General features: G+C 41.1%; 3 protein-coding genes across 3 annotated transcripts in view; 2 read left to right on the top strand and 1 right to left on the bottom strand.

Moving 5' to 3' along the window:
* Positions 1 to 685, top strand: part of LOC104248046 (sorbitol dehydrogenase) — a 3,829-nt gene extending 3,144 nt beyond the window's left edge. The window contains exon 6 of the mRNA XM_009804234.2: positions 323 to 685. Within this exon, the coding sequence (XP_009802536.1) occupies positions 323 to 515 (193 nt within the window). The 3' untranslated portion in view covers positions 516 to 685. The remainder of the gene's footprint in view (positions 1 to 322) is intronic.
* A 1,836-nt stretch (positions 686 to 2,521) lies between these two features.
* Positions 2,522 to 5,211, top strand: LOC104248047 (G-type lectin S-receptor-like serine/threonine-protein kinase LECRK2). The gene has a single exon (XM_009804235.2). It carries the CDS (start codon positions 2,579 to 2,581, stop codon positions 4,997 to 4,999), a length of 2,421 nt encoding a protein of 806 aa, XP_009802537.1. The 5' UTR covers positions 2,522 to 2,578; the 3' UTR covers positions 5,000 to 5,211.
* Positions 5,212 to 36,158: 30,947 nt separating this feature from the next.
* LOC138881908 (uncharacterized) lies at positions 36,159 to 56,831 on the bottom strand. Its single transcript, XM_070162210.1, has 12 exons — positions 56,651 to 56,831; positions 54,919 to 54,978; positions 47,113 to 47,131; positions 46,928 to 47,067; positions 39,576 to 39,768; positions 39,221 to 39,432; positions 38,668 to 39,056; positions 38,111 to 38,539; positions 37,538 to 37,852; positions 36,825 to 37,081; positions 36,658 to 36,711; positions 36,159 to 36,549 (listed from the first exon to the last, which is right to left on the bottom strand). The coding sequence occupies exons 1-12, from the start codon at positions 56,829 to 56,831 to the stop codon at positions 36,159 to 36,161; spliced, it is 2,640 nt and encodes an 879-aa protein (XP_070018311.1).
* Between the last annotated feature and the right edge of the window lie 15,258 nt (positions 56,832 to 72,089).

The raw sequence follows: 72,089 nt of genomic DNA, 5'->3' as shown, positions 1-72,089 counted from the left end.
TCCTAATCAAGTTGGAGTCTGCTATATGACTCCTCACTGACGTTTCACTCCATTTAAGTCATCTCCGTCCAACATTATGCAAAATAAAAACCTAAATATAGGAAGTTCTAGAAGTTCTTTATATTTTCTACCAGCATATAAATTTTTGACCAGATTAAAAGGCTCTTACAAAACATAGGACTTAAAGTAAACGTACTAACGTCACTAATAGATCTTTTCCATAACTAAAACTTTTCTTAGCCTACAGTAACAATAAGCTCACGATTCTCTCGCTTCTGTATCCTTTTACTACTACACTGATTTTTTCTCAATATATGTTCAGGGAGGTTGATGTCATAGGCATATTCCGCTACAAGAATACGTGGCCTCTGTGTCTCGAGTTCTTAAGAAGTGGGAAAATCGATGTGAAACCTTTGATCACACACAGGTTTGGATTCTCTCAAAAGGAAGTTGAAGAAGCTTTTGAAACAAGTGCCGGTGGTGGTGATGCTATTAAAGTCATGTTTAATCTGTAAAAAAAAAAAATTACCAAATATTCCTGAAACCATATATCCAAAAAAGATGTTTTATGCTTCTATATACATGTTCTTTGTATCTGTTTGAGTCTTTGTTAGAACTATGCATTACTTGAAAATATTGAGACTGGTCAAATAAAGTTGGCTATTTGGCTTGAGGTGCCTACCAATGTTTGTGTTAATACATACTCCCTTCACTTCATTTTATATGGCGGGGTTCGGAATATGAAGGTCTCTTCTTGTTTTCTTTCCGTCTTCCTAAGCCGAGGGTCTATTGGAAGGGGTAATGTCTGCGTACACACTATCCTCGCCAGACCCCACTTTGTGAGATTTTACTGTGTCGTCGTTGTTGGTTCAGGGTATGAAGTTCAAGCTAAATAGTGATAGTCCCACGTTGATAGTCCCACGTAAAATGGAACAGTGGGAGAAAGTCATTAACCTGTTAGGCAAATAAATATCATAACACTGTCAAACCTCTCTATAATAACATTGCTATATAACAACCATTCTTTATAAAAGCCAAGTTTTTTATGGAACTAATTTTTATGTTATGTTAAAATATATGTTCTATTTAACAACACTTAGCTATAACAACTAAAAAGATTTGAAACAAATGAGACTGTTATAGAAAGGTTTGACTGTATTTTAGAGCCAAAGCTACATATCGATGAAATCTCCTTTAAAACTTTTAAGTACTCATATTATAAAGGAAATTGTGGACCAAAGTCCGGAAGCAAGCAATGAAAATAAGATTCCTTCACCTATAACTAGAGGTACATCCAATTTCTAAATTACAACTGACTTGCTTCCTTGCTATGCTGTTCAGACTCTCCAAAAACATTGTCACACTCGTGTCGGATACTTCAAAAATGCATTACTTTTTCAGGATTTGTCATGCACCCCATGACATTTTTAAAGAATACGAGCAACATAGTTTCCTTGAGGAAAGAAACCAAACTTCACTTATTTGTTAGGTTCAATGAACCAGGTCAAAACTTTGGAAATCTGACATTAATTAACATATTTGATGGTTTTATAGGTACAAATCCAAAATATTTTAATCTATCTGTTTCTTTCCACAGTAAAAATTATTTATTTATTATGATGCAATTTCTTGCGTATTGAACAAGTCATGAGACTTTTCTTTCTTGTTTCTGAATTTTTAACTAAATAGTTTGAATATGAAATCTTTTCTTAAACAATTACCAAACCCTTTGATAGTCAAGAAAATTAGAATAAAATAGGAAATTCCCCAGCTTCCAAGAACCTTTCCTAGCCAATCATTAGTTTCCATATCCTCAAAAGTTAAAAAATTTCTATTATCAAATTAATTTTTTTCACACTTTTATCATGTGTAATAATAGTCAAATTTACCTGCTTATAATTTTTGCCACATTGAAAACAAGTGGAAGGCCATGATTTGTGTAACAAAAGATTTGTACTAAGTACCTTCTAGCTTTGAAATTCCTACTTTGTAATCCAATATTTTTTTAAGGGGAGTCGTAACCGGTAAAGTTGCTGTCATGTGACCAGGAGGTCAAGAGTTCGAGCCGTAAAAACAGTCTCTTGCAGAAATGCAGGATAAAGCTACGTACAATAGACCCTTGTGGTCCAGCCTTTCCCCGAACCCCACACATAGCGGGAGCTTAGTGCACTGAGTTGCCCTTTCATTCAAGATTTTTTGAAGGGGAGCCGTAACTGGTAAAGTTGCTGCCACGTGACCAGGAGGTCACGTGTTCGAGCCGTGGAAACAACCTCTTGCAGAAATGCAGGGTAAGACTGCGTTATTGCGTACAATAGACCCTTGTGGTCCACCCCTTCCCCGAGCTCGGTACATAGCGGGAGGGTAAGCTTAGTGCACCGGGGTGCCTTTTCATTCAATATTTTGCTGCTTAAATTCAAAACTAGAAGCCATCAACATAGTCAAAGTAGTCTCTCCAATTGTTTACTTCCCCTTGTGATTTCAACAACAAACCAATGTTTCTTTTGATAAAAGACTATTTTCTTTGTTCTATATAAAGGGATTGTATTTCCATGTTGTTGTCACTTGTGGAATAAAAAATATGGCCAAAGTGAGTTTACTTCATCATTTCCTACTCATTTGCTTTCTTCTGCTACCAAATTTTGCATGGTCCCAAACCAAAAATGATGTGAAAATTGACTCATTACTTATAGCTGGTGATGATAAAGTATCTGCATGGATTTCTCCTTCTGGAGATTTTGCATTTGGATTTCAACAACTAGGAAATGAAGATCAATTCCTAGTTTCAATATGGTACAACAAGATTTCTGAAAAAACCATTGTTTGGTATGCAAATGGAGATAATCCAGCTCCTAAAGGATCAAGAATCGAGCTCGCTGCTGATCGCGGACTAGTCCTTACTAGTCCTGAACAACAAGAGATTTTGATTTCTGATCCATTGATTGGTACAGTTGCTTATGGTTCTATGAAAGATACAGGTAATTTTGTACTTGTCAATAAAAATTCTGAAAGTTTATGGCAAAGTTTTAATCAAAGCAAAGATACAATCTTGCCAAGTCAAGAATTTGTAGAAGGATTCAAGCTTTCTTCTCGTCGATCAGAGACTAATTCTTCGAGGGGAAGATTCTTGCTCAGAATGTTTCAAAATGGAAATATTGGAATTGCTACTGTAAACTTGCCAAGTGAGCATATAAATGAGAATTTTTACTTGCTTCGTAGTTTCGATCAATTGAATGCAACGAATTACCAGCTCAAGTTCAATGAATCAGGCCAAATTTTCCATTTAGTGAACAACAGTCAAGAGGTTGTTCTTTCAAAAGGTGAGATAGGATCATCAACAAGATTTTATCACAGAGCAACGCTTAATTTTGACGGAGTATTTACTTTGTATCAGCACCCGAAAGAGCCAAAAGGAAATGGTGTTTGGTCTGCTGTTTGGTCAATTCCAGATAATATCTGTTATAGTTTTCCTACAGAAAGAGGCAGTGGAGTGTGTGGCTATAACAGAATCTGTAGACTAAGCATAGACAAAAGACCAGATTGTCAATGCCCGCGAGCGTTTTCTTTAGTCGATCCAGAGGATGATTACAAAGGTTGCATACCGGATTTCATGCAAGATTGTGGCGACAATCAAGATAATGCAGGAAATCAGCTTGAAATGGAAACTGTGACGAATATCGATTGGCCAACAAGTGATTATGAGCTTCTGCAACCATTCGATGAAGAAAAATGCAAGAATGCTTGTTTGAATGATTGTATTTGTGCTGTTTCTGTTTTCAGAGAAAATAGTTGTTGGAAGAAGAAATTACCACTTTCAAATGGAAGAGTGGATAATAGAGTGAATTCTAAAGCATTCATCAAAAGAAGAAAAGGTAATATTGCTGTAGAAGGCCCTAATTCAAGAGAGCCAAAAAAGAAAAATCAAGATACTATTATCCTTATTATATCAGTGTTCTTAGGTAGTTCTGTTTTTGTTAATTGCTTACTTCTTGGAGTACTTTCTCTGGGATTTTTACTCGTTTATCGCAACAAAACCTCAACGTTTGATCGAAATGAAAGTTCCATGGATCAAAATTTAAGATACTTTTCTTACAAAGAGCTGTCAAAAGCTACAGAAGGGTTCAAGGAAGAACTCGGACGAGGGGCTTTTGGCATTGTATACAAAGGTATCGTAGAAATTGGAAAACCTATTCCGATAGCAGTCAAGAAACTGGATCGGATAATCCAAGATGGGGAAGAGGAATTCAAGACTGAAGTGAATGTGATAGGCCAAACTCATCACAAGAATTTAGTCCGTTTACTCGGATTTTGTGATGAAGGTCCTCATAGATTACTTGTATATGAATTCTTAAACAATGGTACATTAGCAAGTTTTCTTTTTGGTGATCTGAAGTTGACATGGAACCAAAGGACTCAAGTGGCACTCGGGATAGCTAGAGGACTCTTGTATTTGCACAACGAGTGCAGTACACAAATCATTCATTGTGACATAAAGCCTCAAAATATACTTCTTGACAACCAATACGATCCAAGAATATCGGATTTTGGATTAGCAAAGTTGTTGAGGATGGATCAAAGTGAGACTCAAACAGCAATAAGAGGAACAAAAGGATATGTTGCACCAGAATGGTTTCGAAACATGGCAATCACAGTGAAAGCAGATGTTTATAGCTTTGGTGTTTTACTCTTAGAGATCATATGTTGTAGGAGAAATGTAGACATTGAAGCTGGTGAAGACAAGGCAATATTAACTTACTGGGCTTATGATTGCTACCAAGAAGGAACAATATATCAGCTCGTCGAAAATGATTCAGACGCCATTAGTGACAGGAAAAAACTGGAGAGGTTTCTAATGGTAGCCATTTGGTGCATTCAAGAAGATCCTTCTTTAAGGCCAACTATGAAAAAGATTGTTCTAATGCTTGAAGAAATTGTTGAAGTGCCTTCTCCTCCATGCCCAAATCCTTTTAGGACAGAAAATTCTCTTCTAGACGCCGTATAATAGATTTTTTCGAGCTTCTTCTTCTCTGCTACCCATCAAGAGCTATAGATTTTAGAACTATAAGTTAGCCCCTTTTTTCCTTGGTAGTATTTCTCCGGGAAGGGGCAGACTTATAGGCTTATATATGGGGAACGTGAACCCATGGTTTTTCCGCCAAACTAGGTATTTTATGTACATATTTTCTAGAATTGATATAATATTATCTGCCGGCACCCTTGCTCCAAAGAGGCTAAATGGTGTACTTAGTTGAATACTGAGTTATTTACTGATAGTTTATATGAGTCTACCAAACTATAGAGTCTACCAAACTATATGAGTTTCTACTGAAAATACTAATAAAACAGGAAGTAAATAAGACCGGGAGTTTTACGTGGAAAAATCCCTGCTCAAGGGGATAAAAAATCACGACATACACTAGTAGGATTTCAACTTCACTATGAGCAACTTTTAGATTACAATCTATGCAATCTAGGAATTAAACTCTTAATCCCTCACTAACTCGTAATACACTTATTACAAGTCACATTGCAATACACCTATTACAAAGACTTCAACTCATGACTAACTCTAGTCACGACACAAACACACAGAGTTTATGGTTTTACAAAGGAGTTCCTAAGTAACGCTTCTAGCTAAGCAGTTTAGGAATTACAATGAAGAACAATTACAAAGTTACAACTCAACTAAGGACAACAAAATACTAGATTTAGGAACTAGTCCGTAGTAGCGTTTTACTTTGTTCTTGAGGCTCTTGAGAATTAGATTCACTATCTCTGAAGGCTTGAATGCTTGAAGTGAATTCTCAAGTGTTCAAGTGATGTTTTGTTGTAATACTCTTTTTAATACACCTTTGATGACATCACTTGAATGATGTAAGCACTTGGTTGGTCAAAAGGACAAGTGACTGCAAAACTGCTGCACTATGTGCACTGTTTATGTGGCAGTCACTTTTCAGTTGTGCACAGTTGACTTTCGTACTGCTGCCAGGGAAACACAAGGGATCAGGTCCCTGTCTTGTTTCTCTATTTTCTATACTTGCAGCAGTTCACATTAGCTGGAGTCCTGTCTGGAATCCGTTCATTAGCAATGTAAACCAAGTGTGTTAGGTTCCCTATCTGGTTCTTGACAGTAAGTTTGTTAGATCATCAAAACATAAGGCAAAGACATTGAAAACCCATCATTTACCTAAAGGAAAAAGGATCAATTCCCACTTATTACTTTCTTTATAAAATTTTAGATCCGTCTCTGGCTTCGTGCATAGTATAAATGTAGAGTTTACTGAATACTATTGTGATCATAAAAGTTGAATCACTTGTTTGATCTTCTTCTATTACACACAACATAAATGGGATTGATAAAAGCGATAAAAACGTAGTTCTTCTAATTACATGTGCATATACTAGCACAATTATACTACTTGTAGGATTGCTTAGAAATTGATAAATCTGTAGATCTGATATTTTTAGACTTTGAAATGTTATTCAATTAGGCAATATGCTGCAATGATAATGACAATCATTAGTATATGGCTGATAATGCCACCAACAAGTCCTTCGTAGTACTCCATCTGAGCAATCTGTATCAGAACTGCATTCTCTGTCACAAGTCCACTTAAAAAAGTCATTTGGAATTAATGTCATTTTTATCATTGATATAGATAGCGGCAAGCTAGCTCCCATTGCCATTGCTTTCATCTTTGAGGTTTGAGTCAAATCAACTGCATAATATTTTGATATAACCAACGTCAAGTTTAATTATCATATATACATGTCTATGTAATGCTCTTTTGTAATAACAACAACAAACTCAATGTAACATAACAAGTGAGATGTGGGGTTTTGGGAGCAGTGGCAGAGGCAGAGGCAGGATTTCCATAAATCCAAAATATAAGTGAAATATATGTACATAAATCCGAAATATATGTACGGCCCCCTAAATCTTCCCCTGTTGAGGAGGATCGTATGTACGTAGGGCTTTGCCCTACCATGTAAAGGTAGAGAGGCTGTTTCAGGTAGACTCTCGGCTCAAAATATGAAAAAAGAAATAGCGACAACAAACATTAACAACAACAAGATACTAGAGAAACAAACTAGATTTTATCTTATATGTACGGTATAATTTTCCGGCCATAGGGGGTTCAGTGAACCCCCTTCCGGCCCCCTAAATTCGTCCCTGCTAAGGAGGATAGTATGTACGCAGGGCTTACCCCTACCACAGTGAAGGTAGATAGGCTATTTTAGGTAGACTCTCAGCTTAAAGAAAAATGAAAAAATAAGCAGTGACAACAAACATTAACAACAACAAGATACTAAGATAACCGAAGCAAAAGAAATAACAGTAATAAAAATCAAAGAATAAGATCTTTTCTAACGAGAACAAAAAAAGAGAGAGGAAAAAGACGGAGAAGAGTAAGTCATTACCAACAGTTGCTGTAACGAGAATGGAGAAGAAGATAGCAAACCTAAGTAAAGAACTTTTTATAGCCATGTCAATAATGCTATAAGTTTGAAGATGTAGTAGAAGAGTATGGTGATTCCTTACTAGCTAAAATCATATTTATAAGCAAATTGTGAATATTATAGGCTAGTGATACTGATATTGACCTTTCACTTTAATATACAATAGTGGTTTATACTTAATAATATTATAAATTAATTAAAGAGTTACCAGATATTTCTAAAGGATGAATATATGCTCCATCAATAACTTTCTTTATTATTATTTTTCTTAACTCGACGTAGAGATATTTGACTATCGTATATACATATGTCTTTGCTTACAAAGCAAAGGCAAAGATTGGATTCTTGAAATCGGGAGCAGTACTGATACATCCCATGCACATCAAAACAAAAGAAACAAAGATATCTGCCAAGTCATAAAACAAAAATAGACAATCCAGAAACTGGTCACTGAAAGGGTTGCTTAAGGGGCACTAGGAATAGAGGGCTTGGAAGCTGCAACAAGAGTTTGGAGGGGAATTTGCCGACTTTTGCTCATGGAGCAGTTCTGCTTTCAGGTTCTCCACTATTGCCCTGAGATCAGCATTTTCTTTTGTCAAACGAACTACTTCCTCATTTGATGCTGGGGCCCCTTGGGCCTGCTGGCCTTCCAGGATAGCATTCCTAGCCTTCAACCTTTGAATCTCCTCAGTTGCATTATTTTGAGCTTTAATAAGCTGAGAGATTATTGATGTACTTCCTAACCCCCCATTTTTCTCGATGCACTCACATTCTTCCAAAGTTGTTTGAGATAAGGTTTATTTCTTGGTTCCTACCTTGCCTTGCCCCAGTGGCACCTTGAAAAACTTGAACACTTGCGTAAGTAGAAACCCATATGGAAGACCATGATTGCCATTCTTGAAGGTTGCTACCTTCTGCATAAGTTCGATCATGATGGCAGGCAAGTTCATAGGTGTAAATCCATCCAGTTGCTCCATTAGAAACAAGTCAGACCTGGAAGTCATGGACCTCCTCTCAGCACGGGGTAACAGAACTTTGTTCACCAACTCGAAGAGCAACTGATAAATAGGGAGTAATGCCTTCTTGTGAACTTGGTCACCCTTCTGATTTGCATTATCCTTCATCATAACATTTCAGAAGTTTGACCCACACTCATCTTTCATAGTAGACACACCAACAGTAAGGACTTTAAGAATATCCCCAAGCAGACTCACATCAAACACAATGTCCACCTCATTCACTAAGGCACAAATGTGGTCGGTATCAACCGGAAAGAGGCTGGCATACAAGCTTTGAACCTCATCCTCATATACCTTGGGTGCATCCATTTGGAACAGATGCACCCATCGTTGAAACTCAACCATTGCAAGGACTTGTCTCATACCAGCCATATCAGAAATTGCTGGGTCAAAAGTGCGATCCAACTAGACATTTTGGTGCCTTAATCGTTCTGAAGCAGAACTAGTTTCACTTCTCATCCTTTTCGCAGAAACAGGTTCCTTAACAAGTTCCATCTTTCTCTTGCCAGACTTCACACCACTTGATTTTGCTTTTTCCTTAGACTTGACTAACACATCCTCATCAGAAACTGAGGGTTCACTCACAACATCTTTCAATTTTGAACTGGGGGTGGTAACATTCTCCACTGAAGCGGATTGCTTCTTCTTCTGAGACCTTCTCACTAAGGAACTAGGTTCCTCTATTGTTTCCTCCTCAACTTCCACCACAGGGACATCCTTATCACACTATTTCATTGTTTTTCACCATTCTCCTCTTTTTTATCTTACTACTTTTTCTGCTCTTTTGAAGGGCAGAGTCATAAGCTACCTTTGCTTGCAACCTAGTAGTAGGTCGCTTAGTAGAAGACTTAGGAGTGATCACTAACCCTCGCTTGACTATGAACGCATCAAGAGGAATGTTGTCTTGATCTTCCTCATCGCTAGACATCATCTCAGGGACTAGAATGTCCAAGGGATCAACAGTAAAGGGAGGAGAAGGTGCAGGAGCAGAACTGGCCTGGGAGTGAGAACCCTAACCTGTTTCCTCCGGAGAGGGGTTAGGTTCCTCACAAGAGGGCCCAGTAGTTTCTGCTGGTGCAGAGTGATCACTGCAAACTCAATGCTACACTAATGTAGGAAGAGCGGGTCGCAATAGCTTTTACCCGATATGAAGGTCGGGATCGAACTCCTCAGGGCGCCAGTAGTGGAGTTGGATTGTCTGTCTATCCTAGAGATGTGTTTGTACTCCTAATGTTACTTCAAACATTTTTGGGTTTTCAAATTATAACTATTTTTGTAAAACTATTGATTAACACTAAATTATTCTACGAGAATATTGCTAAGTTGTATCTAATGGGAAGAAGGGCACTAGGGTCGTGACACTACCTAGGTGGCTAATTGACGGGTAGATGTTACTAAGGTTCGATTGATATAATTGAGGCTTATGCTATAACCGTTGCACAATTTTACCCACTCTCACACCTCTCGGTAGAGAAAGTGACTTTGCCCAATTGACTTTCTCGAGACCAAATAGATAGGCAAATTAGACCAAGCAACTAGGGTTCAAGTAAGGTAATTACTCTCTCGAGGTTTAACCCGTTAATTGAGACTATCATTTCTCATGAGTCCATCCCAATTCCTTGTTGGGTCAATTTTGGGGTTGTAGAATCTCTTTCTCAAGAAGAGTTAAACCCACAAAGTTTGAATCAGTGTTTGCAACCACAATTCTAGATTAAAACATAAAATCAACCCAAATAGCAAATACCCATAGTCAATCTAACACAAGATGGCAACACCCATCAATTACCTACACTAGGTTTGAGCCACAACCCTAACTAATGGGTTTAGCTACTCATGCTAGATAAAGAAATTGAAGAAATAGATGAAGAACTAAGAATATTAATTAATTGCTAAAACTAAATTGCAAGAATTTATCGTAAATGTAAAGCAAAAGTGCCAAAAATGGCCGCAGCTCTCTACTGATGTATCTCCTTCCCTAAAAAATGGTAAAATGTTCTATTTATACTAGGCTGGAAAAATTGGACAAAAATACCCCTGCGGGGTCAGTGCGGGCCGCATTAAATGGACCGCGGCCACACTGGGCTTACTTCTGCTTCTTTGAACTTGGACTCCGCGGACCGTGTAGAACGGACCGCGGCCGCGAAGGGAGCTGGCGCGGTCCGCGCAACCACGACCGCAGACTACATGACACTGGCTTTGACAACTTCATCTCTCTGAATCTCATGACCGCAAACCGCACAAAAGAGTAGTGCAGCCGCGGAGCCTTCACAGCGGACCGCGAGATGTGTACCGCAACCGCGCTTCTTCTAGCCTGATTCACCAACTCTCTGAACCACCTAGTGCGGCCGCATTCCACTTTGCGCGGTTCGCACTAGGCCTTCTTTTCTTAAATTTCTTGGTGTTTGATACTTGAGCAGGTTTCACTCCTTTTTGAGCCTATCTTTGATATTTCGTCACTTTGTCGATCAAACCTGTGATCAAGCACAACTTGTGAGACTTTTAGGACTATTTTGTAACAATATAGGATCAAAACATAGACAAGTAGGGGCATAAAACATGTTAAAATCCTAACTTATCAACTCCCCCAAACTTAAACCTTTACTTGTCCTCAAGCAAACAAAATAAGACCCACCCCTTAAAGGAAAATCCATGTAATTCTAGCTGTTCTAAAATAACCTCAACAAGCATCAATTGGGACTAACAATTGCCCTCAATACGAATGGATCATTAACAAAATTTAAACTTTGAAAAACTATGGATCAAGTGTGACACAAGAGAATCAAGAATTGACTCATTACATCAAAGAACTCTCTCAATTACTTTGGTCGCTGTGGACCCCAAACTCACACATCCTCAAATCTCCCTAAGAAAACCTCACCTTTTTAGAGTATACACACGCAAACCAAGGTTAATGGGAAGTAACTCGTCTCTCTCAAGGAAATGTCACAAGTCCGGCTCTAAGTACCATATGCTTGACCCTCATGTAAGTATCCACTAATGCGAGCATCATCCAACTCAAGATCATATAGAGCTTTTGTGGAGTCAATGTGAAGGCTTTTGGTTCAGGGTAGGAAAAGTTGTTGGTCTATATGGGTTCCATCTTCCCTTAAGCACTTCTTTTGATTCATTCTGGCACAATTCTCTTTGACTCTTTGAGTATTTCACTTCTTTTCAAGGGGTTAGAGAGATACATTGTCACTCTTTCTTATGCAATTCAAAGCATTTCTCCTTTTCTACTTTTTTCCACACTTTTTTTACTTTTGTTTTTCTTGAATCCCGTTTTATTCTTTGCACATTGGGCTTTCTTTTAATCTTTTTCTTTTCTTTCTTTTTCATCACCTTCCTTTCCTTTTGCTTTTGTTCCTTTACCACTTTGTTTCCTTTCTTGTCTCTCCCCCCCAAACTTAGACTTTTGCCATTACTTAAGGGATGATTTGGGTGCCAAGAGAGGGTATAATTTAGAACGGGTATAGGCTTGTAGCATTGGTTCTTGAAAGAAAAAGGTTTAAGGCTCAAAAGCGTTAGCTAAGGATTATATCATTGGTAGGCTATGGAATTGTTCAACTATTGTTTGGATCAAGGAGAGCCTATAATCACTTCTCAAAACGAATTTCACTCAAAATTTTGCCTCAACAAACATTTAGGGCAAGTTCTAGACCATTGGCTTGGGACTTGAACTCACAATTCGATTTCTCACCACACACACTCAAGGATTGCTAAAGACATAGAGTTAGGGGCCCACAACAACCTTAGACACGATTGAGCACACAATAGTCCCGAAAGACCACATGATGTTTGTTTGGTCAAAACAAGAGTCTCAAGGTCACTACTTTAACCATCCTAAACACAACCACTTGTCTTTGACCATGGGATCAAAGGAAAATGTGTTAGGCCCAAGTAAAACTTTGCTTGAGGTACCCTTAACTATAAACTACTAAAAATGAGGGAAAAATCAAAAACAGACTCAAACCCTTAAGAAGGTTGTCACGCCATCCATCATCGGGAAAAGCCACCTGGTTCGCACAATACTCCACCCTTGGAAAGAACCGTGACATTAAAAAAATTAAGGGTTTATTGAAAGCGCCAAAACCAAAACAAAAAGGCTGTGAGCCTATATACTAAACTAAGAATGAAAAATTTGTACGAAATTAGAAAATAGAATGAATATTTACAATAAGGGATTAGAATATACAACGGGGGATGAATATATATATATATATATATATATATATATATATATATATATGTAACTTTATGTACAGACCAAAGAGAAGATAAAAAGTGCGATAAAAGTAACTAAATGTAAAGTTATATACAGACCTAATAAAAAAATCAACAGAAACATAAACTAAGTCAACTAATATATACAATCATCTGGATAAAAAGTAGGGTACACCCCTACAAATAAAAGCTAGCACTGTCCCTAATGCCAACTAAACAAATAGCCATAAAAAAAAATCAAGAGGAAAGGATATAGGAGCTCCCTAAGCCTCGATGTCTGCATGGGAACATGAATGGTCCCCTGGTCCTCTGTATGTACAAGAACCTCAGACTAGTTCCCGGTCTCCTGCTGCTTAGCTGCTGGGACTGGGGCCTGGACCTGTACGGGCTGAATATCAGGAACATCTTGTGGCTGACTGGAGGAAGCCTCCGGTGGGTCCGCCAATTGCATGATCGCCTCATCTGCACTGGGGAGCTTCCTCTTCTTCTTTGGAAGCTGCTGTGTCTCTGCTACTAGTGCTGCTACTGGGGTTGTATCCTCGAATAACAAGTCTAAAGGCAGCTGGTCTGCCTTCAGTTTGTCAACATCCTCCCTCAGTGCCTTCACAGACTCCTTGGAAGCCCGTATTTTGCGCATTTTCTTGTGCTCCCTGGCAAGCTCCTTCAGGGCCTTGCCATGTGAATCTACCGCCTTAGCCAAGGCAGCCTGAGAATCGAGGATCTTTTGCTGGTTGGCAAGAATCTCCTTAAGTGAATCCTCAATAGACTGGGGAACCTGCACTGGCTGTGGTGCCGACTGAGCCGCAATGGTAGAAGTCAAGGTGGACAACTTGGATGAAGCAGTCGCCATCCAGTTGTTCAAGCTATAAAGTATTTGGCTTAGCTGGTGGGAGGTGATAGGATGGGCCCGGGAAGATGGAATCCCCAAACTAGCTGAAGTAGAGGGACCAGCAGTAATGGAAGGTCTGGGAGGCATGCCAGCAACTGTGGAAGTAGGCTCAATGGAGGGCTCTACCGCAACCGGCTCTTCAGACTGGCCGGTTGGGGCAGAAGCAGGCGGCTTGTAATTTTTGTCCTTAGGGTTGTTTGACCCCTTCAAACTGTACCATGATAACGGAGCCACAGGTTTGACCTTTACGTCAAAAGGTTTATTCTCCACCTCCAGGTCTCAGAAATACATAGTGAGGGTGCTGGGAAAAGGGTAGTTCCAGTCATGCTCAACCCCCACTACAGAAATGACATGGGACATCACATTGCCCACGTTGATAGGATATCCTGCCATAATAGAAGCAACAAGAACAGCCCAGGCAAGTTGAATAGTCTGATCATGGGTAGTGGTGTCGAGCCGACTGCACACAAAAGTCAACCACCTTCTAGCCTCAAAGTTGAAAGTTCTCCGAAGTATTTTGCCCCTACTTACAACCACTCTGGAACCGTACCCGGAATTGCCAAGTATGAAGCTAACCACGGACGAACCTCCTCGCCCATTACCAACTTTTCATTGTAAAGGGACTCATCTTTATCATTGAACCCCAAGTATTCATTTAGTGCCTTCCTGGTAAATACCATATTTTTGTTTCTCACTTTGGTCACCTTAGTGCCCTTCAAGATGTGGGCCACATTGCTATAGAACTCCTTGACCATATTCTCATTCGCCTTCACACAATTATCTTTAAAGAACTCCTAACCCACTCGAGCCTGAAACTGTCTGTGTACATTGGGGTATAGGGGTAGGAGGTCTCTGTTAATGAAACTTCTCTCAAGAATCAATTTCCGTGCCGGCCACCATTACCTAAACTTGTGGAACGCCACCTGGCTGACGAATCTATCCTCCCAAACAGCGGGATTCCTAGTCCGGTCAACACCCCCAACCTGCGGCACACCACCCCCGGTAAATCCCCATCTCCCTCATCACCTCTAGCACCCTCTCCAGATATTGATGTTGTGGGAGAGGTAGAGATTTCATCCCCACTACCTGCCACTGAGCCCTCAGACGACCCAGAAGAAATGTTGATTGAGGCTCGAGCATCAGGGGAAGATGGGAGAGTGTCTCTATGTATGGCATTCTTCGGATATGGGATGTATAGAGGGACTGAATCTGAAGAGATCTCTCAGGAGGGCTCGTACTCACTCCCCAAGGTGTCAAGGGCTCTATCATCCGCTTTTATTGCTTTCCTCATGTCCTTTATGTTTTGTCTAGCCTGGGGAGTGAGTTTTACCATCCGTTGCTTCCTCCCCGGGAGGAATTACCCCGGCTGGGTTGTTTGGCACCTTTACCTCGTTGTTTGACCATTATCTGCAAGCATACACATCTAACATGGTTAGTATCAGCACAAGCAGTGAAACAAGTCTTGAAATTGAATTGCAAACAGAAAATTAAATGTTGCAGAATCAGTTGCAGAACATGGAACCGCGGCTCGCACAAATAGGAGTGCGGCCGCATTTGGGGCACCGTGGACCGCATAAAAGCAACCGCGGTCCACACTAAGGTGAGGTCTGTAACACTACCTCTCTGTAACACTAGCAATGCGGCCGCGCTAGGCATAGCTTCAATTTCAGTCACTTGGGCACCGCGGTCCGCGAAAAATGGTAATGCGGACCGCGTCAGGGCACCGCAGACCGCACAAAGGCAACCGCGGGCCGTGGAGAGTATTTTGAACAGGCACTAAGTTAGGGTTTATGTTTTTTCTATTTTTGTTCAAGTTTTCCACCTAACTTGTCCCTACTCATTTTACCCAGTTCACAAAGGTCTCTAAACACACAATATCCAATCATTACACTTTCCTAGGCTAACAAATGAAATAAAAACGGGAAGAAGAAGAGACTCTAGCTATGAGCATGAAAAACAAAACGAAATTATAATATAAAACAAAGAATGATGATGAAATGTTACCAGATTATGATGATGAGATGCAAGTAATTAGGCTAAGGAAGAATTACTATTAGAAGAGAGAGTGAACGGTAGCTTTAGGGGTCTGAGTGTTAAAATTTCGAAAAGTGTAAGCTGTGACCCTTGGGCTCTATTTATTGAAAAACAGTGGGACCCAGCCTTACCTACCAGCGCGACCGCACAAAACCGACCGCGGACCGCGCTGGGTTTGTTCAGAATGAAGCTTGAGCAGGCAACCTCCGCAGTCCGCACAAAACAGACCACGACCGTGGAGGTCCATCACAGTCCGCACTAAATGGAATGCGGCCGCAATGGCAAACTTCAGAGAGTACCACTTTTCACCATCACCAGTGCGGACCGCACAAAAGCAACCGCGGTCGCACTGGCAATCTTCAGAGACAGTTCAACTCTTTTTTCAAACTATTTTGCACTGCATCAACTCAATCCCTGCAACATCTCCTAATCAGTTAGCTCAAAAATCAAACCTACACTACCAAGAAAACACAGAAAACAACAAAAAGGAAAAAAGAGACATGGGTTGCCTCCCAAGCAGCGCCTGATTTAACGTCGCGGCACGACGCATGTTACCAGCACATCACTTTAGATGGAGAAGTGCCACCACGTGGCTATCATCAAATTTCCCCAGATAATGCTTGACCCGATGTCCATTGACTCTGAATACTTCACCATTCTTGTTCCTTAGATCAAGAGCACCAAATGGGGTCACAAACACAACTTCGAACGACCCACTCCACTTTGACTTGAGCTTACCCAAAAACAGACGTAACCGGGAATTGAACAAGAGAACCATATCTCCAACCTTGAACTCCTTACCCCAAGCATACCTTCATTTTGTTCTTGTACAAGGACGAGCTGGAGTAGGCATGGAATCTAAACTCATCAAGCTCATTAAGTTGTTCAACCCACAGATTTGCCGCAACATCCCATTCTAAGTTCAACTTCCTCAAAGCCCACATGGCCTTGTGCTCTAATTCCACCGAAAGATTACAAGCTTTCCCAAACACCAACCGATACGGCGACATACCAATCGGAGTTTTGTAAGCCGTCCGATAAGCCCAAAGAGCGTCATCCAACTTTTTCGACCAATCGGTCCTGTTAGTATTGACAGTTTTAGACAAGATACTCTTAATTTCGCTGTTAGAGACTTTCACTTGGACACTAGCTTGAGAATGATAGGGGGTCGAAACCTTATGATTGATACCGTACTTAGAAAGCAACGTGTCAAAAACCTTGTTGCAAAAGTGGGACCCCCCATCACTAATGATAGCCCGAGGAGTGCCAAACCTTGTGAAGATACTCTTTTTCAAAAATTCCACAACACTCCGGGCTTCATTGTTGAGCAAAGCCACGACTTCAACCCATTTTGAGACATAGTCCACCGCCACGAGAATGTAAGTGTTCCCACAAGAGCTCACTAAAGGACCCATGAAATAGATTCCCCAAACATAAAAAATATCCACTTTGAGAATTGTATTGAGGGGCATCTCATCCCTTTTAGAAATTTCGCCGGCTCTTTGGCACTCATCACATTTCTTCACCAAACCACCCACATCTTTAAACAAGGTAGGCCAGTAAAATCCATAACTAAGCACTTTAGAAGCCGTTCTTGCCCCACCATGATGGCCACCATAGGGAGAGGAATGGCAAGCCTCCAAAATACCCAATTGTTCCTCCTCCAGGACACATTGTCGAATCACACCATCTGTGCAAATCTTGAACAAGTATGGCTCATCCCAATAGAAATCCAAACTATCCCTCTTGAGCTTCTTCCTTTGATTAGAAGAGAGCTCACACGGGATTATTCCGGTCACAAGGTAATTGGAAACATCAACAAACCATGACATGTCCTTCATTGATACCGCAAGGAGTTGTTCGTTGGGAAATGAATCATTGATCTCAAGGCCGTCACAAGGCCTCCCCTCCTCCTCCAAACGGGATAAGTGGTCCGCCACTTGATTCTCACTACCCTTCCGGTCAATAATTTATAGATTAAACTCTTGAAGAAGTAACACCCATCTCATCAATCTCGCCTTGGAGTCTTTCTTGGTCATCAAATACCTAAGGGCGGCATGATCGGTGTGCACTATAACTTTGGCCCCCATAAGGTAAGGTTGAAACTTTTCCATAGCAAACACAATAGCCAACAATTCTTTCTTGGTGACTGTATAGTTTTTTTGAGCCTCATTCATGGTCTTGCTTGCATAGTACACCGGATAAAATATCTTGTTGATTCTTTGGCCCAAAACATCCGCAACCGCAACGTCACTAGCATCACACATGAGCTCAAAAGGCAAGCTCCAATTTGGTGCGGTAATGATGGGGGTAGAAGTCAACTTGAGTTTAAGAAGCTCGAATGCTTGCATACAACTCTCATCGAACATGAACTTTACATCTTTCTCTAGCAACTTGCACAATGGATGTACCACTTTAGAAAAATCCTTTATGAACCTCCGGTAGAAACCCGCGTGCCCAAGGAAACTCCTCACCCCTTTGACAGAAGTAGGGGGAGGGAGACTCACAATAACCTCAATCTTGGCCTTATTAACTTCAACTCCTCGCTTCGGGATCTTGTGACCCAACACTATACCTTCTTCTACCATAAAATGACACTTTTCCCAATTGAGAACAAGGTTGGTGTCTTCACATCGGGCCAACAATCTATCCAAGTTTACCAAGCACTTCTCAAAAGAATCCCCAACCACGCTGAAATCATCCATGAAGACCTCCAAGATATCCTCCACCATGTCGGTGAAAATAGCCATCATGCAATGTTGGAAGGTCGCCGGAGCATTACACAATCCAAATGGCATTCTAGAGAAAGCAAATGTGCCATAAGGACATGTAAAGGTGGTCTTCTCTTGGTCCTCCGGGGCAATTAGAATTTGATTGTACACCGAGTAACCATCCAGAAAACAATAGAAAGCCCGGCCTACAAGACGTTCAAGCATTTGGTCAAGGAATGGCAATGGGAAATGATCTTTTCTAGTCAACTTGTTCAGCTTCCGGTAATCCATACAAACTTTTCACCCGGTGACCGTTCTAGTGGGAATGAGCTCATTGTTGTCATTGATCACCACAATCATACCACCCTTTTTCGGCACACATTGCACCAGAGAAGTCCATGAACTGTCAGAAATAGGATAAACCACCCTAGCATCTAACCACTTGATAACCTCTTTCTTCACCACCTCTTGCATCGCCTCATTTAGTCTTCTTTGATGCTCCAAGGAAGGCTTTGCATCCTCCTCCAGGATGATTTTGTGCATGCAAAATGCGGGGCTTATTCCCCGAATATCAACAAGAGTCCATCCGATTGCCCTTTTCCCCTTTCGAAGAACTGCCAAGGTTGCCTCAACCTGCATGTTAGTAAGGCAAGAAGAAATAATAACTTGTAAAGTAGAATTTGAACCCAAGAATTCATACCTGAGGTGTGGAGGAAGTGGCTTCAACTCCAATACCGGTGGCTCCTCAATCGATGGCTTTGTTGGTGGAGTTTGCGGTTTTCAAGATCCAAAGATAGCCTCCTAGGCTCATATGAATATGAACCCATACCATGCAATGCATTCACGCACTCCACCCTACTAGCATCATCATTGACATGCATATTAAGAAGCACGACCTCAAGGGGATCTTCAACATGGATCATGGAACTTGTGTTATCCACTATCACAGCTGTGACAATGTCCACAAATGAACACACCTCCATGCTATTGGGTTGTCTCATTGATTTGCAAACATGGAATACCACCTTCTCATCCCCCACTCGGAAATTCAACTCACCCGCTTCAACATCAATCAATGCCTTCCCCGTAGCTAGGAAAGGCCTACCAAGAATAATCGGAACTTCAAAGTCCACCTCACAATCCAATATGACAAAGTCGGCCGACAGTATAAACTTATCCACCCGGACAAGTACATCATCGATTATGCCCAAAGGTCGCTTCATGAGGTGAGTCGAGGTTGTCCAATTCCCAAAGTCTTGAAAACCGAGTACGGAATCAAATTTATGGTAGCCCCTAAGTCACAAAGGGCCTTGGCAAAATTCGCACTTCCGATAGTACAAGGGATAGTAAAAGCTCCGTGGTCCTCAAGCTTGGTTGCCATTGAATTCACTATGACACTCACTTGTTGAGTCATTTTAATTGTTTCACACTCCATCGACCTCTTCTTTGTTACCAAATCTTTCATGAACTTAGCGTACCCCGACATTTGCTCAAGCACCTCCACCAATGGCACATTGATTGTGAGGCACTTCATCACGTCAATGAACTTTTTGAATTGATTGTCACTCTTTTACTTTGCTAACCATTGAGGATAAGGTGGAGGTGGCCTAGGCAAAGGTGCCTTGGCCTTTTGTACAACCTGCTTGGGCATGTCAATCACGTGTTCCCTAGACGGGTTCACGGCATCTTGAGTCTCCACCTCGGCTTCAACATCAATATCAATCCGCACATCATTGTTCATATTTTGATCAACCACATCATCAACAATCAAAGGTACATCATCATCCCACAATTCAACATCTTCTTCCATAATTTGCTTTTGCTTTGAGGCATTCACATCACCGCATCTCCCACTTCTTATTGTAACTGCCATCACATGATTATTATTCCCACCCTTCGGGTTCACTACCGTATCACTCGGTAGTGCACCCTTGGGACGAGTATTCAACGTTTGAGAGATTTGGCCTAATTGCACCTCCAAGTTCCGAATAGATGTATTATGAGAAGCTAATTGTCATCGGAATCTTGGTTCTTTTTCATCATTTGCTCGAACATGCTTTCAATTCTCCCCATATCACTCCCGGAGGAAATCGGACCTTGAGAAGGAAAGGGGGAGGATTGTTCGGTTGTTGGTACATGGGGGGCCTTTGAAAGCCTTGCCCCCGGTTGCCTTGGTTCCCACTATTGTTCCACCCTCCTTGATTATTATTGTTACCCCAATTATTGTTATTACCATTCCAATTCCCCTGGTTGCTTTGATTACCCCAATTGTTATTTTGGTTGTTATTATTCCAATTGCCACCACCTTGTTGTTGATTGTTGTTATTCCAATTACCTCCGCCTTGTTATTGATTGCCCCAATTTCCTTGAGGACGCCATTGTTGATTCGAAGAGTTGCCTATATTCCCTTGGTAGTTATTGACATTTTGGACCTCTTCGCTTTGGTCATCATAGCACTCATTTGAATAACCACCACCATCATTGTTGTTGTCATATTGTTCACAATTACCTTGAGGATGTTGCCTTCTTTGCCTCCTTTTAACATAGAAACACCTTCCATTGCATTGACTTGGCACGGGTTTTGGACTTGTTGAAATTGCGCCTTTGTCAATTGATTCATAGTTGTTGTAAGCTCGGCAATAGCTTGTCCATGATCGTGTAATTCCTTGTTTAAATGGATGACCGTAGGGTCACCTTGGGGCACATTTGCTCGGCTTTGCCATTCCGAAGAGGTGTCGGATATTTCATCAAGTACATCACATGCCTCTTGGTAAGAAAGTTTCATAAAGTTCCCTCTGGCCAGTTGGTTCACAATGCATTGATTCATGGTGTTGATGCCCCTATAAAAGGTTTGTTGAATCATAGCCTCGGTCATATCATTATTAGGGCACTCTTTCACCATTGTTCTATATCTTTCCCATATCTCGTGCAAAGGTTCCGTTGGCTCTTGCTTGAAGGCTAGAATTTCATCCCGAAGAGCCTCCATATGACTTGGAGAAAAGAACTTGGCAATAAATATTTCCGCCAATTCATCCCATGTTGTAATAGAATGATTGGGGAGCCTTTCTAACCAATCCAATGCTTTACCTCGAAGAGAGAACGTGAAAAGCCTCAATCTCAACGCATCCTCGGACACGTTTGTCTGCTTGCTACCCTAGCACGTATCCACGAACCCCTTCAAGTTCTTGTAGGCATTTTGATCGGAGGCGCCCGTGAAATACCCTCTTTGCTTGAGCAAGGTCAACATAACATTTGTGATTTGAAAGTTCCCCGCCTGGATTCGGGGAGGCACAATAGCACTAGCGTATCCTTGATTTGGTAAAACTCTGGGAGCCACTCTCGGCGGTTGCAGAGGAGGGTCTGGAATATTGTTGTTCTCATTTGCATTTATATTGGCATTTCGGCCCCTTCGTGGAACTTGAGGTAAGACCTCATCTTGTTCTAGATCCTCTACCTCCTCCCCTGCTATCACGCTGCCGAGAGGGTCATTTGCATTAAGAGCCATTTGTACCTGAGTGATCGACACAAACAAAATTAGTAAACAAGAAGGAAAGAGAAGCGAAACACAAAACTAAATAAACAGATAGTCAACACCGTAAGCTCCCAGGCAACGGCGATAAAAAGTGATCATTGCCAACTCAATGCTACACTAAGGTAGGAAGAGCGGGTCGCAATAGCTTTTACCCGATATGAAGGTCGGGATCGAATTCCTCAAGGAGCTAGTAGTGGAGTTGGATTGTCTGTCTATCCTAGAGATTTGTTTGTACTCCCAATGTCACTTCAAACATTTTGGGTTTTCAAATTATAACTATTTTTGTAAAACTATTGATTAACACTAAATTATGCTACGAGAATATTGCTAAGTTGTATCTAATGGGAAGAAGGGCACTAGGGTCGTGACACTACCTAGGTGGCTAATTGACGGGTAGATGTTACTAAGGTTCGATTGACATAATTGGGGCTTATGCTATAACCGTTGCACAATTTTACCCACTCTCACACCTCTCGGTAGAGAAAGTGACTTTGCCCAATTGACTCTCTCGAGACCAAATGGGTAGGCGAATTAGACCAAGCAACTAGGGTTCAAGTAGGGTAATAACTCTCGAGGTTTAACCCATTAATTGAGACTATAATTTCTCATGAGTCCATCCCAATTCCTTGTTGGGTCAATTTTGGGGTTGTAGACTCTTTTTCTCAAGAAGAGTTAAACCCACAAAGCTTGAATCAGTGTTCGCAACCACCAATTCTAGATTAAAACATAAAATCAACCCAAATAGCAAACACCCATAGTCAATCTAACACTAGATGGCAACACCCATCAATTACCCACACTAGGGTTGAGCCACAACCCTAGCTAATGGGTTTAGCTACTCATGATAGATAAAGAAATTGAAGAAATAGATGAATAACTAAGCATATTAATTAATTGCTAAAATTAAATTGCAAGAATTTATCGTAAATTTAAAGCAAAAGTGCCAAAAATGGCTACAAAATACGTTCTCACGAGCGCAACTCTCTACTGATGTATCTCCTTCCCTACAAAATGGTGAAATGTTCTATTTATACTAGGCTGGAAAAACTGGACCAAAATACCCCTAGGGGTCAGTGCGGGCCACATTAAATGGACCGCGGCCGCACCGGGCTTACTTCTGCTTTTCTGAACTTGGACTCCACGGACCGCGTAGAACGGACCGCGGCCGCGGAGGGAGCTGGCGTGGTCCACGCAACCACGACTGCGGACTGCATGGAACTGGCTTTGCCAACTTCATCTCTCTGAATCTCATTACCGCGGACCACACAAAAGAGTAGTGCAGTTGCGGAGCCTTCACCGCAGACCGCGAGATGTGTACCGCGGCCGTACTTCTTCTAGCCTGATTCACTAACTCTCTGAACCACCTAGTGCGGCCGCATTCCACTTTGCGTGGTCCGCACTAGGCCTTCTTTTCTTAAATTTCTTGGTGTTTGATACTTGAGCAGGTTTGACTCCTTTTTGAGCCGATCTTTAACATTTCGTCACTTTGTCGATCAAACCTGCGATCAAGCACAACTTGTGAGCCTTTTAGGACTATTTTGTAACAATATATGATCAAAGCATAGGCAAGCAGGGGCATAAAACATGTTAAAATCCTAACTTATCACAGAGCCTTCAACAGCCACTATGGCTCCTTCTCCTACCAGTCCCTGTGTCTCGTTCCTCTAAGACATGGGTGCACCAGAAATTATCTCATGTACTACTCCATCGGCAGATACCACAAAGATAGTCGCAATATTTTCATCCTCGTAGGCTCCATATCTACCACATAATCTGAAGCAACAATGGCGGAAACCTCTACGACCTTAGGAGTTTTACCCTGTTCTCTACTTTTCCCTTGATCAATGGGAATCTCAGAAGATAGAGAAGAAGGATCAACGACTTTAGGGGTTTCTGAGTTAGTCGCCTTAGAACTAGAGGGTGACAAGAAATATTGGTTAGGGGTGACTTTAGTGATGAGTACATGGATGGTTACAGAGGACTCATCTGGGATGGAGGACTCAATGGTTTTTTTAGGGTTAGTGACGACTAAGGTAGGAATTTCAGAGTTTTTGTCAGCCATTGAAGAGGTAGAGTAGAAAATTCTTTGGAGAAGTTATAATGAGGGAATATGATCTATGAAGAGAGGAGAGAGTTTATAATGAGAGAGGATAATTATTAAAAGAGAGATAGGAACCAGTTCTGAAATGGCGGTTGTGCTTGGAGACTTGCAATGTTTCAGAGGGAGATGAAATGATTTGAAGTGAAAAGACGTGAGAGTAGAGTCTAAAAAGGTGGATGACATGTCAATTGATATTTGCACCTTTTCAAGACGTGTATTAAAGAATGCACAAAACTACTAACCTTTGGTACAAGATCCAGGTTCCTGACCTGCCTTTGAAAATTTCAATCCTCTTTCATTACCCATGCAATGCATCTACAACTTCTATAATCATTATGCGTGTTTACCTGCAACGGTATTGAAGTGAGTTAGACTTGGCCAGAAAATACTTTAGCTAATTTTAACCGAAGGTGATATTCATAGCCAATTGACGGGAATCGGGTTCTCAATTAGGCTTCAATAGCCCCAACTGCACCCTATTTCTTTCAAATTGATGCTTTGGTGAAGATATCTTCAATTTGATCTTCTGTACTGCATAACTTCATACAGATCAGCCCTTTCTCCACATTGTCCCTCGGGAAGTGATGTCTCACATCAATGTGCTTGGTTCTCTTGTGTTTAACTAGATTCTTGGCCATGTTGAGTGCACTGGTATTCTTACATAGAAGAGGCACACAATCTGTAAATACCCCAAAATCCTCCGGTTGCTGTTTAATCCATAGGAGCTGAGCACAGCAGGAGGCTGCAGCTACATATTCTGCTTCCGCTATTGAAAGAGCTACTGAGTTTTGCTTCCTTGTGCCCCAAGAGATGAGACACGATCCTAGAAAATGAGTCATTCCAGAGGTACTTTTCCTGTCCACAAGATAATCTATATAGTCAGCATCAGCATACCTAATAAGATTAAAACTTTCACCTGAGGGGTAATACAGGAACATGTCCCGTGTTCCCTTAAGGCATCTGAAAATTCTTTTGGCAGCCTTCAGATGAGATTCCTTGGGATTTGATTGAAACCTTGCACACAGCCCCACACTGAAGACAATATCAGGTCTGCTGGTAGTGAGATAAAGAAGAGACCCAATAATGCCTTTATACATTATTTGATTTATAGGAGATCCAGTTTCATCCATGTCCAGTCGAGTATCCGTAGCAATGGGAGTGTCTATCACTTTTGATGCTTCCATATCAAACCTCTTCAAGGGCTCCTTGATGTATTTTTGCTGAAAAATGAATGTACCCTTTGTGGACTGCTTCACTTGAAGACCTAAGAAGAAATTTAGCTCCCCCATCATGCTCATTTCAAACTCACTTCCCATGAGTTTTGCAAATTCTTCACACAGAGAATCAACTGTTGCCCCAAAACTGATATCATCAACATAGACCTAAACAATGAGCAGGTTCCTTCCCCGTTTCTTCAGGAACAAGGTGTTGTCAATTCTCTTTCTTGTAAAGCCATTTTATAAGAGGAACTTTGACAACCTTTCATACCATGCTCGAGGAGCCTACTTCAATCCATACAATGATTTGTCCAGTTTAAACACATATTTAGGGTGTTCATGACATTCAAACCCTGGAGGTTGCTTTACATAGACTTCTTCCTTCAGAAGTCTATTCAGAAATGCACTTTTGACATCTATTTGGAACAAAGTGAATTCCATATAAGATGCAAAGCGATTAAGATTCTAATAGCTTCCATGCGAGCAACCGGAGCAAACGTCTCATCATAACCAATCCCTTCCTCCTGATTGTAACTGTGAGCACGTGATTTTTGCCTTACGAAAAACTACTCCAAAATAAATCAAAAGATAAAATAAATTTCTTTTACTGTGTAATGTTTTTTGAATTTGCGTGGTGTTAAATACTTGTGTTATGTCCGTAAGTGTTTACATTGTCATAATAAAATGAAAAATAAAATAAAATACATATTGCATGCATATAGGATTTAATTATGCATTTAAAAGATAATTTAAATAAAATCACAAAAAATATGCAATCGTTCTATTTTAAATATTCCACTGTGTGATTGATGTTTTGTTTATGTGTTAAATAATTGTTATAGAGTAATTAATATATTTTTTGTGAAGTTAAAATTCTTTTATAGTTAATATTAAAATTTAAATTAGAAAAAAATTAAAAAATAATACATATACACAAAATCGGACCTGGATTAAAATCCAGGCCCAAACCATTTTAACCCACCCCCACAGCCCAATCCAAAATAGCCCAGGTACCGGTCCAATTCAGCTACGCCAAACGACGTCGTTTGGTGATCATTCATCAAGGGCCGTTAGATTAGATCAATTCAACGGCTGAGATACACTACCCTTTACCCGTAACCCGTAACCTGATCCAGTGACCCGACTCAGCCGACCCTGGCATTAAACCAAACGATATCGTTTGGTTTAATGAATTGATCCTGGCCCTTCATATTACTTGATCGGACGGACAATATAAATCCACCCCACCCCTATATAAGTCCCAAGCCCCTACCCCGGCCCCTAACTGAACACCCCCCTCCTCTCAACTCAGACCCCCCCTAACTCTAGCCGCCCTAGGATCCCACCGCCTAAAACCCGGCGGCATCAACGCCGCCGGTCACCAAAATAACACCCTAGAATCCCCTGAACATCCTCTACACAGATCTAACATTGTTTTCCTTTCGAATCAGGCCCCAACTCTTCGAATCTTAAATCGAAGGTTGGCCTGAAAACCTTATCTTCTCCGATGACCTCCAAAATAACACCACAGTTTCTCCTAAATCCCCTCACCAAGGATCTGTTAGTTGCATGGTTCGAATCATACTGGAACTACTCGAATCTTCATTTGAAGATTCGAGTACAACCTGACCTTATCCCAACCTACTTCAAACTCACACCAGTTAACCCCCTGACCTCCCTCGTGCCTAGAACATGTTTGGTTCTCCTCGAATCTGACCAGAAATGGTTAAATCCCAAATCGAACTTTCAAGAACCCTAAAAATACCAAACTTTTGGATTCCGTTCAGATTGAATAAAGATTGAGGTTTAATCGACCTTAGTCGAAGTATTTTCAGTGGAAAATACTTCGACTAAGGTCTGTTTGATTTCAAACAAAATCCGAAGCCGAGTTGAGTTCGAGTCTGATTAAAATTCAGAGGTACTTTTCTATTTCTGTTTGCATATTCTGTATGTATTTTTGTTTGTTTTAATAACTTGTTAATTTTTTTTTATATTTTTTGTTTTGATTAATTCTGTCATTTTGTCTCATGCCCGTCTATATGATCAAAATATGAAACTGTTTCTGTTGGTTGTGATTGTTCATAATGTAAGTAATCGACTCGATTAAGTTCGTCGATTAGTTATATTATGAATTCTCATTTATGATAATGCTAATAAAAAACAGTCTGCTTCTATTATTTTAGACTGATTATGGACAAATGTTGTAAATAGTCTACTGATTAATACTTGTCAATTAAATCATGTTTGTTTGCAAATCAGTAATTTCAAATGTATGATGTGTATATATCGTTTTCTGAATAGGGCATTGTCAGTATATTGACAAGGCTCCTGTGTTTGTTTGATTTATTGTTCAAAGTTAAAGCTCAGTTACTGAACTCAGTGTAATATGTTGCTATGAAGATTGGTTCTGAATTCAGTATGATTCTACCAATGTTTGATTGGATGTAATTGTGTTAGGAATTACATTTTTAATCAGAATTCAGTCCAAACTTTAGGATTGGTTATAGCTGCTTAAACAGATTTTAAAATCTGTATTGTGAAATTCTGAATTTAAGACAGTAATAACATTAATTACAGTAGAAAATCTGGGACATTTTTGGACAGAATAGTGAGGGTAATATGATATAAAAGTGAGCTGATAGTGGAGTGATAATGGCTATTAGTTAATGAGTAATAATGGGGAACAAAGGGTAATGGGCTGCTTAAAATCAGGACAGGATCATTTAATGTATTAAAAAGTAGTTTGTAATGGAACTTTCTGTTTTAAAAGAAGAAAGGGGTCCAAAAAGCACTTAAAAAGCATAGGACCAGCCCTGTATAAAGACAGGAGCTGGACAGCTTAATGAAAAACTTGAAGAGAGTTTGAGAGATTTTTAAAAAAAAAAAGAGAAAAAATCTGAAAAACAGAAGATTTTAAGAAAGAAAAAGAAAGGAGACTGAGAGTTTTTGAGAGAGAGAATTGGGACTGATTTAGGGCAGCTTAAAAGAAAGAGTTTTCAGACAGAAAAATTAGAAAGGAAGAAGAGAGAAAATCTGATTTGAAAAGGAAAGGGGCAGATTTTGAATACAGATTTGGAAGAAAGATTGAAATCAGATTTTGAGAGGGAGATCTTATCAGTTTTCATAGAAAGAAAGAAAAAACTGAAGCACAAAAATAGAATTCAGTCTCGAAAGTCAGGATTGAAGTTGATTCTGTGTTTAAAAATTGAAATTTTTTCAGTCTGTTTTGTTCTAAGTCTCAGAATCAGAAATATCATTCTTTTCATTAAATCTGTCCGGATTTGTTCAATATCGTTGTTCAGTTAAAAATCTGAAACTTCCTAAAAATTCTGTCACTGTGCATCTGGGTTCTTCGGGTGTTATTATTGCTCAAACCTGTGGAAAGACTGCTATTCCATTGTTTTTGTTACTGCTGCAACTGCTGAAACTTACTTCTTCTACCTCCATTTCCAGGTACATATCCTTTTAAATTCTATGTTGGAAAGAGATTCAGTATGACAGATAAATGAAGCTTGAATTGTAATAATATCTTTATTCATTTAAGCTCTTTAATTAAAAATTCAGTTTTGTTTCTGGATCAAATAAGTAGTATATGTTGATAGGATGACTGTAAGTTAAATATCCTTTATTGAAGACTGTATAAGTGTTGTAACAAGGTTAATTTTCTAAATTTTCATTAAAGTATAGTTGTGATTAAGATTGTCAAGGTAGGAAACATGGCATAAAGTGGGCCATTATTTAAATTTTATGGTGTTGTTAGATAAGTAAAGAGTAATGTAGAAATATCAAGAAAACTACATTACTAACTCTTGTTGTTAAATAAGGTTAAGATGGTATTGATGGTATATTTTTATAAAGATAATAGATGTGTGTATAAACGTTGGTGAAAGGTGATATGATATAGCTTGTTACGATGTTAAAACGTTATGAATGTTTACGACATACAGTTAGGTTGCATGTAAGGTAATTTTATTGAATTAACTTGTATAATAACTCCTTTCCTATAAACTCGATGCCTATCTACCTTCATAAAACAAATTGACCAAATAATTAGGCCTATTAGATTAAAAGCGAGTATATGAGAATGAAACGAGATGTATAAGCACCAATTGCAACACTTTATATCAATGGTAATTAGAAATAGAATTTGTTAGTTTCATATACAATTCATTCTTTGGCATACATATATATGTTGTATTTGCTAAAAAATCAATTTTTTATCCTTTCACTGTGAATTTGAATAGTCTTGGGATGAACATAATTAACACTCGGAAATTATAGTCAACGGGCAATATTTAAAAATTGTGAATTTCTTTTAAAAGAATTTAAAGACATCCCTTGAATATGAATTTCTCAGTATTTTCATATAAAATGTGTAGATACAACAAACAATTTGTGGAAAAATCCCTAATATCATTACAAATATTTTGCGCAATTAGGGATACGTTCGCGTACCCTGATTATATTTTTAAAAGCAAAAATTCGGATTATGCGTACGCGCAATTTCGAGCGAATATTTAATAAAAGGATTTTTTCAAAGGCGTTAAATTAATTTCATAAAAACCCGCGATGTGCGGTTCAATATTTAAGAAAAACAAATATTCTTGATTCAACACAATTTCGAAAAAATGATTGCTTAATAAATATATTATCAAAAGTTATTGTGTACACGTACGCGTGACACAATTCCGCATTTTTAAATTTATAACACGAATATACGTACGCGTAATTCGATTCAAAGAAGGGTCCTTAATCACAATAAGTAAAAGCGGTAGAAAAATCACGTAACAAAAAGTATTTAATAAAAATCAAGATAATTAAGCCAATAATAAAAACAGTTAAGCGACCGTGCTAGAACCACGGAATTCGGAAATGCCTAACACCTTCTTCCGGATTAACAGAATTCCTTACTCAGGATTTCTGGTTCGCAGAATAATAAACAGAGTCATATTCTCCTCGATTCAGGGATTAAAATTGGTGACTTGGGACGCCTTAAAATTCCCAGGTGGCGACTCTGAAACAAATAAACAAATCCCGTTTCGACTGTCCTTCAATTGGAGAAAACTCCCCACGCGCCCCGCGGGCGCGGAAAAAGGAGGTGCGACAGCTCTGGCGACTCTGCTGGGGATAATAGTGGTTTCTATCTTCCACTGTAACCCAGAACCACTGGTTCAGGGTTTAAAGAATTCGAGCTTAAAATAACTGCATTAATTGGCTTTATTTACTATATGATTTTCAACTGTTTATATGCTAATATGCTAAATGTTTTTTTTACCGCTTTAATATTATTTGAATTGTGAATATATACAACTGCTACGAAACCCCCTTCTTTCTGAGTCTTCTGAATTTATGGTGTACACGTGCGCGTGACCCACCTTTCTGTTAAAGTCATACCAAATAAGACGGAGTTGGGACAAGTAACTAGGCCGGGCAGACTTTCGTGCTCCCGGTACGTTGCCCCCGCTTCGGCTCAAACTGTCCGTTTGGGTAAGCCAGGTTTAGAACAATCAACCTAAGGTTTTACACTTAGAATAACTCAGCCATGTACCGGATCCCTAGTAGGAACGAATATTTGCATCATATGCATTTGGCCTTGGAGACTCAACACAGGGGTTGGGTCTGTCTAGGACAGGTGAACCCAAAATAAAAAGACCATCATGATGCATCCTACTTGTTACTTGTGCATTCATTTGCCTCGAACATGCTTGTTGACCAGCTTAAATAAAATCATGGTGAGAAGAAGGGAATAAAATGGGTTGTTTTAAAAAAAAAAAATCGAAAAAAATAGTTTTAAATTTTGAAATAAAGGTATTTAATAAATAAAAAAAAAAATTTCGAAAATGATTTTTTGTTTTTTTTAGTATAAATTTTCAAAAATGAATTTTGACTTTATCAAAATTAAATTTCAGATACAAAATGAGCACCACACAAAGCTCCTCATCCACAAGTACGGAAGAATTTCTATGTCAGCTTCAAATGTGGTGGTATGATTTAGGCGAAGACGGTCAAAAATGGGTCGTCAAGCATTTGGGAAATCTCACGGACATTATGAAAGTTAAACCCCGTGATGATCTGATTGCGGCGTTAGTAACTTTTTGGGACCCTGCTCACAATGTTTTTCGTTTCTCTGACTTCGAGCTTACTCCTACATTAGAGGAGATAGCTGGATATGCTGGTTTTGACGGAAGTTTAAGAAATCAAAGCTTGATATTCACAAAGGCTCCTTCGGTACATCGATTCTTCGGTCTTCTGAACATCAGCAGTCAAATCAGGAAAAGCAATGTCATCAATGGATGTTGTTCCTTCAACTTTTTGTATTCAAGGTTCGGAAAGTCAGATGGGTTCGAAATTCATGAGAAAGGCCTTACTAATAAGCAAAACAAAGACACTTGGCAGATGCACCGTCGATTTGCTTTCATGGTGGCTTTTCTAGGAGTCATGGTCTTCCCAAATAAAGAGCGAACAATTGATATTCGCACCGCAAAAATTGTGCAAATCCTCACCACCAAAGAAAATCACACCTTTGTCCCCATCATTCTATCAGACATTTATCGGGCTTTGACTTTATGCAAATCAGGAGCAAAAGTCTTCGAAGGATGCAAAATTTTGTTGCAAATGTGGGTGATGGAGCATCTCCAACAACAGCCCAAGATCATACAGTATGGGTCAAACAATGATAATTGCATCGAAAGCTATGAGGAAAGAACAAAAAATTATCAGGTTCCAGAAGGGATAGAAGCATGGGTATCTCATCTAAAGGCTTTAACGGCAAATCAAATTGAATGGACTCTGGGATGGCTCCCGATGAGGGAAGTAATACACATGTCAGCCTCAAATAGTTATCTACTACTATTGGGATTGAGAAGCATTCAGCCGTATGCACCACTGAGAGTCCTAAGGCAATTAGGGAGATATCAAATAGTTCCTGATGATGAAGATTTGAGTGTGCAAGTAATCGAATTACACCCAGAAGCCACTATTCCCGAGGCTCTACTTCAGCAGATGTGGAATGGGTGCCGATACTTGAAAAGTGATACTCAAGTCCCAGACGCTACAAAGGGTGAGATAAATCCTGGATATGCAAGGTGGTTTGAAAAACGGTCTCGCGTAGATGATGTACCAGAGCCTGAACTAAGAAGGCCAACAAAAAGACCCCATGTTCAAAACTTCAATGATAAAATCCAAGAACGGTTGATCTGGGGAGAAAAGGAAAAAGGGTACAAAGCAACTATCCATGCCCTAAAAGAAAATCTGAGAAGCCTCAGTTTGGAAAAAGATTTACAAGCACAAGAAGCCGAAGGCGAGAAGAAGAGTCTAGCTTGTGAGAATGAAAATCTTCATGCTCGATTCCAAAAAATGAAAAGAGTTTCTGAAACGCCAAAGAAGGAGCTGGAAGGATCAAAAAACCATCGCCAATCTCTTTGAAAGAATGCAAGATTATGATTCCATTCTTGCGGAAAACGAAAGGGAATTGAGCAAGGCAAAAGAAAGGATCCAACAATTAAACGAAGAAGCCAGATCTAACAAGGAACGCCAGGATAGGCAATCCGAAAAAGACAAGGCACAATTCAAGAAGGAAAAGGACTATTGGATGCAATCAGAAGACCAGCTTCGTGCACAACTAGAAGAGGCAAGAAGATGCAACAGAAAACACCAACAAGCAGACCTCGACAGGGAAAGAGCGCAAGCAAGATTAGAGCAGGCCAGACTCCGAGCTCTGTTAGAATCAGCTCTAGATCGTGAGAACCGTGTCAGAGATATAGCCACCACTCGTCAGCAGCAATTGCAAGACCAAGACCAACGTCTCCAAGGTTTCAGGGCACAAATCCACGACCTGGCAGTCTTCACATCTCAAAGTTATGTAAACTGCCAAGGAATGGATTATGAAAGGTTTACAGAGCATGCGCCCACTTTTGCTCGTCATCTAGCAATGGAGTTGGAAAGGATGTATCGAACGCTGGGAGGCCATCCGGGTCAAGCCCCACATTGAGTAGATAATCCAATATTTGACAACAAAAGTGGAAAGTGGGGCACGTTGTGAGATGTTAAGAATTATATCTTTTATTTTGATTTAAGTGTGTGTGTTTTCAAGCCATTTTCTTAAAGTTTTCAAATGAAATTCCATCTTTGTGTAATGAATAAAAGTGATTGCCTTTAGTCCGAACTACGCAAGGTTTTATTCATGTGAGGCATGATACGTAGGCAATCTCTAAGATTCGACCACCACGATAAAAGATATATATAATAAATAAAAGTGAATAACAATAAAAATTTCAAGAAAGCTGGGACGACACAAGCAGCCGAGCAAATGCATAATAGAAAGGGATTATTTGTCTAGGAGCATTGCATCTCAACGTGTGATTATATATGTGTTAAACTCTCAAAACTAACAAGTTTGTTCATTTTCAGAATTCAAGCAGTTAGTTTCTCTAAAGAGTATACTGGCATATTATCACTATCACACAAGATCAAAAGGACCAATACCCGAAAGTATGTCTATCCCAGATGTTGACACAGGTATGGAGCTAGAGGAGATGGATGTCGGGAAAATGAAAGAAGAGATGTTTAAACTCAAGCAGCAAATGGCTGAGATGTACCAAGCCTGGTCTACAGGACAGTTACCCCCATCTTATCCAAATAACCCTGCTCCATCAATGACTCAAACTCAGGATAATATCACCACTGAATTATCCCCAAACTTCCCCATTTACCAGCACTACCGAGGCACCACCTCTCAGACACCACAGTCTCCACCTCCGAAACCCGTTCCATATTTTCCTCCACCTATGACTCCTGTTTTCGTAGCACCTCCCCCTGCTACATTCCACAAATCTCCTAGTGAGCCTACATTCCAGGCCCAGGACAACCAATATTACCCCCCGAAACCCACCCTCAAAGCCTCCGAAATTAATTCAACTGCTCCTCGTTTTGATCTCCCAACCGAAATTGACAAGCCAACTAAAAATGTTGAACAAGAAGAGATGTTCAGGAAGGTCAAGAGTCTAGAGCAATCGTTCAGAGACATGCGAGGATTAGGCGGGCAGGTCAGTGTAGCATACAAAGATTTATGCTTATTCCCCAATGTAAAATTGCCAGTTGGCTTCAAGATGCCCAAATTTGACCTATACAGCGGGCACGGCGACCCAGTAGCCCACTTAAGGGGTTTCTGTAGCAAGATGCGAGGAGCTGGGGGAAAAGATGAATTATTAATGGCTTACTTAAGTCAAAGTCTAAGCGGATCAGCTTTGGAGTGGTATACACGCAAGGACCATGGGAGATGGTACACCTGGGATGACCTGGCACAGGCATTCGCATACCATTTCCAATACAATCTGGAAATCATCCCAGATCGATTATCTTTGACAAAATTTGAGAAGAAACATAATGAAAGTTTCAGAGAGTATGGTTTTCGGTGGAGAGAACAGGCAGCAAGAGTGGATCCTCCTATGAAGGAGAGCGAAATGGTAGACTACTTCCTCCAAGCCTTGGAACCGACTTACTATGCCCATTTGGTTTCAGCGGTTGGGAAATCATTCAACGAAGTAGTGAAGATGGGAGGTATGGTGGAAGAAGGCCTCAAGACAAATAAAATCATGAGCTATTCAGCAATTAAGGCAACTACTCAAGCTATTCAAGGCGGGGTAGGAGGAATTGGAAGAAAGAAGAGGGAGGAAGCAGCGGTAGTTGATTCAGGAATTTGGCCGGGACCCAGAGGGTCACCGCTTTACTATAATCAACAACGACCTCGCCCATCAGCTTACCACCATGATTCATCCCAACACTACTATCACCCTTCAGAGCCTCATTTTTCCATTAACCATGCTCAAGCATACAATCAGCCACCTGTTTACACCAATTAGCGTGCTCCCGTCACACCAAATACTTACCCACGAGCCTATTCCGGACCAAGTTTCAGGCCTAGGCCAGCATTCAGGGGAGAAAGGGAACAGAAAAAGAAAACTTACACTCCATTGGGAGAGTCTTACACTAGTCTGTTCCACAGGCTGAGACAGCTAGACATGCTGAGACCAATACAATCCAAGCTACCCAATCCTCCTCCAAAGAATCTGGATTACACCATTAGCTGTGAATATTGCTCCGGTGCACCAGGCCATGATACGGAGAAATGCTGGCATTTGAAAAATGCAATACAAGAGCTGATTGATACTAATAAAATCGAGGTTCAAACCCCCGAAGCCCCAAATATCAATAGAAATCCAATGCCAGCCCATCAAGAGGCTAATATGATAGAAATCATACAAGCTGATGGGAAGACAAAGAAGCCGTCACAAACTGTCATGATGATCAAGTCTCATGAAACCAAGCCAGATAAGCAGTTAATAGAGGAGAAGCCGGTGTCTAAGCAGAACAAAAATGTTGATGAACCATCTATGATAGTCGATGAGGGATCATCGAGCAAAGTTGCTGCAAAACAAGAAAGGCCGAAAGTGATAGTACCAGGGGTTGCTAACAAACCCATTGTATTCGTGGAAGGAGCCCGTACAGATCGGGTTATTATTGCACCTGTAATCCAGCTACCGGTCATCAACAACAAAGCCATCCCATGGAGCTATGAACGGGTGACTGTAATAAACAGAGTCATATTCTCCTCGATTCAGGGATTAAAATTGGTGACTTGGGACGCCTTAAAATTCCCAGGTGGCGACTCTGAAACAAATAAACAAATCCCGTTTCGACTGTCCTTCAATTGGAGAAAACTCCCCACGCGCCCCGCGGGCGCGGAAAAAGGAGGTGCGACAGTAACCTTGAACCACTAGCCTAGCCTTGTTCCGTGTAATATTTTCATGTTCATCAAGCTTATTCCTGAATACCCACCTAGTTCCTATAATGGTTCAATCTGAGGGTCTGGGTATCAGGTGCCATACATTGTTCCTTTTGAACTGATGCAGCTCATCTTGCATGGTTGTAATCCAATTTGCATCTTTCAAGGCTTTCTTGATATTTTTGGGTTCTATTTAGGAAAGAAAGGTTGAGAAGGCAAGTGAATTTCTAGCTTTTGATCTGGTTTGCACTCCAGAATCTAGAGGGGTAATTATGTTGTCAAGAGAATGAAAGCTTTTGTGTTTCCAGTTGGGCATTTGAGGTTCATTTATAGAGGAGCTAGGCATATCTAACTGGTTCCCTTGTATTCTTCTCTCAGGTACTTGTGGAGTACCCTGCACTGCATCAACCACTCTTTCTTCAGCTTCAGTAGTTGTAATTGAGGTACCTAGTTCCCTTAAGGAAGAGGCAACATTGTCTCCACTTGGCTCCTTCACTTGGCTCATCATGTCTGCCTTTCCATTTGTCATGTTGATGACTTCACCTGGAACCAGTAAGGGCTCTCCATCTTGATCATCTTTGGTACTTTTCTCACAGGAGGTATAAGACTCGTCAAAGATTACATGAACACTTTCCTCAACACATTGAGTCCTCTTGTTTTATATCTTGTAAGCTTTGCTTTGAGAAGAATACCCCAGAAAGATTCCTTCATCACTCTTGGCATCAACTTTACCAAGCTGATCATTTCTATTGTTGAGAACATAACATTTGCATCCAAATGTTCTTAGGTGAGTCAGCTTGGGTTTCCTTCCATTCAGCAACTCATAAGGGGTTTTTTCGGGAGAGATCTGATCATGCACCTGTTCACCAAGTAGCAGGCAGTGTTGACAGCTTCAGCCCAGAAGTTCTTTGCAATCCCACTATCGATCAACATTGTTCTTTCCATTTCTTCAAGAATTCTATTCTTTCTTTCCACAACTCCATTTTGCTGGGGAGTTCTTGGAGCTGAGAAGTTGTGGGTAATGCCATTTTCATTATAGAACTCATCAAATTTGGCATTGTCAAATTCTGTTCCATGATCTGATCTAATACATGCTACTCTAGACTCTATCTTCACCTGGAATTTCTTCACAAAAGCCACAAATACCTCAAAGGTTTCATCATTTGTTCTAAGAAATAGAGTTTATATGAATCTGGAGTAGTCCTCCACTATCACAAAAATGTATCCTTTTTCCTCCCTTGCTTTGCACTCTCATAGGGCCACATAAATCCATATGAAGAAGATCGAGTGGCGTTGAGGTACTGAATCCTTTTTATACTTAAATGAGGACTTCACATGCTTCCCTCTAGCACAGGCATCACAAATTTTTTTTACTTTGAACTTTGACATGGGCAAACAATGGACCAGGTCCTTCTCAAATAGTTTATTCAGAAGAGAAAAGCTTGCGTGCCCTAGTCTTCTGTGCCAGAGTTCAACATCATCATCAACAGCTTTCAGACAACTCAGATTACCACTTTTTATAGACTCAAAATCAGCAACATAGATGCTCTTTTATCTCTTGGCTACAAGTACCACTTCACTAGTTACCAAATTAGTAACTGTACATATATTAGACAAGAACTCCACCTTATTTCCCTTATCACAGATCTGAGAAACACTCAAGAGACTGTACTTAAGACCATTGACATAGTACACATTCTCAATTGAGTGAGTGAGTGATTTCCCAACTTTTCCAACTCCAAGAATATATCCCTTTTTTCCATTGTCAAAGGATACACTCCTTCCTTGCAGGGCTTTTAGTGAAAGGAAGTCTATGGTGTTCCCAATCATGTGCTTTGAACATCCACTATCCATGAACCATTGCTGACTGCTTCCTTTCACTGTTCCCTACACAAGGAAATTAAGAGTTGGTTTTAGGAACCCGAATAAGTTTGGGTCCCTTGTAGTAGGTAAGAGGATGAATAAGATTTGTATTAGTCCATACAGGTAATATGCGTTTTTTATGGGTGGCACCTGGTCCCCTTTTAGTAGTTACATTTTCAGCAAACACTTTGTTTTATTTTGAATAGACTGAACCCTGGCTTGGCAATTTTCCTTGAAATGCCCATTGTTCCCACAGTGGGTACACAATCAGTTATCCGGTACAGTAACATACTTGCTATGGGGGTTGTAAGGGGTTTTCTCTCTTTGGAACCCTATTCCCTGCCTGTTTCCACCATTATTAATATACATGGCAGTGATAGCTTCTGAGGACCAGGTCCACTTTTGGGACTTTTCAAGATCATTTTTCTCTCTTTCCAGGTCAGTTTGGAGATGTTTGTTTTTCTCAGTTTCAACACACAGGCTAGTTCTCACAGCCTTCAACTTGTTTTCAAGCCTAATGTGTGCCCTACTAGCTACCTCTTTTCCTTTTCCAGAATTTCCATGTTTAGACTCAGTTCCTAGTCCCTCTATTGTTTCCCTCAGGTTTGCAATCACTATCAAGAGATCATCTCTTTCTTCCTCAATCTCAGTCACTCTCTTCACTAAGGCCTTTTTTTCTTTATTTTCTTTGCTGAAGTTCTCAATGGTTTCCTTATAGTCAACAACTACAACCACTAAGTCATCTCTTTCATATTATATGTTAGCAATTTTTCGGTTAAAATAAATTTTTCTTTCTCCAGCTCACAAATGGTTTCCTTCATATCAACTACACACACTACCAAATCATCTCTAGTTTGTTCAGCTTTTCCTAGCTCTAAGGTCAAGGCATCCTTATCCTCTACAAGACTATGATAGGCATCAATCAGTACACTAGCTAAAGACATGAGTTTCTTAGCAGAGTAGGATTTCAGATTTCTCTGAACATTCCTGAAATTTACCTCACTATTGTTATCGTATTCATCATCATCATCTGATTGGGCCATCAAAGTAAATATTGAATCATATTCATTTTCCTCACTTTCAACTGCCATCATGGAGCTGTCACGTGCATCAGTTTCATCTTCAGACTTACGAGAGGAGTCTCCCCATACTGCAAGAGCCTGTTTCACCACATTGTCAGCAGATCTCTTCTTTTTGAAGAGCTTGTCAGGAACCAGGTTCCTCTTTGCTGCTTTCTCAGGGTTGTATTAGGAGTGTTCTTGCTTCAGGAGAGGACAATCTTTGATAATGTGCCCTGGCTTTCCACACTTGTGGCAGAGATCATAGTTCTTTGGTTTGCTGGAGTTGCCTCTTTTCAGTAATCCTCCATTTCTTCTGACCATCTTTTGAAACCTTTTGTTAAGTAAGCCATGTTATTGTCCTCATCACTTGAGTCGTTGCTTTCAGCTTTGAGTACCAGGTTCTTTTCTTTCTTTGGTTCTCTTCTTTCACTGTCTATCTTCCTCTTCATCTCATAGATCTTCAGATTTCCAATCAGCTCATCTATAGTCAGCTCCTGTAGGTCCTTTGCTTCAGTAATAGCATTCACCTTGCTTTCCCAAGAACTGGGCAAATACTAAGAATCTTCCTCACTAGCTTGTTCCTGGGAATGATTTCACCAAGTGAGAGAAACTCATTTATGATGGAAGTGAATCTTGTGTGTATATCTTAAATAGATTCATCGTCCTTCATCCTGAAGAGTTCATACTCGGTAGTGAGCATATCAATCTTAGATTGCTTTACTTGAGTGGTTCCCCCATATGCTATTTGCAAAGCTTCCCATATCTCCTTGGTAGTTTCACAAGCAGAGATTCTATTGTATTCATCACGTCCTATTCCATACACCAAAATTTTCTTGGCACAAAAATTCTTCTCCACAGATTTCCTGTCTGTGTTCTTTTCTGGTTTTTGGCATCGTCAATGGAAGATCTCCGACGTTCTTCGTTGGGATGTAAGGACCATCACATATGACATCCCACAACTCAGAAGCTTCAGCCATTATAAAATCATGCATTCTTGTCTTCCACCACCCATAGTATTGCCCGTTGAACCTGGGTGATCTATACGTAGATTGACCTTCTTCAAAATTCGGTGGAGCAGCCAGAAGGATCCTTCCTAGGTGTTAGCTTGATAGGAGGAACCCACTCTGATACCAATTGATAGTTTATATGAGTCCACCAAACTATAGAGTACCAGGTCCTTTATGAGTTTCCACTAAGAATACTAACAAAACATAAAGTGAATAAGGTAGGGAGTTTGTCAGGACCCAAAACTGGACCCGGTCGTGATGGCGCTTATCGTGAAACAAGGCCAGCCGACACAAACCCCAAATACTAATTAACAGTTATTTAATTCAATTTAAGTCATTAATAAGTGATAAATGCCAAAATAAAGTGAAATAGAACAAGTGCGGAAATAAATCAAGCCCGACATCGGGGTGTCACCAGTCATGAGCATCTAACATAAGTCTAAGAGTATGGAAAAGGACTACACAGTCTATTACAAAATCCAGTACAAGGGAAAATAAAGATAGGAGGGAGAAACACTGGGCTACGAACGCCGAACAGCTACCTAGTGAACTCTGAATAGCCCGCTGGAAGCAGTCAGCCCTCGCTAGCAGGACCGAGGCTCCTGTATCTGCACGCAGGGTGCAGGGAGTAATGTGAGTACACCAACTCAGTGAGTAATAAAAGTAAAGGTAGCTGAGCGATACGAAAACACGTAAAATACAGCAAATACTACAAAGAGGTAGTATGAAATCAATACAATGCAATAGAACAGTGAAAACTTGTAAAAACACCTCAGTTTAGTAAAAACCTCTTTAAAAGATCTTTTAACAGTTAAACAAGTGAATGAAAGCAGCAAGAAAAGATAAACACATAAAATCAGCCCCTCGGGCACAATATCAATAGAAATCTGCCTATTGGGCAATAACATGGAACAACATCAGCCCTTCGGGCTATATCACATATCACACTGGGTACCCGCGCTCACTGGGGGTATACAGACTCCGGGAGGGGCCCCTTACGACCCAAGCGCAATAAAAAGCCATCTCGTGGCATAATCAACAGGCTCTCGGTCTCATATCAAGCTACCTTGTGGCGTACAACTTAGGCCCTCGGCCTCAAAATCATGAATCAATATAATAGTGTTGCGGCGCGCAACCCAATCCCATAGTATCCTCACAACATAGGCCCTCGGCCTTACTCAGTCAGAATCTCACAAGCCACTCGGGCAATAGTAAAACATGATGCTCAGCCCAAAAATATCATTTAAAATTTCAAAAACGAGTAAAGATGGCTGAGTTGTGAAAATAGTAGAATATAGCATGACTGAGTACAACTACGAAGCCAAAATAGTGAGGTATAGTATTAAAAATCCCCTAAGGGTCCAAACAGTTGGCACGAGGCCTAGATATGGCATTCAGCCCAAAACATGATGATAACAAATAGTTTCCAATCAAATACGCAGTTAAACAGTCATACAGGACAAACTAGGTCACAATACCAATGGTGTACGACCCCACGCTCGTCATCTAGCATGTGCGGCACCTCAAAGTAGCACAACAATGTGAAATCCGGGGTTTCAAATCCTCAGGACAACATTTACAATCATTACTAACCTCTATCCAGTCCAAACTCTATCCCGCGATGCCTTTGCCTCTCGAATTGGCCTCCGTATGCTTCAAATCTAACCAAAATCAGAACGTAACCATTAAAATATGCTAAGAGAACAAAGCCCACTCGAAGGAAATCAAATTACAACACTAATCCCGAAATTAACCAAAACCTGAACCCCAGACCACGTATCGAAATCTGATAAAAATTACATCAATAAACTCCTTATCCTCCCACGAGTTTATCCATATCAAAAGTACCAAAATCCGATCACAAATGACCCCTCAAAACCTTACTCAAAGGACTCCAATTACAAGCCCTAGTTCTTCAATATTTAGGCTTAAATTCTATAAATTTCATGATTAATTAGGTAGAAACCACATTAGGATTGAGTATTAAGTCCATAAATCTTACCTCCAAGTGTTCCCCCTTGATTCCCTCTTCAATCCTCTTCAAAAAGCTTTAAAATCGCTCAAAAATGGTGGAACTTAAGCTCAACATCGCGGATATGGCCTTTTGAATCATTCTGCCTAGCTATTCAAAAACCTCCTTCATGAACGCGGCCAATGCCTCGCGTTCGCGAAGCACAAATTTAAGTTGACCAGAATTCCTCATACGTGAATGTGGCGACCCCTCGCGAACGCTATGCCTCAGCAACTCAAACCATTGTGAACGCGTCTGCTCTCTCGCGAACGCAAAGCTTCCTGACTCCAACCCTTCGCCAACGCGGGACCTACATCGCAAATGCAAAGGCCAAACCTCCAGAATCAACTCTTAACCCTTCACGAACGCAAGGGCCCACTCGCGAACTCGAAGGCCAAAAGTCTGCAACACTCACATCATATTTTCTGCAATTTTTCTCAATTTGAAATGATTAGTTTAACCACCCAAAACTCACCCGAGGCCCTCGGGACCTCAACCAAACATGCCAGCATATCCATAACATCATTCAAACTTGTTCCAACCTTCGGAACGCTCAAAACAACATCAAAATACCAAATTTGCATTGGATTCAAGCCTAAGAATTCCAAAAACTTCCAAATTCCGCTTTCGATCAAAAAGTCTATCAAACCACGTCTGAATGACCTAAAAGTTTGCACACATATCCCAAATGACACAGCGGACCTACTGTAACTCCCAAAATTCCATTCCAACCCCTATATCAAAATATCACCTACCAACCGGAAAATGTCAAAATTTCAATTTAAATCTACTCCGTACCTCCAAAACACATTCCGATCACGCTCCTAAGTCCCAAATTACCTTCCGAAGCTATCTGAACTCACATCCAAGCCCTTTACCAGATAAGTCAATATCCGGTTGACTTTTCCAACTTAAGCTTACTCAAAAGAAACTAAGTGTCTCAAACCTTACCAAAACCTCTCCGAACCCCAGTCAATCAACCCGATAACATAAAATACAACTAAACAAGGCAATAAGAAGCAGAAATGGGGGAAACGGAGCGGTAACTCATGAAACGACATGCCGGGTCGTTACATCCTCCCCCTCTTAAACAAAAGTTCGTCCTTGAACGAGTCAAGAAACATACCTGAAGCCTCAAATTGGTGAGGATATCTACTCCGCATCTCCTGCTCGGTCTCCCAGGTAGCCTCCTCCACGGGCCGACCTCTCCACTGCACTTTCACTAAAGCTATATCCTTTCACCTCAACTTTCGAACCTGACGCTCCAAAATTGCTACTGGCCCCACATCTTAAGTCAAATCATCATCTAACTGAACCGTGCTGAAATCCAAAACATGAGACAGATCGCCAATATACTTCCGGAGCATAGAAACATGAAATACCATATGTACACTCGACAAGCTTGGTGGCAAAACAAGCTCATAAGCCACCTCCCCAATCCTCCGAAGCACCTCAATAGGCCCAATGAACCGAGGAATCAATTTACCCTTCTTCCCAAATCTCATAACACCCTTCATGGGTGAAGCCTTCAACAGAACCTTCTCACCAACCATGTAGGACACATCCCGAACCTTCCTATTAGCATAACTTTTTTGTCTCAATTGCACTGTACGAAGCCTCTTCCGAATCACCTTCACCTTGTCTAAAGCATCCTGCACCAAGTTTGTACCCAATATCCTAGCCTCACCCGGCTCAAATAAACCAACTAGAGAACTACACCGCCTCTCATACAAAGCCTCATATGGAGCCATATGAATACTCGACTAGTAATTGTTGTTATAAGAAAACTCTACAAGCAGTAAAAACTGATCCCATGACCCTCCAAAATCAATGACACAAGAACGCAACATGTCCTCCAATATCTGAATAGTGCGCTCAGACTGCCCGTCTGTTTGAGGGTGAAAACCATTGCTCAACTCAACTTGAGTACCCAACTCTCGCTGCACAAACCTCCAAAACTACGAAGTAAACTGAGTGCCCCTATCTGAAATGACGGAAGTTGGGACACCATGCAAACGGAAAATCTCCCAGATATAGATCTCCACCAACCGCTCTGAAGAATAGGTAGTACACACAGGAATGAAGTGCGCGGACTTGGTCAGCCGATCCACAATAACCCAAATAGAATCGAACTTCTTCAAAATCTGTGGGAACCTATCTACAAAGTCCATGGTGATCCGCTCCCACTTCCACTCTGGAATATCCATCTGCTGAAGCAAGCCACTTGGTCTCTGATGCTCATATTTCACCTACTGAAAATTGAGACACCGAGCTACAATCCCATAATGTCCTTCTTCATTCTCCTCTACCAATAATGCTGTCTCTGGTCCTAATACATCTTTGTGGCACCCGAATGAATGGAATACAACGAGCTATGGGCCTCATCCAGAATCAACTTCCGAAGCCCATCTACATTGGGCACACATATCCGTCCCTGCATCCTCAATACCCCATCATCACCAATAGTCACATTTCTGGCATCATCGTGCTGAACTCTGTCCTTAAGGACAAGCAAATGAGGATCATCATACTGGCGCTCTCTGATGCAATCATATAAGGAAGACCGAGAAATCACACAAGCCAATACCCAACTGGGCTCTGAAATATCCAACCTCACGAACCGATTGGCCAAGGCCTGCATATCAACTGCAAGAGGTCTCTCCCCAACAAGAATATATGCCAAACTCCCCATATTCACCGCCTTCCTACTCAAGGCATCGACCACCATATTAGCCTTCCTCGGATGGTACAAAATAGTAATATCATAATCCTTTAGCAACTCCAACCATCTCCGCTGCCTCAAATTGAAATCCTTCTGCTTGAACAAGTGCTGGAGGCTACGATAATCAGTAAACACCCCACAAGATACACCATACAAATAATGCTTCCAAATATTCAACGCGTAAATCATGGCAGCTAACACCAAATCATGAACATGGTAATTTTTCTCATGGGGCTTCAACTAACGAGAAGCATAAGCAATAACTCTACCCTTCTGCATCAATATACACCCAATACCAACTCTCGAAGCATCACAATACACGATATATGAACCTGAAGGTGATGGAAAAACTAACACTAGAGCCGTGGTCAGGGCAGTCTTGAGCTTCTGAAAGCTCTCCTCACACTCACCCGACCACCTGAATAGAGAACACTTTTGAGTCAACTTAGTCAAGGGCGATGCGATAGATGAGAATCCCTGAATAAACCGGCGGTAATAACCCGCCAAACTAAGAAATCTTCGAATCTCTATGGCTGAGGACGGTTTGGGCCAACTCTAAACCGCCTCTATCTTCTTCGGATCAACCTAAATACCCTCCCTAGACACCACGTGCCCCAAGAAAGCCACTAAACTAAGCCAAAACTCACACTTGGAGAACTTTACATAAAGCCTCTCCTCCCTCATTCTCTGCAACACAACTCTCAAATGCTCCGCGTGCTCCTCCTGACTACGCGAATACACCAGAATATCATCAATGAAACTATGACAAACAAGTCAAGATAAGGCCGAAACACGTTGTTCATCAAATGCATGAACACTGCTGGGGCATTGGTCAGCCCAAAAGACATCACCAAGAACTCATAATGACCATATCGGGTCCTGAAAGCTGTCTTAAGAATATCCGAGTCCCTGATCTTCAACTGGTGATAACCTGAACGAAGATCAATCTTAGAGAACACCCTCGCTCCCTAAAGCTAGTCAAATAAATCATCAATACGAGGTAGAGGATACTTGTTATCAATTGTTACTTTGTTCAACTGCCTATAATCAATGTACATCCTCATAGAGCCATCATTCTTCTTCACAAATAGAACAAGTGCACCCCAAGGCGACACACTAGGCCGAATGAACCCCTTATCAATGAGTTCCTGAAGCTGCTCCTTTAACTCATTCAACTCCGCTGGTGCCATACGATAAGGTGGAATAGAAATGGGTTGAGTGCCCGGCACCAGATCAATACCAAAACCAATATCCCTGCCCGATGGCATGCCCAACAGGTCTGCAGTAAATACATCAGGAAAATCTGTCACAACAGGAACAGAATCAATACTAGGAGCCTCTACACCGACATCCCTCACAAAGCCTAAATACGAAAGACAACCCTTCCCAACCATACGCTAGGCCTTTAAGAAAGAAATTACCCTACTGGGAACATAATCAGTCGAACCTTGCCACTCAACCGTGGCACACCCGACATAGCCAATGTCACTGTCTTAACATGACAGTCCAAAATAGTGCGACACAGAGATAGCCAATCCATGCCTAATATAACATCGAAGTCTACCATACATAATAATAAAAGATCCACTCGGGTCTCCAGACCCCCAATAGTCACCACACATGACTGGTACACACAGTCTACAACAACATTATCGCCCACCGGAGTAGATACATGAACAGATGAAACAAGAGACTCACGGGGCATATCCAAATAACGAGCAAAGTATGATGACACATAAGAATAAGTGGAACTGGGATCAAATAATACAAAGACATCTCTGTGGTAGACTGAGACAATACCTGTGATCACTGAATCTGAAGCAATGACATTAGGTCTAGCTGGGAATGCATAAAAACGGGCCTAACCGCCACCTAATCGACCTCCCCCTCTAGGGCAACCCCTAGCTGACTGACCTCCACCCCTAGCTAGCTGAGTGGGTGGTGGTGAAGTAACTGGCGCTGAAGCCGATGGCTGACTCCTTTGCTGAGATGAACCCCCAAGACGACGAGGATAGTGCCTCCACATATGACCCATTTGTCCACACTCATAGCAACTCCCGAGTGCTGGAAACGGGGACTGAAGGGAACCCCTAGCACCTGAATGATGAATAGATGCACCTGGCATAGAAGAGCCATGGACTGATAGAGCACGGGAAGAACTCTGGGCTGGAAGGGCACTGAGTGATGACTGGCCGTAATGATAATTGTGAGAACCATGACCTGATAACTCCCCACGATAACCTGGGCGAGCTGACTGAGTATGTCTGAATGGACGGCCTCTGCCGTGCTAAAACAGACCTCTCGATGGAGCACCACCATAACTACCAAATCCTCGAGGCCTCTTGGCCTCCCTATCATCTTGCTCCCAGTGATAAACTGACTCAATCTCACGAGCAATATCAATAACCTCCTCAAAGGTAGCACCAGACACCCTCTCCCTGGTCATGAGAATGTGAAGCTGATAAGTGAGGCCATCAACAAACCTCCTGATCCTATCTATATCTGTCGGAACCAACCAAACAACATGACAAGCTAACTGTGAGAACCTCATCTCATACTACGTCACCGTCAAATCTCCCTGACGCAACCACTCGAACTGCCTGCGTAGCTCCTTTCTATGAGACTGTAGTACTTCTCCAAAAAGAGAATGAGGAATTGCTGCCAGGTAAGGGGTGCTGCACCAACAGGCCTACCCCTTCTCATAAACCCTCCACCAAGTGAAGGCAGCTCCAAAAAATTGAAAAGTAGTAAATGCGACCCCCGCTGGTCTCCAGAATACCTGATGTACGAATAATCCTCTAACACTTGTCCAAGAAACCCTGGGCATCCTTGCCCTCTACACCACTGAAAGTCGGAGGCTGAAGTCTACCAAACCTCTCCAACCTGCACTACTCGTCCTCTGGCATAGCAGGAGCTACATAGTCCTGAGCAGCTGCAACCGGCTGGGCTGGATGTGCCCATGGTGTCTGAAGTCCCTGCATGACCTGCTTAGGTGTGCAAGCTGCGGAAGTCTGAGTGCCTCCTCCGGCCTGAGAAATAGCTGCGGTTTTAGTAACTGAGACCGCCTGAGTTAGGCCAGTGCATATTGATAGAATCTGAGCTAGGGCCTCTTGAAGACCTGGAATCACAATCGGCACAACTGGTGCCTGAGCTGGTGCTGCTAGAACGTCCATAACTGGGACCTAATCATGAACTGGGCGGTAGGTGGATCTGCAGGTGCTTCCCTAGCTGTTGTGCGGGCTACACCCCTGCCCCTACCACGGCCTTGACCGCGTCCTCGGGTCTCTGGTGGCCACAGTTGGTGGTACTGGTGGTCGTCCATCCAGACCGGTCGCTCGTGTCCTCACCATCTGTGAGAGAATAGAATAACAGAAGTTTAGTACTTAGATCAACATATTCGCACGACAAGAATTTCAAGAATATGAAGTTTTTCCTAAAGGTTCTGAAGCCTCTCGAGGATAAATATAGATGTCTCTGTACCGATCTGCGAGACTCTACCAAACCTGCTTATGACTCGTGAGACCTATGTAACCTAGGCTTTGATACCAACTTGTCACGACCCAAAACCGGACCCGGTCATGATGGCACCTATCATAAAACAAGGCCAGCCGACACAAACCCCCAATACCAATTAAATGTTATTTAATTCAATTTAAGTCATTAATAAGCGATAAATCCCAAAATAAAGTGAAATAGAACAAGTGCGGAAATAAACCCAGCCTGACATCGGGGTATCACCAGTCATGAGCATCTAACATAAGTCTAAGAGTATGGAAAAGGACTACATAGTCTACTATAGAATCCAGTACAAGGGAAAATAAAGATAGGAGGGAGAAACACTGGGCTGCGAACGCCAAGCAACTACCTAGTAAACTCCGAATATCCCACTGGAAGAAATCAACCCTTGCTAGTAGGACCCAAGGATCCTGTATCTGCACGCAGGGTGCATGGAGTAATGTGAGTACGTCAACTTAGTGAGTAATAAAAGTAAAGGTAGCTAAGCGATAGGAAAACATGTAAAACACAGCGAAATGCTACAAAGAGGCAGTATGAAATCAATACAATGCAATAGAATAGTGAAAACTTGTAAAAACACCTCAGTTCAGTAAAAACCTCTTTAAAGCATCTTTTAACAATTAAACAAGTGTATGAAAAGCAGCAAGAAAAGATAAACACATAAAATCAGCCCCTCGGGCACAATATCAACAGAAATCCTCTCCTCGGGGAATAACATGGAACAACATCAGCCCCTCGGGTTATATCACATATCACACTGGGTACCCGCGCTCACTGGGGGTGTACAGATTCCGAGAGGGGCCCCTTACGGCCCAAGCGCAATAACAAGCCATCTCGTGACATAATCAACCGGCTCTCGGTCTCATATCAAGCTACCTTGAGGCGTACAACTCAGGCCTTCGGCCTCAAAATCATGAATCAGTATAATAGTGTTGCGGCACGTCTTTTTCTAGGTTTAAATCCTGGGCTTTTGGTCTAGACTTGGGGTACCCGAGCGGACGACTGGGGCCGAGGAGGGGGCGACGTACCGGGAGCACTGAAGTCTACCCAGCCTTGTCGCTTGCCCGACCTCGTTCTATTTGGTATAATTTCTACAGAAAAAGCGGGCCACGCGAACGTGTGCACCATTTTCAGAAGACTCAGAGAGGTGGCGTAAGAAAACATTTATATACAATTCAAATAATTAAAAAGCGATAAATAAATATCATTTAGCACAAAAGATTCACAGAATACAGTAATATTAACGATGAATGAAGCCAAGTAAAAAAAAATCATTAACAAGCTCGAATTCTTGAACCCTGAACCAGAGATTCTGGGTTCGGTCCCCAGCAGAGTTGCCAGAGCTGTCACACCTTCTTTTTTCTACCTCCCGTAAAGGGTGTATGTAAAGGAGTTTTTCCAATTAAAGGACAATCGAAATGGGATCTATTTATTAAAATTCAGAGTAGCCACTTGGGAGATTTATGGTGTCCCAAATCACAGGTTTAGAATCCCGAATCGAGGAAAGATTGACTCTGTTTAACAGTCTGTGAACCAGAAATCCGAGTAAGGAATTCTGTTAACCCGGGAGAAGGTGTTAGGCACTCCCGAGTTCCGTGGTTCTAGCACGGTCGCTTTGATCATACTTGGCTTGACTAAATTGTCTAATTACTGATTTTAGAACCTATGTGCATTTACCTGCTACCGCTTTTAAATCACTTGATTATTCGTAAAGGATTGAGTTACGCGTACGTTTATTCTTTTCCTTTGGCGCGTCAAAAATCATGTCACGCGAATGTATCCATAATTGATAACGCCTTGTTTACTTATTTAAGAAAAATTGGTTGAGGTTGCGCGGACGCGTCCCTCGTGTTGTTTTTAAGATCGTAATCATGTCACGCGAACGTGTCCACAACCACGATAATCTATTAAACGTGCCTAAAGCAAACTACGATAATTGGTTATTTGTTGTATCTAAATCATAATAAATTAGAAGAGGTCCATGGAAAATTCGCTAAATGGCACGCCTCAAACTTAATTGAGTAAAATTCTTATTTTTAAAATTATGAGGGCCATAGACTATTGGTGTCAGTAACATCGTTCACCTCAATTGTTTTAAAGGCTGAATTATTTAACACTCGATGAGATTAGTTCCCCATGGTCATTTAATTAACAATCAAAGGCCGCAAATGGGCTTCCTATGTGAAGTCCAGAGCCAGGAAGGCTAGCGAAAGGCCTGGGCGTGACTGGGCCGCAATTATGACCCAAATCATACTCGAAGAAGCTGTTAAGCTTGGGCCCAGGACTGAGCCCAATTTCGAAACCCCAACAGGTCTGAGTGGAGAACTTAGCATCGAGTCCCTGCAGGCCAAAACCTAGCGATATTCAACAACATGTTTGATCTAGTTTTTCTTAGCAAGCAATGACAATGGAATTCTCATCAACGGACAACATATTCGATTTAGTTTTAAACTTGTATCAATATGAGTAATGCATTTTGACCTTATCCTACTATAGAAATTTTTTACATATCTAAACAAATCAAAAATTCATTCTCAACCCAATGCATGCACCTAATTACGTTGACTACCCAGAGACTTATGCCAATCAGACCAGTATTCATAAAGTTTTATTCCCACAAAGCAGGCAGTCACCCCCTTTAATCGAATGCACTCTGATTTCAGAAAAAACTAGATGATAAAATAAAACTCAACAGAGTCTAACCACATGCTGGAACATATGCATAACAAACAGTGAATAGCTTAAATCACAGTCCCTATATACAAGATCCAAATGTCCTGAACTACTTACATACAATCAAACCATCAGACCATGTGCTTCATCACAAACGAAAGGCAACATGAGTTTTCTAAGGAATAACATACTACTGTTATATTAAAATGGACAGATCAGACTAAATGCCATTACAATATACCACTAAACTCCAGAAATTCCAAGTAAGCAGCTAATATTGATGATTAAAAGGAAAACAGTATTCATTCATGATGATCCTCATGTAATTATAGCTCTCATACTTGCATTTCATCTCCTATAGAATCAGGGAATACCTGAAATTAAATGAAATAAGAAAAAGGGAGAATCAGCAGTAGACAGCAGGGATCAGCAGCAGGTTCCAGTAACAGAAACAAACCAACAAAACATGTTCGAAACCCAGAAATGAAGTACTGCAGCCCAGAAACCAGTCTCAAACACACAATTAAAGCAGCTGACCTCAGAACCAACCTTAATGACTAAGTTTCAAACCATTTCTAAGCTCAAACAATCAGGAAAATCGATTCAGGAAGAAGAGGATTTCAAATTATAAAGCTCAAACCCAATGAAACAGTATTTTCTGCAGAAGTTTCAGTTGTTTTTGTTTTCCAGAATTTTTATTCTCTTTCAAGTCTCTTGGGTCTGTATTTTAGCTCCTGAATCCCTGCCTTGAAAGGCAAGATAGAGATGCCTTTATAGGCAAGACATTAGGGCAAGCCTCAAGAGTTTATTTTTTGCCCTTTGGTCCCTTTTTAATTTTCATTTTAGCTTAACACCCCTAGTTCAAATTCAGATTTTGCCAAGTAGTCCCCCCTAGCTTCCTAGAAGCTTCCCAGACAGCTACAAGTAGATTCCCTCACTAAGACTACCCAAATTAACCCTCGTACACCTACTATTTACCTTAAACCCCAAATGAGACATGGGTCAAATTAACCCACGGCTGAATCAAGTGAACGGGCTGCCCTTCCTTTATAGATGGGTCAGACCCAAAGACCAAATAGTTAAATGAACCCAACTAAATTGGTAACAACAAAAATAACACACAAACGACTTCTTAAAACTAAACTGGTTGATTGATTAACCCGTACAAACCAACAAGGAATTAACTAACCCAATGAATAGACCAGAATAAACAAATTAGACTAGACTAATGAGGCCAACATAAACGGGAGAAAATCAGAGGCTTGACTATAACCCAACAAATCAAGAACACACATATATTTAAAGGGACTTGAAAGAAAAATAGAGGGAACAAAAGACAACTCAAAACATCGGAAGATAAGTCAAGTCTTTAAACAGAGGAACGGAGAAGAAAAGAAGAGGGATGGAAAGGTGAAATAAAACACAATAGGTCATGCTGAGGGATAGAAACTCACCAATCGGACTCGAAATTGGGCAGGCACAAAGAACTAGGCAAAACTTATGTCGATCCTTTGTTCTTTGTCAAGAACAACTGAGCGACATCTGTTTCGCCTAGTCCGAACCTCAAAGCTTGATAGAATAGCACCTCCCGAACATGCATGTTACTAGGATTGACAGAAAACTGATTTTGAACTTTTGGGGTTGACATCAGATTTAAGATTCCTGGAGCTCTGGGCAGATTCGAAGGAAATTGGTCCAGGATTTAGAAAGAGGGGCGTGAGGGGGTCATGGGGTGTTGTTTTGGTGGCGTTTGGAGGTGGCGCCGCCACCGGACAGTGGTGGATTTAGGGGCGGCTCAGCTAGGGTTAGGTCTAGGCCTTCTGATAGATGGGGGTGTTTGGGACGATGAAATGGGGGGGGGGGGTAGAGCATTAGGACATATATATACTAAATGACCCAGGCTTCTCGTCCGTTCGATCAAGAGACCTTGACGGTCCTGATCTGATGCCCATGAAACGACGTCGTTTCACTTAGTTGGGGGGATGGACCGGGCATAGGTGGGTTTGGGCCGGGTATTGGGGCGATTCATTTGGGCTAGGGACAAATAAATGGGTTTTAGACCAGATTTTCCTTTCATTATTTCTTTTTTTTCCAATTCATTTTTCTTTTCTATCAAAAATCTTTTTCTTTTCCAAAATTGAAATTAAAACTTAAATTGAATCCTAACCCAAATTATCCTACCACATTAAATTAATTAACCCTAATAATTGTTACTACCAATAATTAAAAATCAAATTAAAGGAAAAACTACCAAAATTTGACATTAAAATTAAAAGTGCAAAATAAACTATTTTTGTGATTTTTCCCATTTTTTATAAAATAATTAATTTTTCTATTAATCCTAAAATTTAAAATTAAATCCTAAATGCAAATGCAACATATTGTTTGTATTTTCTCATCAATTAAAATGCACAAACAAAATGCAAAGAATTAACAGAAAATGCAATAAAATCTGACAAATTTACAAACACTGACACAAATTATTTTGTTTTGAATTTGTTAGAGTAATACATATAGGACAAAAATCACGTGCTCACAGCTGCCCCTCTTTGCCCGGAAACACGAAGAGTTTTCGTGCAAAGATAAGTGAGCGGATACGAGCGGTTTTTGCCCGCTTGAATACTCCGTGGGAAGCATTTTTGGAAAGATTTGACCGCACCCTGCTTCCGAGATTGCCTACATATCCTTGGCTAAAAAGGAATCAGGTCAATGTAGTTCGGGAAATTTTGGTAGCTGGGACTACCACGAAGCTATGATTTCACTGTTGTTGTTGTTGCTGCTGCTACTGCTTGCTGAACCTCCTTATTACACCATGTCAAAATAAAATAAGAAGCTAGACTAGACTATGATCTATGGATTACAAAATGTCCTATCTATATCTTCAAACTTGATCTTGTGCTTCTTGTTGCCTTGTTGTTCTCCATTCTTTCGGAGATGTCAGTTTGTTGCCACCTTGAATTGTAAACTGAGATGTTTTCCCCTTCTTCAGGTGGGCGCCTGACTGCTGCACTTGATATGTATTCCCTGCTCTCCAGGCGGGCTCCTGATTTCAAAACGTGAATGTATTCCCATGCTATCCAGGCGGGCTCCTGACTGCTGACTTGAAATGTATTTCCTACTCTTCAGGCGGGCTCCTGACTGCTCACTTGAAATGTATTCCCTGCTCTTCAGGCGGGCTCCTAAATTCAACATAAACAAAGCAAAGAATCTGAAAGCTAAACTTAAATGGTACTCCCTTGTTCTCCAGGAGGGTTCCTGACTGCTGCATTCGAAAGTATTCCCTGCTCTTCAGGTGGGCTCCTGACTTTAATTTGAAATGTATTCCCTGCTCTACAGGCGGGATCCTGACTTCAAAATAAACAAAGCAAAGAATTTTAAAGCTAAACTTAAATGATACTCCCTTGTTCTCCAGGCGGGCTCCTGACTGCTGCATTTGAAAGTATTCTCTGCTCTCCAGGCGGGCTCCTGACTTCAACTTGAAATGTATTCCCTGCTCTCCAGGTAGGCTCCTGACTTCAACTTGAAATGTATTCCCTGCTCTCCAGGCGGGCTCCTGACTTCAACAAAACAGACAAAAACAAAGAAAATTATCTGCCCCAGTTTGGTGGCTGGGGACAGATGTGATTGTAAAACTAAATCATATTACCAAGTATTACTAAGGATTTGAAAGCTAGGTCCCATTATTCAGGGGGTCCTGACAACTCTTAACTAAACGACAATTTAAAATCTAAGTTATATTTTCTACATGTGCGACTTCTGCTAAATCTTGCTATCTAAGAGGATCTTTAAACTACTTCCCATTATCCAGGACGGTGCTGAAACTAAAAGGTCAAATTTTATCTTAAAGGTGACAACTTTCATGTCTGAATTATACTACCTTACAGCAGAGTTTACGCTAAATGTTGGTATCTAATCGAAATCTTAAGCTAAGTCCCATTATTCAGGAGGGTCCTAAAAACTCCTAATTGAATCCTATCTCGAACATGCAAACTTCTAAGCCAAATTATATTCCTTTGGGATGCATTTATGCTAGATTATGCTATTTTTGATCTTTAAACTAGGTCCCATTTTCCAGGAGGGTCCTGAAAATCAAAACAAACCTGTTTGGTGACTGCCTTTCTCCACGGAGAGTTTCTCCGAATCCAACGAATTTTCTGTCCCTGTTTCAATCAAAGAAAATTTTGTCAGTTTAAAGTGGTGGTTAGCTGATGGCATTCTTGCTGAAGATATTTCTGCTGCAATGTTTGTTCTGACTAGCTTCTCCGAACTGGCCCAGAACCGCTTTGACTTTCTGACTGACTTTAAAACCCCATGACTTTTGACAAGCCGAGTGTTCTATACCCCCGCTGTTGTCTTACCTCTGACCTCTTTATCTGAACTTTTGCGTCTCCCATGACATTACCAAACCATTCCACCGATGAAGCTTCCGGTGATTCCTTGTATTCCCCTCTTTCGTCGTGTTATCCTTAGTATGCATTGACCACTCCGTGCTTTGCAATTTTGGAAGTTGGTAGTGAGCTTTGAAATCCTTTTCACTCGATTTGAACAAGACTGACATTGAAACATCTTTAGATAAATACCCAAAAGAAAATGAAATGCAATGACTTTGTCGGTTAAGGATAAGAAGAATCTAAAACCAGATGACTGCTGCCAAAGGAGAAAGAAAAGAAACTTATCTGGGTGGAACAGCTGGTACCAATGATCATGACATGCATTTTGGATTAGTCGGCCCAATCTGTCCAACCAATCAACTTTCAATTGTCGTACTTTGTTGCCCCATAATTTCCATGACTTGATTACTTTACCCAAACCTCGGCCTTGTTCATCCTACAGTGCCTTGAAAGATTTTCACCAGCAGACCTCTTTCATTCGTTCATCTCTCGACTCACTTTCTCCTTACGGTGCCCGTGAGGGTTTTCACCGATAAGACTCTCTCATTTTTACTTTTCTCAACTCCCGTCGCCTTACGGTGCCCGCGAGGATTTTCACCAATAAGACTCTCTCATTTTGATTTCTCTCAACTTCCGTCGCCTTACAGTGCCTGTGAAGTTTTTCACCAATAAGACTCTCTCATTTTTATTTTTTCTGCTTGAACCAGAGTGTTGCCCCTGACATGAATTACCTTTGCCTGCTCGACTTGGCATTTCTCAAAGACTGATCAGAAGGTCTTTCTTTGGACCGTAATGTGGGCTTTTGTACAGGGTTAAAAAGAAAGGGTATAAAACGTTCAAAACAATTCAAATAGGTTAGACTTACAACTTTCGGAATCAGGTTTCTCACAACAGCCACAACTTCTGCCCCAGTTCCTTGCTTGGGGACTTTTGGACTTTTGTTTTGATGAGACCGCACCGTGAGACTGCCTACGTATCCTTAAAAGGAATCGGGTCAAACGTAGTTCATGGCATAGAAATGACTTTGTTGTTGCGATTTTTCTTTTCTCTCTTTCTTTTCTTTCTCTCTTTTTCTTCTGTTATTCTTCTTTTTTTTTTCTCTTTTTTTCTCTTTTCTTTTCTTTTCTTTCTCTTTCTTCTCTCTTTTCATTTTTCTTCTCCTTTTCTTTCTTGTTCATTCTTTCTTTTTCTTTTCACTTACTTATCCTCCGCACTTGCGTTTCTGAATTGTGCTGTTGATCCTGAAAGGGGGGTATGAAAGAAAATAAATAAGGCTCAAAAAAGGGTGACAAAGGATAAAGTGTTTAGATAGTAGAACAAAATGCCTTCGTCATTTCAATCTTCAAAATATGCCAAATACAAACAAGTATAATCAAAGAAAGAAATCATACAAAGTATCTCTTGACTGCATCGGAGTTGATAGCCATTTCTACACATTTACCTTCTACATCTATCAAATATAACGCGCCATTGGACAACACTCTAGTTACAACAGATGGCCTCTGCCAGTTTGGGGCGAACTTTCCTTTTGCTTCAGCCTGATGAGGCAAGATACGCCTCAACACTAGTTGACCCACTTCAAACTTCCGTGGACGTACCTTCTTGTTATATGCTCTTGCCATTCTCTGTTGGTATAATTGGCCATGACATACTGCCGCCAATCTCTTTTCATCAATCAGACTTAACTGCTCCAAGCGGGTTTTCACCCATTCAACGTCATCATTTTCTGCCTCAGCAACAATCTGAAGGGATGGGATTTCAATTTCTGCGGGTATTACTGTCTCCGTGCCATACACCAACAAATAAGGAGTAGCCCCTACTGAAGTGCAAACAGTAGTTCGATATCCCAGCAATGCAAACGGCAGCTTTTCATGCCATTGTCTAAAACCTTCCACCATTTTTCGAAGTATCTTCTTTATATTCTTGTTGGCTGCCTCGATTGCTCCATTCGCCTTAGGGCAATATGGGGTGGAATTGCGATGTATAATCTTAAACTACTGATATGTCTCTGTCATCAGATGACTGTTGAGGTTAGCGCCATTGTCCATGATAATTACCTTCGGAATCCCAAACCGACAGATGATATTTGAATGCACAAAGTCAACCACTGCTTTCTTGGTCACAAATTTGAACGTTTTTGCTTCAACTCACTTAGTGAAATAATCAATGGCTACCAGGATAAACCTGTGTCCGTTCGATGCTGCCAGCTCGATTGGACCAATGACATCCATGCCCCAAGCAACAAAAGGCCATGGTGCAGACATTGTATGTAATTCAGATGGTGGAGAATGAATCAAATCTCCATGCACTTGGCACAGATGGCATTTACACACAAAACTGATGCAATCTTGCTCCATAGTGAGCCACTAGTAGCCTGCTCAGAGAATCTTCTTTGCTAGAACGTACCTACTCATATATGGTCCACAAACTCCGGAGTGTACCTCAGTCATGATGACTGTGGCTTGTCTGGCATCTATGCATCTTAGCAATCCAAGATCTGGAGTTCTTTTGTATAATACCCCTCCACTAAAGAAAAATCCACTTGCCAATCGTCGAATTGTTCTTTTCTGATCACCAGTGGCCTGTACCGGATATACCCCCATCCTAATGTATTCTTTGATATCATGGAACCATGGTTCCCTATCCAGTTCTTCTTCCACAATATTACAGTAAGCATGCTGATCACGGACCTGAATCTGCAAAGGGTCCACATAAGCCCTATTTGGATGATTTAACATTGATGCCAGAGTGGCCAAAGCATCGGCGACTTCATTATGGATCCTCGGGATATGCCTGAATTCTATCGACTGAAACCGCTGGCAAAGATCATGCAAACATTGTCTGTACGGTATGAGTTTCAAATCCTGTGTTTCTCATTCCCCCTGAATCTGGTGCACCAGGAGGTCCGAGTCACCCAAGACCAAGACTTCCTGGACACCCATATCCACAGCTAACCTCAAACCCTGAATACATGCCTCGTACTCAGCCATGTTGTTGGTACAGTAAAAACGAAGCTGAGCCGTAACAGGATAGTGTTGCCCTGTTTCAGAAATAATACTGCTCCTATCCCCACGCCTTTCATGTTTGCGGCTCCGTCAAAGAAAAGCTTACATCCAGGCTTCTCGCCTTGTTCCAACTCATCAATGTGAATCACCTCTTCATCAGGGAAATACGTTTTCAAAGGTTCATAATCTTTATCAACCGGGTTCTCGGCCAAATGGTCTGCCAAAGCCTGTGCTTTCATTGCAGTTCAAGTCACGTAGACAATGTCAAACTCTGTGAGCAGGATCTACCACTTTTCAAGCCTCCCAGTGGGCATAGGCTTCTGAAAGATATACTTCAATGGATCCAAGCGGGATGTGAGATAGGTAGTGTAAGATGACAAATAATGTTTCAACTTCTGCGCCACCTAGGTTAGAGCGCAACATGTCCTCTCAAGCTGAGTGTACTTAACCTCGTACGGTGTGAATTTCTTGCTGAGATAATATATGGCCTGCTCCTTCCTGCCAGTGATATTATGTTGGCCCAGTACACAACCGAATGAATTGTCCAATACCGTCAAATATAGAATCAAAGGTCGCCCTGGTTCTGGTGGGACCAACACGGGTGGATTTGACAAATACCCCTTTATCTTATCAAACGCCTCCTTACATTCATCTGTCCACTTGACCGCAACATCTTTCTTTAACAGCTTGAAGATAGGCTCACAAGTTGTCGTGAGCTGAGCGATGAACCTACTGATATAATTCAATCTCCCCAACAAACTCATCACCTCGGTCTTGTTTTTCGGAGGTGGCAATTCCTGGATGGCCTTGATTTTTGATGGGTCCAATTCAATACCCCGGTGGCTGACTACGAACCCCAACAACTTTCCAGACGGCACCATAAAAGAACACTTTACAGGATTAAGCTTGACATTGTACCTGCGAAGCCTTCGGAAGAACTTTTTCAGATCCCTGACATGGTCAAACTGCTTTCTAGACTTCACGATCACATCATCCACGTACACCTCGATTTCCTGGTGTATCATATCATGGAATATTTTTGTCATTGCCCTCATGTAGGTTGCCCCAGCATTTTTCAAACTGAATCGCATGACCCAATAGCAGTACGCTCCCCACGGCATGATGAATGCCGTCTTTTCTGCATCTTCCTCGTCCATTAAGATTTGATGATAACCCGCGTAACAATCCTCAAAAGAACCAATCTCATGTTTGGCGCAATTGTCAATCAAGATATGGATGTTCGGCAACGAGAAATTGTCTTTTGGACTTGCCTTGTTGAGATCTCTATAGTCAACACACACCCTGGTCTTGCCATACTTCTTTGGTACAAGCACAACATTGGCTAACCAGGTGGGATACCGGGTGACCCGAATGACTTTGGCATCGAACTGCTTGGTGACCTCTTCCTTGATTTTTACACTCATATCCGTCTTGAATTTTCTCAGCTTCTGCTTGATAGGAGGGAATGCCGGGTCTGTGGGCAACTTGTGAACCACTAAATTAGGGCTTAGACCCGGCATATCGTCATAGGACCATGCAAAAACGTCTTTATATTCGAACAGTGCTTTAATGATTTCCTCCCTGAGTTGGGGTTCTAGATAAACACTTATTTTAGTTTTACGGACATTTTCTTAGTCCCCTAGATTAACTTTTTCTGTGTCATTTAAATTAGGTTTGGGATTTTCCTCAAAATGACTTAGTTCCTTACTAATTTCTTCATAGGCCTTATCATCCTCAAATTCCAACTCGTCATCACACTCGATTTCTTGTATTATTATTTCAGAGTTAGATTGGCTTTTAAAATCGGGTCGAAGATTCCTTATGCATGTCATGTCATTGATATCAGCATAAAAAGTACTGTACAAAAAAAGAAAACAAAAACAAAAATAAAATTAGAAGAAATGAAGAAAAAGGAACAATTGCATTTCATTGAATATAAAGATAATAGGGTTTTAACACATCCAACTGGACGGAACATAATATCTGAATTACATACCCTGGAATAATCCAGATAACTAAAAGAAAATCAAACCCCACTACCAAGACTCCCTCTAATAGGAAGAGGAGTAGCTTCCCAGTTGTTGACTTTTGCACGTGGTCCCACAAATTGCACATCTGCCTTGATGGATCCTTCCCTAGCCTGAACCATATTAACCTCGGCGAATAACCTTTCGAACCCCTTCTCCAAGTCTCCATCGGCTCCAATCAGTGGTCCAGTGACTTCTGACAACAGTTGCTTTCTGGTACCCGGCCTGACGAATGACATACACAGACGCGGGACTGGCTTTGGCAATGCCCATGCTTTCTTTTTCATTTTCCTAGCTCTTCTCACGTCTGCAACGGTAGGGTTGAACCCCAGACCTAAAGTATCTAGATTCCTTGGAAGGGAGACTGGTTGCACAATACCTTGCAGAGATGCACCCAAACCCTTGCCCGGTATGAAATCGTTTTTCAACATTTCGACAGCTACCATGACTGATGCCGCAACCATCTTTGGAGTTGGCACGCACTTTCTTTCCGGAATTTTCTCTACCGATACTGTGTCGGAAACCTGATAAACCCATGGTCCCTTGTCATCATCAATCTCTATGAATGGAACAATGGCACCGTTGAGCACACACAAATTATCTTCGCCGTGTACAACAATTTCCTGTCGATCCCATTCAAATTTGACCATTTGATGCAGAGTAGACGGGACTGCTTCGGCCGCATGGATCTAGGGTCGTCCCAACAACAGATTGTACGAAACAGCCACATCGATCACCTGGAATTCCATAGTAAATTCAACTAGCCCTATTGTGAGCTCAAGCACTATGTCCCCGACTGAATCTTTCCCTCCACCGTCGAATCCCCGAACGCAAATACTGTTCTTGTGAATTCTTTCATCCTCCACTTGCAGCTTGTTCAATGTGGATAGAGGACAGATGTTCGCGCTAGACCCGTTGTCAACTAGTATCCGATTAACCACGTAATCTTTGCATTTCACCGTCAGATAGAGGGATCTATTGTGCTCGGTACCCTCCACGGGTAACTCATCATCAGAAAAAGTGACTCGATTTACCTCAAATATCTTGTTAGCTATTTTTTCCAAGTGGTTTACTAAGATTTTGTCAGGAACGTGGTCTTCGTTCAAGATCTTCATCAAAGCTCGACGGTTCTCATCGGAATGGATCAATAATGACAAGAGTGAGATCTGAGCTGGAGTCTTCCTTAACTACTCCACAATGGAATAGTCTTGCGCTTTCATCTTTATCAGAAATTCTTCTGCTTCTTCCTCAGTCACTGCTTTCTTCACCAACACTAGATTATCCTTTGAGGTCTTAGCTTTCCTCAACTCTTCGGGGGCAAAGCATCTCCCTGATCGAGTTAAACCATGAGTCTCACACACTTCTTCTTTAACCTCTTTCCATTGGTAAGTTACTGTCACTCGTTCATAATTCCATAGGACCGTCTTGTTGTTGACTACTAGAAGCTGAGTGACTGGTTTTATAATAACAGGCTCTGTGCAAGCACCCTTCACAACCACAACAGGTTTACTTGTAACCCCTGGTACCACCACTTTAACATTCTCTGGTTTCACTGTGACAGCGCTTGACGACCCTTTCCTGGCTACCACAGCTGGCTTATTGTCTACCCCTTTCAATTGGACCACTGATTTCCCACTGGTTACCTTTTCCTTTGAACTGGTTTCACTGGAGCGGATCATCATCACCGTCTGCGAGGGTTTCTTAGCCTCCCCTCCCTTGTGTATCAACTCAATCATATGGGTCTCATGGTGAGCTGGTAGCGGATTCTGGTTCATATTTGGTGTTTTTCAGGCCTGAACCTTGATCCGATGAGTATCAATGAGCTCTTGTACAACTGTTTTTAGTTTCCAGCATTTCTCTGTGTCATGGCCCAGGGCTCCTGAACAATACTCACAACTCATCGAGCGATCAAGATTTCTGGGAAGGGGACTCGGCATTTTGGCCTCGATCGGATTCAACATACCCAATTGTCTCAGTCTATGGATAGGCTGGTATATGATTCTCCCAATGGAGTGAAAGTTTTCTGCTTCTGCAACTTTTCATTCTTAAAGGCTTGATTGGGTTGAAAACCTGTTCCAGGAGGGTTTTTGTAGGCTTTTGAGGGTGGATGGGTATTTGTGGAGCTTGGTAGGGACTCTGTGGAGCTGGCGCACGCCATTGTGCGTGGGCGGGAGGTTGGGTATAGGTTTGTGCGTGATAGACAGAAAAATGGGGAACTAGCGGTGGGTAGTAGTATTGTGGTGAGCTATATGGAATGCGGGGGTATGTTTGGGGATAGGGTCGAGGCTGGTTGTAGAATGGTGGAAGGTTCCTGAATCCACCCCAAGCTGTCGACTCGATCGTTGCAACATCTTCTTTCTTCTTCTTTCCGAGTACATCCCCAGCACCGTTTTGAATGGAGGGTGGTTGCTTTGATGGCTGAGTAACTCATGATCATATTGGACTTGAGTCCCTCCTCAACCATGCCTCCCATTTTCACAACATTATTAAAGGACTTGTCCACTGCTGACACCAAGTGACCAAAATAAGTGGGTTCCAAAGCCTGCAAGAAATAATCAACCATCTCGCTTTCTTTCATCGGAGGGTCAACCCTCGCCGCTTGCTCTCTCCAACGGAACCCATATTCTTGGAAACTTTTACCGGGCTTCTTCTCAATCTTTGTCAATGACAGATGGTTAGGGATGATTTCAAGATTATACTGAAAATGACAGGCGAAGGCTTGGGCCAAATCGTCCCATGTGTACCACCTGCTATGATCTTGTCTGGTGTACCATTCTAGCACCGACCCACTCAAACTTTGGCTGAAATATGCCATCAGCAATTCGTCTCTTCCACCTGCTCCTCTCATCTTGCTACAGAATCCTCTTAAGTGTGCTACCGGGTCGCCATGCCCATCGTATAGATCAAACTTGGGCATTTTGAACCCTGCTGGCAACTGAACATCTGGGAACAGACATAAATCCTTATAGGTCACACTTACTTGGCCTCCCAGCCCCTTCATATCTCGGAATGATTGCTCTAAGCTTTTGACCTTTCTGATCATCTCTTCATGCTCGGGATTTTTGGGTGGTTTCTCGGTCTCTGCCGGGATATCAAGATGAGGAGTGTAAGGATATGGTTCTGGAACTTTGAAGGTGGGTTCAGGGGGATAGTACTGGTTGTCGTGAGTTTGAAACAGAGGTTCACTGGAAGATCTGTGTAATGTAGCAGGCGGAGGTGCCACAAAAATAGGTGTAATTGGTGGGGGAGGGTACGGGACTTGTTTGGGTGGTGGAGCTTGAGAAGTATGGGAAGTGGTGCCATGGCATTGTTGGTAGAGGGGAAAGGCTGGAGATGAGTTCATAGTAGGAGGCTCCGGAGGTTGGGCTGATGGTGGGATATAAGTAGGATTGGCGGGATAAACCGGTGGTGGATGCCCCTTCGCCCAAGCTTGGTACATTTCAGTCATCTGCTGTTTCAGCTTATACATTTTTTCCCTCATTGCATTAACGTCCATTTCTTCCACCTCTTTTGATGGGTCGATAATACTTGTTTCCGGTTCCTGGTCGATTATATTCAGCCTGTCTTTCGATCGGGTGTTGTAGGAATGAGTTTCCAGAATGCCAGTCAACTGACCACCTGCCTGAACTGATACATCAAACAACAACCTTGTTAGCGATTAGGCTTTAACAGATTGGTAACCGCACATTGGGCATGAATTCACCTAAACAGTTAACCGTCTCTATTATGTATTTGATCGGTTGCATGCATCATTCTGGCCTTTCTTACCTTCGCTTGCAAACTTCCCCTTTTCTTTCTTTTCCTTTTCCATCCTTTCATTCTCTCTTTGTTTTTATTCTCCCTTGATTTTATTTTCTCTTTTTCCTTTCTTGTTTTTCCGCTCTTTCTTTCTCTCTTTTATTTGGTTACAGTCGAATCCTATGGAGATTGCCTACGTATCATGACCCCGCATGAATCAGACCAAGCGTAGTTCTTGGGGATAAGTGCGAAATAAAGTAAAAGCATTTTGGAATTTTCAATTTTCATAAAAAAATGCTATTACAAAGTCTGAAACTAACAGACTCACAAGAAACTAACGAACTCAAAATACAGACTTAAAAACAAACAGCCCACATACTCCGATAAAAGAAATACAGACTCCAAAACAACTGGAAAACTTTAGCGGAAATAAAGCACAGACACAAGAAAATCACGAATACATCAATGCCTCAATTGTTCCTGGGACCCGCGGGGCGTCATTCGGCCTTGCTGCGGGCCGACTTGCTAAAACCCCTTGAAAGTGGTAGATATCTTCCATTACCCGGCGAACGAAAACCATCACAGTAGCGAAGAACATAGATCTCATCATATCCTCACAGCTACTGCACTTCATTGCGATATAGTTGGCGACCCTTTTGACTCGCTCTCTTATGACGCCCTTCTCTTGCAATAAACGCCCAATTTGTTCGATTCTGGCTTCCAGAGTTCGTTTGGCTGCCTGTTTCTGTTCCTGGAGTTTTTGCAAGTCCCTTTCTAGCCATGGCATTAAGGCATAACAATGTTCTCTTTCAACTTTAAAATTTTTGGCTTGTTTAACAATTTCACCCTTGAGGTTGCCAATTGCCTTTTCCCAACCTGTGACCACTATTTCATATCTTTCTTTCATATGTTGAACGAAAGCTACACGCCCTTCGGCGTTTTTAGCCAACCTTGCCCGTGCTTTTGCTAGTTCAGACTCAACTTTCTGCAGGTCATCTTCGTAGTCACGTACCTTTTTTCAGTGAGGTTGTAAATGGGCCTCTCGTCTTTCCTGCTTTGGCCTGGGTTCTCGGCTTCAATTTTCAACTATCGAACCTGAGCTCTGAGGGTCTCATTTTCTCGCACCAATCTTCTCCTTTCACCTTCGGCCACTTGTGCCTGCAAATCATTGTTGAAGGTCAAAATTTCTCAATTCTTCTCGCAGACCATGGATGATGGCCTTATATTCCTTTTCTTTCTCCCCCCAAGCTAACCTCTCCTGAATTTTATCATCAAAGGCTTGAACATGAGGCCTTTTAGCGGGCCTCTCGGGCTCTGGCTCGTTGTTTACATAAGACATTTTCTCAAACCAAGCAGCATAATTTGGGTCTACTTCCCCCTTAGCGATATCTGGTACCTGGGTACCATTGTTTAGATACCGACAGCTATTCCAATCCTGCTGAACTACAGCCTCAGGCAATGCAGCTTTTGGATGCAACTCTATGACCTGGGTGCTTAGATCTTCATCTTCAGGCACGACATGATACCTTCTCAATTGCCTTAAGACACTTTTGCGGAATACTCCTTACGCCCATTATCCTCAGGTATCCTTTGGTAGCAGTCATATAGATGGATTCTATCCTTGGGAGCCATCCTATAGTCCACTCAACCTGACCTGCGTCAAGAGCTTTCAAGTGAGAAACCCATGCTTCAAATCCTTCTGGTGCGTTGTAATCTTTTGTCCTCTCCTCATAACTATTGATGAAGTTGTTTGGGCTCGAACCAAACTCATGAATCTGGGGTGATGGCGAAGATGCTCGATCAACCACATTTGCAGAATGATACTACAACCCTAAAAAAACTAAGCCCCTGCTTTGCATACAGTCGATGCGCGATAGATATCTGCTAGCACCAACGGGGCAAGTGTATGATCTTTCTTGGTAGTGAGGATTTGTGCGATTCTAGCCATACGAATATCCACCGTTCCTTTCTCATTTGGAAAAACCATGATCCCCAAGAATGCCACAATAAATGCGAACCGACGATGAATTTGCCAAAGGCAATTGTTTTGTTTGTTGCTCAGACCCTTTTCATGCGTTTCAAAACTAGCAGAATGTCTGAACCTGAAGTATAAGAAATGGAAAGCACAACACCCGTTGCTCACACATTCTTTATTCGTCTGTTTACTAATATTGAGGAGGTCAAAGAACTTGTGCACCGATGGAGCCCTTGGAAATATAAGTTGTTGCTTCCTCAAATCCTGTCCGAATTCAATGTACCCGGCTATCTCCTCCAAAGTAGGGGTGATCTTAAAATCTGAGAAACGAAAGACATTGTGGACAGGATCCCAGAGCGTTACCAAAGCTTTGATCAGATCTTCTCGTGGTTTGATTTCAAAGATATCTATAAGAGCACCCAAGTTCTTTTTCACCCATTTCTGACCATCTTCGTCTAGATCATTCCACCACATACGCAAGTGTAGCTGAGCCTGTTCCCTGACCACTTCTGGCGGTTCTTGGATGGTATTCATTTGTTCCTGTGGAAGATTAGGGTTAGGGCTGACTCGAGTGGACAGTTTTTGAAGAAGAAAAGAAGAATAAAGGGAAAAGAAAAGAAGAAAAGAACCATAATTTCTTCCCCTATATGCCAACTTTAGCCAAGCGATTGTTTTTGCAAATGCGGCCCATTCCCAATTTCACGCGAATTTTGAGGCCGGGGGGAATTATTTTATGACCCTTCACAAACTTGTCCATTCTTTTACGAAAATAGTCTTTCGACAACTGAAGAATACTCTGAGGCTATCTCGGCAAGAACGATTTAAGACATTGCCGAAGCTGGATCGGCTTATTTCGACCAAACATCAAGATTGCATTCACTCAACCACCGACTCTCTTTTCTTGTTTTCCTTTCTCTCTTTTCAAAAAAAATAAGGTCGAACCTTATGTAGGATGCCTACATATCCCACATCCGGTGAGAATCAGACCTGCGTAGTTTGGTCAAATAAAACAAATTATTTTGAAAACAAGAGTCTCTCCTCTTCTTTTTTTTTATTTTCATTGGCAAATAAAATGTTTTTTGAAAACAAAAACTTTTCCTCTTCTTTTTTTCTTTTTCATCTCTTTGGTAAATGAAACATACTATTTGAGAACAAAAACTTTTTCTTTCTTTCTTTCATCCCTCTTTTTATTTTTTTGAAAATTCGGCAGAGTGTCGACACTATTTGGACATTGAGTTTTTTTAGAACAGGCGATTAACTCTCTTTTACACTCATACTGCTATTCCTCTTTCCTCAACTTTTCCCAATATTCGTAAGCCGGTCAGCATGCAAGTCCGAAGCAAATAAATGCACAAGTAGAAAGTAAGATGCATCAGGATTGTCTTTTTGTTTCGGGTGCAACTGTCCTAGACAGACCCAACCCCTGTGTTGAGTCTCCAAAGTCAAAATACACATGATGCAAACAAACGTCCTACTAGGGATCCAGCATGAGGCTGTGTTTTTCTAGGTTTAAATCTTGCGGTTTTGGTCTATATTTGGGGTACCCGAGCGGACGATTGGGGTCGAGAAGGGGGCGACGTACCGGGAGCACTAAAGTCTACCCGGCCTTGTCGCTTGTCCAGCCTTGTTCTATTTGGTATAATTTCTACAGAAAAAGCGGGTCACGCGAACTTGTGCACCATTTTCAGAAGACTCAGAGAGGTGGCGTAAGAAAACATTTATATACAATTCAAACAATAATAAAGCGGTAAATAAAAATCATTTAGCACAAAAGATTCACAGAATACAGTAATATTAACGATGAATGAAGCCAAGTAAAAAAAATCATTAACAAGCTCGAATTCTTGAACCCTGAACCAGAGATTCTGGGTTCGGTCCCCAGCAGAGTCGCCAGAGCTGTCATACCTCATTTTTTCTACCTCCCGTAAAGGGTGTATGTAAAGGAGTTTTTCCAATTAAAGGACAATCGAAACGGGATCTATTTATTAAAATTCAGAGTCGCCACTTGGGAGATTTATGGTGTCCCAAGTCACCGGTTTAGAATCCCGAATCGAGGAAAGATTGACTCAGTTTAACAGTCCGCGAACCAGAAATCCGAGTAAGAAATTCTGTTAACCCGGGAGAAGGTGTTAGGCACTCCTGAGTTCCGTGGTTCTAGCACGGTCGCTTTGATCATACTTGGCTTGACTAAATTGTCTAATTACTTATTTTAAAACCTATGTGCATTTACCTGTTACCGCTTTTAAATCACTTGATTATTCGTAAAGGATTGAGTTACGCGTACGTATACTCTTTTCATTTGGCGCATCAAAAATATGTCACGCGAATGTGTCTATAATTGATAACGCCTTGTTTATTTATTTAAGAAAAATTGGTTGAGGTTGCGCGGACGCGTCCCTCGTATTTTTTTAAGATCGTAATCATGTCACGCGAACGTGTCCACAACCATGATAATCTATTAAACTTACCTAAAGCAGACTACGATAATTGGTTATTTGTTATATCTAAATCATAAGAAATTAGAAGAGGTCCATGGAAAATTCGCTAAATGGCACGCCTCAAACTTAATTGCCTAAAATTCTTATTTTTAAAATTATGAGGGCCATAGACTATTGGTGTCATTAACATCATTCACCTCAATTGTTTTAAAGGCTGAATTATTTAACACTCGAAGAGGTTAAAGTTCCCCATGGTCGTTTAATTAACAATCAAAGGCCGCAAATGGGCTTCCTATGTGAAGTCCAGAGCCAGGAAGGCTAGCGAAAGGCATGGGCGTGACTGGGCCGCAATTACGACCCAAATCATACTCGAAGAAGCTGTTAAGCTTGGGCCCAAGACTGAGCCCAATTTCAAAACCCCAACAGGCCTGAGTGGAGAACTCAGCATCAAGTCCCTGCAGGCCAAAACCTAGCGATATTCAACAACATGTTTGATCAAGTTTTTCTTAGCAAGCAATGACAATGGAATTCTCATCAACGGACAGCATATTCGATTTAGTTTTAAACTTGTATCAATATGAGTAATGCATTTTGACCATATCCTACTATAATTTTTTTTTACATATCTAAACAAATCAAAAATTCATTCTCAACCCAATGCATGCACCTAATTACCTTGAGTACCAAGAGACTTATGCCAATCAGACCAGTATTCATAAAGTTTTATTCCCACAAAGCAGGCAGTCACCCCATTAATCGAATGCACTCTGATTTCAGACAAAACTAGATGATAAACTAAAACTCAACAGAGTCTAACCACATGCTGGAACATATGCATAACAAACAGTGAATAGCTTAAATCACAGTCCCTATATACAAGATCCAAATGTCCTGAACTACTTACATACAATCAAACCATCAGACCATGTGCTTCATCACAAACGAAAGGCAACATGAGTTTTCTAAGGTATAACATACTACTGTTATATTAAAATGGACAGATCAGACTAAATGCCATTACAATATACCACTAAACTCCAGAAATTCCAAGTAAGCAGCTAATATTGATGATTAAAAGGAAAACAATATTCATTCATGAGGATTTTCATGTAATTATAGCTCTCATACTTGCATTTCATCTCCTATAGAATCAGGGAATACCTGGAATTAAACGAAACAAGAAAAAGGGAGAATCAACAGTAGATAGCAAGGATCAACAGCAGGTTCCAGTAACAGAAACAAACCAACAAAGCATGTTCGAAACCCAGAAATGAAGTACTGCAGCCCAGAAACCAGTCTCAAACACCCAATTAAATCAGTTAACCTCAGAACCAACCTTAATGACTAAGTTTCAAACCATTTCTAAGCTCAAACAATCAGGAAAATCGATTCAGGAAGAAGAGGATTTCAGATTATAAAGCTCAAACCCAATGAAACAATATTTTCTATAGAAGTTTGAGCTATTTTTGTTTTCCAGAATTTTTATTCTCCTTCAAGTCTCTTGGGTCTGTATTTTAGCTCCTGAATCCCTGCCTTGAAAGGCAAGATAGAGATGCCTTTATAGGCAAGGCATTAGGGCAAGCCTCAAGAGTTTATTTTTTGCCCTTTGGTCCCTTTTTAATTTTCAATTTAGCTTAACACCCCTAGTTCAAATTCAGATTTTGCCAAGTAGTCCCCCACAGCTTCCTAGAAGCTTCCCAGACAGTTAAAAGTAGATTCCCTCACTAAGACTACCCAAATTGACCCTCGTACCCCTGCTATTTACCTTAAACCCCAAATGAGACATGGGTCAAATTAACCCACGGCTGAATCAAGTGAACGGGCTACCCTTCCTTTATAGATGGGTCAGACCCAAAGCCCAAATAGCTAAATGAACCCAACTAAATTGGTAACAACAAAAATAACACACAAACGACTTCTTAAAACTGAACTGGTTGATTGATTAACCCGTACAAACCAATAAGGAATTAACTAACCTAATGAATAGACCAGAATAAACAAATTAGACTAGACTAATGAGGCCAACATAAACGGGAGAAAATCAGAGGCTTGACTATAACCCAACAAATCAAGAACACACATATTTTTAAAGACACTTGAATGAAAAATAGAGGGAACAGAAGACAACTCAAAACATCGGAAGATAAGTCAAGTCTTTAAACAGAGGAAAGGAGAAGAAAACAACAGGGATGGAAAGGTGAAATAAAACACAATAGGTCATGCTGAGGGATAGAAACTCACCAATCGGACTCGAAATTGGGCAGGCACAAAGAACTAGGCCAAACTTATATCGATCCTTTGTTCTTTGTCAAGAACAACTGAGCGACATCTGTTTCGCCTAGTCCGAACCTCAAAGCTTGATAGAACAGCACCTCCCGAACATGCATGCTACCAGGATTGACAGAAAACTGATTTTGAACTTTTGGGGTTGACCTCAGATTTAAGATTCGCGGAGTTCCGGGCAGATTCGAAGGAAATTGGTCCGGGATTTAGAAAGAGGGGCGTGAGGGGGTCATGGGGTGTTGTTTTGGTGGCGTTTGGAGGTGGCGCCACCACCGGACGGTGGTGGATTTAGGGGCGGCTCAGCTAGGGTTAGGTTTAGGCCTTCTGATAGACGGGGATGTTTGGGATGATGAAATGAGGGGGGGGGGTAGGGCGTTAAGACATATATTTACTAAATGACCCAGGCTTCTCGTCCGTTTGATCAAGAGACCTCGACGGTCCTGATCTGATGCCCATGAAACGATGTCGTTTCATTTAGTTGGGGGGATGGACCGGGTATAGGCGGGTTTGGGCCGGGTATTGGGGCGATTCATTTGGGCTAGGGACAAATAAATGGGTTTTAGCCCAGATTTTCCTTTCATTATTTCTTTTTTTCCAATTCATTTTTCTTTTTTAACAAAAATCTTTTTCTTTAAAATTTAAATTAAAACTTAAATTGAATCCTAAACCAAATTATCCTACCACATTAAATTAATTAACTCTAATAATTGTTACTACCAATAATTAAAAATCAAATTAAAGGAAAAAACTACCAAAATTCGACATTAAAATTAAAAGTGCAAAATAAACTATTTTTGTGATTTTTCCCATTTTTTATAAAATAATTAATTTGTCTATTAATCCTAAAATGTAAAATTAAATCCTAAATGCAAATGCAACATATTTTTTTGTATTTTCTCATCAATTAAAATGCACAAACAAAATGCAAACAATTAACAGAAAATGCCACAAAATCCGACAAAATTACAAACACTGACACAAATTATTTTGTTTTGAATTTGTTTGAGTAATACATATAGGGCAAAAATCATGTGCTCACAGCTGCCCCTCTTTGCCCGGAAACACGAAGAGTTTTCGTGCAAAGATAAGTGAGCGGATACGAGCGATTTTTGCCCGCTTGAATACTCCGTGGGAAGCATTATTGGAAAGATTTGACTGCACCCTACTTCCGAGATTGCCTACATATCCTTGGTTAAAAAGGAATCAGGTCAATATAGTTCGGGAAATTTTGGTAGCTGGGAGTACCACGAAGCTGTGATTTCACTGTTGTTGTTGCTGCTGCTACTGCTTGCTGAACCTCCTTATTACACCATTTCAAAATAAAACAAGAAGCTAGACTAGACTATGATCTATGGATTACAAAAAGTCCTATCTATATCTTCAAACTTGATCTTGTGCTTCTTGTTGCCTTGTT

The sequence above is a fragment of the Nicotiana sylvestris genome, chromosome 11 (assembly GCF_000393655.2).
Source record: "Nicotiana sylvestris chromosome 11, ASM39365v2, whole genome shotgun sequence".
Classification (NCBI taxonomy): domain Eukaryota; kingdom Viridiplantae; phylum Streptophyta; class Magnoliopsida; order Solanales; family Solanaceae; genus Nicotiana; species Nicotiana sylvestris.
The sequence above is the reverse complement of the archived record's forward strand: the minus strand, read 5'-3'. Positions and strand labels throughout refer to the sequence as shown.

What these genes read in the sequence shown, in the direction of transcription:
- LOC104248047 (XM_009804235.2), top strand. Translation starts at nt 2,579, where the DNA reads ATGGCCAAAGTGAGTTTACTTCATCATTTCCTACTCATTTGCTTTCTT.
- LOC138881908 (XM_070162210.1), bottom strand. Translation starts at nt 56,831, where the DNA reads ATGGCAAGAGCATATAACAAGAAGGTACGTCCACGGAAGTTTGAAGTG. An exon ending in ATATTTGATAGATGTAGAAG is followed by an intron (nt 54,979 to 56,650) that starts GTAAATGTGTAG and finishes TGATTGAAACAG; the next exon opens with GGACAGAAAATTCGTTGGAT. An exon ending in CCCATAGCAAGTATGTTACT is followed by an intron (nt 37,853 to 38,110) that starts GTACCGGATAAC and finishes TTCCTTGTGTAG; the next exon opens with GGAACAGTGAAAGGAAGCAG.